General features: G+C 39.0%; 1 protein-coding gene across 2 annotated transcripts; it reads right to left on the reverse strand.

Annotated features, from left to right (window-relative positions):
• Positions 1-26105: 26105 nt before the first annotated feature.
• On the reverse strand, positions 26106-28132 carry LOC148025849 (binding partner of ACD11 1-like). Of its 2 annotated transcripts, none has more exons than XM_087693109.1 (4): positions 27909-28132; positions 27742-27841; positions 27230-27316; positions 26106-27093 (listed from the first exon to the last, which is right to left on the reverse strand). In XM_087693109.1, exons 1-4 carry the CDS (start codon positions 28019-28021, stop codon positions 26479-26481), a joined length of 915 nt encoding a protein of 304 aa, XP_087549235.1. In that variant the 5' UTR covers positions 28022-28132; the 3' UTR covers positions 26106-26478. The 2 variants fall into 2 exon arrangements, with proteins under 2 accessions (XP_087549235.1, XP_087549236.1); XM_087693110.1 differs by having other exon boundaries at positions 27742-27817; positions 27909-28128.
• Between the last annotated feature and the right edge of the window lie 43957 nt (positions 28133-72089).

Here is a 72089-nt window from a genome sequence, read left to right on the forward strand (position 1 = left end):
CCATACAAAGCTTTCTTCAACCTGCAAACAAACTCAGGATGAACAGCATGCACATAACCTGGTGGCTGCTCCATATAGACCTCTTCTTGCAAATCACCATGCAAGAAGGCATTCTTTACATCCATCTGATGTAAAGACCATCCCTTTGATGCAGCCATAGCAATGACTGCTCTTACGGTTGCCATCCTTGCAACCGGACTGAATGTTTCTTCATAGTCAATGCCATATGTTTGTGCATACCCCTTGACTACTAATCTTGCCTTGTATCTGTTCACAGAACCATCTGCATTGTGCTTCACCTTATAAACCCACTTACAGCCAATTGCATTCTTACCTTTAGGCAAAGGTACCAATTCCCATGTAGCATTTGCTTCCAAGGCATCCATTTCTTCATCCATGGCTTTCTCCCATTTTTCTTTTCCCATGGCTTGCTCAAAAGAAGTGGGTTCTGGTTCATGTATCACCTTGACCATATATGCATAGTGAATGGCTGTAAATCCATCATATTTCAGCCTATCCACAGGATACCTAACTCTGGTAGACCTGCACAAAGTGGGTTCACTCCCAGGTGCCCTCAAAACATCCCTGGTCTTCCTTACTCCAGGTGTAACAATAGAAGGAATACCCAACTCATCATCAATGCTCTGTTCTGAGCCACTAGATTCACCATCCACATAAGAGTGACCTGCATTCACATCAAACATGGGCTGATCAACCTTCTCTTTTCCTTTTCGTGATACCTGCATACCACTATCTGCATTGCTTTGAGAAGATTCTCCTGATCTCAATTTGCCTGTCCATGGCGAAGAATGTGAACCACTGCTAGAGGACGCTCCAGGTCCACTAATATTTTGTGACTGCTGCTGTGAATTCTGTGCAGCATTACCATTTTGTGCATCTACATCATCAATCACATTTACTGGTTTATACCAGCTACTCATCTCATCAAAAACAACATCTCTGCTCACTGTAAACTTACGAGTAGAAGGGTTATAGCATCTATACCCTTTTTGCTGCAGAGAGTAACCAATAAAGATGCACTTCTCAGCTTTTGGATCCAACTTGGATCTCAGCTCATCTGGCACATGTACATAGGCAATGCAACCAAAAATTTTCAAATGAGAAATATCTGGTTTCCTACCAGTATACCTCTCCTCTGGAGTCATTCCATGTATTGCTGCAGTGGGAGTCCTGTTCATTATGTAGACTGCTGTAGCAACTGCTTCAGCCCAATAAAAATCTGGCAAGTCTTTTTCATTGAGCATGGCACGAGATACCTCTCCAATATGTCTGTTTTTTCTTTCTGCAATTCCATTTTGCTATGGGGTATGACTGCATGAATATTGCTGCTTTATGCCATGCTCCTACAGGAACCTTGCAAACTCATTTGAGAGGTACTCTCCCCCTCCATCTGACCTTAGGCATTTTATTTGCAGGCCTGTTTCTTTTTCAACCATAGCTTTAAGAGTTTTGAAATGCCCAAAAACTTCACTTTTCTTTTTCATAAAATACACCCAAACTTTTCTGCTATAGTCATCAATAAAACTGACAAAATAATGACAGCCTCCAAGAGATGCAGCTTTAGTAGTCCACACATCAGAGTGGATTAATTCCAATGGCTTCTTACTCTCTTGAACATGTCTAGGAAATGGTTTCCTTGCCTGTTTTCCAAATTGACAGGCTTCACATACCTTATGCATTTCTGCAACCTTGAACTTAGGCAATCCTGCAACAATGTTTTGGGCCTGCATTGATTTAAGTCGCTGTATATTAACATGACCAATGCGTTTATGCCAGATATCAATATCTGCAACTACACCGGTCCCATGTGCAAACATTGCTGCACTCAATTCAGGCATGTCTGCATCCAATGTAAACATTCTGCCCTTCTTCTTTCCTTTTGCTATCAAGCGACCTTTATTTTTCATATCCTCAACAAAGCATCCATGAGGATTAAATCTGACCTGCAAGCCCTGCTCAACCATTTGACCAACAGAAACCAGATTCTTGGTGATATTCGGGACATGAAATACATCAGACAGGTATTTCTTTTTCCCATCCTGCATAGACAAGGGAATTTTTCCAATCTGCACAATAGGATGTGCAGTATCATCACCAGTCTCCACAAATCCTGGTTTTTCCATTTTCCTTGCATCCTCCATCCATTCTGCATGACCTGTCATGTGGTTTGATGCACCTGAGTCAACATACCATACATCATTGCTTTCTTCTGCACTTGTCATAGAATTGTTCATGTGCTGCACCATGAACAAATGCTCATTTCTGTCATCACCCTGTCTACTAGAAGATGCATAATTCCCTTGTTGCAGTTTTCCATTCATGATGTCATTCTGCTTTTTATAGCAGTCTTTAGCCATATGACCCATTTTACCACAGTAGTAGCATTCAACATTACTGTTTGCATTTTGGCCTCTTTGCCATCCACCACGACCTCTTTGGCTCCCCCTGCCTCTAGAGTTACCACGTCCTCCTCCATAGGACTGGTTTTCTTGAGTTTGCTGGATATTCTGATTTCTGCCACGGCCTCCAAATCGGCCTCCTCTACCTCTGCCTCTACCTCTTCCAGCATTTGAGTAGAAGACAGCTTCTTTTGAAGTTCCTCCTGAAGAAGATGCACCACCATTTCTTTGCTCCTCAGAAATTAGAAGAGCAATCAACTCCTCAAAATCAGGAAATCTTTCACGAACTGAAATGGATGTCCGAAACTGTGCATAATCCTTTCCTAGACCATTCAAGGTCACAGAAACTAAATCATCATCTTCCACTGGCGACCCAATGGAAGCAAGTGCATCTGCAATCTTCTTCACCTTCATGTGGTAGTCGTTGATGCTCATATTTTCTCTTTGCACATTATGCAACTCTTGCTTGAGCTGCATTTTCCTGGCTTGAGTATTTGTGCTGTACATTTTTGACAAAGTATCCCATGCCTCCTTTGGCGTACTTGCATCCTGAATATGCACAATCATAGAGTCTGAAATGCTGATAGACAGCCAATATATAACTTTCCTGGCTCTCTCATGCCATGCTTTGAATGCCTGCATTTGCTGTTGATTGGGAACATCAGGAAGAACTGGTTCTTCTTCATTTCCTGCAACAAATTCCCAATATCCTTTTCCCATAAGGAAATTCGTCATTCTAAACTTCCATGCCTGGAAGTTGTTCTTGTCAAGCTTTTCAGTGACAATCTGTGAGAGAGAATCAGACGCCATTACAGAACACTGCGAAAAATTCTGTCACTGCAAAAACTCAGCTTCACCCTCACAAGGGCAAATCTGCAAAACTGGCGAAAGTGGTATTTGACCACACAGTCACTTCCTAGTGACGATTTTGCATCAACAGGCAACAGGGATGATTCTGTAACTCCCAATGTCTCTGCGCACAAGCATACGATGCGATTTCTACAGTAACTTTTCACTGACCTGTAGAACAGTGGTTCCACAGCATAAAACTGGGCCTTTTTCTGAGTGCGTGCAGAGAACTTCCGCCTCCAAAACAGGCCCCGAAATGGCCTCAAATCAAAAAAACAAGGTCGCCAAGAGCTAAAGCTCACTTCCGCAGCATATACTGCCCTCTTGCTTCACCGCGAAGGGCGTCTCAACCTGAGACAATGCACTCTTGCAATTTCCGGCTGTGCTACCTGCAGAGATCTGCTCCCAAAATAGAAAATGAAAGCAACACTGCTCCTCTTACCAGAACACCGCGAGCTTGGCTTGCTTTCTTAAGCTCCTTACCACGAACAAGGCTCTGATACCATGTCAAGATTGTGGGAGAGAAGGAAGGAGTCTCGCTTGAAGCTTTCTTGCTTGCACAATAGGGGAAGATACACAAGGGTGGAGGCTGAAAACAGTTTTCCTCTTCTTAGTTGTGTAAGCCAAAAGAACTCAAGTACAAAGAAATAGAAGAACCCTCTATATGGGTCTCAAACCAAACTCAACTAACTAAGGTGGCATACTAACTGAGCCACGAACTAGAATAGATAAGGATAGCTATCATGTAGCTATTATTCATGGGCGGTGTACCAACCGCGTCTGCAACTGACAAGTCAGTGACATAAATACACAACGGTCACCCTGGCGTATCACGAGTGGAGCTCGATATCTCAACATCATCATCCCCATTCCACAATATGGCATGATAATGAGACATCACAAAGTTGTTTTCAACACCATCATGCTATATCTTTCTAGCACAAGATAGAACATGAGTATCTCCTTATGTGGCTATCAATTTTCTCATATTGCACCATATCTTCCTTGCCCACAACAGTACAACATTGGACCAGCATCCTATTGCTTTCTATCCTATCATTTTCTATTAGGATAATGGCAAGGACAAAGAGAAGAAAACAAGGAAAGTTTACATAGATAGGAAGAATAGTAAAGAGGTTTCAAAGGCTGAGCCGTCAGAGGTTCCAGAGGTTGTTGCCATTGAGATCCCTATATTAATTGGTTTTGTTTAGTCTCACCTCCTTTGGCTAATGATCAACCATTTGAACTCGGTGGGATATCCTCTCCTCCAAATGTTGAGGTTCTAAACTCTCCTATAACACTTGATAAGCTAGTTGATCAAGCTAGACCCTCTCCTATTCTAGCTAGTGAGTCTTTCAAGCTAGAAAAATGAAAGAAGAGGTCCAAGTTCTATTATATGCACAAGTGTTTCAGTGAGATATGAAAGCCCAAGAAAGCTACAAAGCATGTTATTCCAAAGACAACTTTAAATAGAGTTATCAAGGATATTACTGACAAATTTTCAAGAGTGTCCACTGAATCTAGACTTTATAAGAAATGGCAATTTGCAGCAGTTCTTCGTCTATAGAAGACATCTAAATATTTGATCATTGACTTTATGAATGATGCTTACATTGCTACTTCTCATGCTCATAGGATCTCCTTGATGAACAAGGCTTTCAACGTGGTCATTAGAATTAGGTACATGTTCGACAAGGTATTGAGGCCCGTGCCCACTACTAACAAAAAAGCCTTTGAGATCCTTACAAACTGATAGACAATGATAATAAAATATTATTATAAATTTGATCATAGCTAACCAAACGAGGTATGTATATATTTTCTCAACAAAACAAAATGTATTTACTCTAAGAATTAACAGAGTCTTTACTTTGATGGTCACACTATATGGGCGACATTGGAAAAGTTCTTCTCTTTCCAAATATGATATATAAGTCCTCTATAGTAAGCATGGATTGGTGTATAAATATGTCTACATTTGCATCCATTCCAAATATTCAATAAACATTTTTCTTTATACATGGCTCTAGCAACCTCATTAAACATTGATTAAAAAATAAAAACTCATTATTAAAGCTTGCACATTTGTGGATTATTTGTTGTGGTGGCAAGAAGGGATATTGATTGGTGAAAATAAGTATAAATTCAATACTCAATCAATATGCTTTGTGTGTGTGTGTGTGTATGTGTGTGAATGTGTGTGTGTGTGTGTGTGTGTGTGTGACCATCATCTTGATCTCTCATTGTGCATGTCTTTGCTAACTTGACATCATGTTATTATAATATTAATATTCCTAGGCTATAAAATATAGTCATACTTATTTGAACTAATCATATGTGTGTACATCTGTGAGCGCATGTTAGGACTTCCAATATACACACATAAATACATGCACACATACATATGTATATATAGTTATACTTATTTGAACTAATCATATATGTGTGCATGTGTGTGCGCGTGTTAGGACTTCCAATACACACATAAATACATACACACATGCATATATATATATATATATATATATATATATATATATATGAGAGAGAGGGAGAGAAAAAGAGTTTTTTAGTGACAATAGTTTTTGAATAAGAGAGAGATATAGAAACAAGTTCTTAATGAGACACACATGCATGTGCATGCATGCACATGCACATACACATACACATAGAGAAGCAAATCAAGGTAAGTTTATCTAGTGTATATTATAGAACTAAAGACATAGCTTTAAAGATTATTACTCATACAAACTCTAATCTACCTTGACTAAGTAATTCATTAATGGTTTGCCAAGTCCTTAAAATAAAAATATATTCTAGATACTTTGAATGTAAGAAATTTCAATTGGAAGGGTACTAGGATTCAATGGAGAAGAGAGGGAGGAGAGAGAGAGATAAAAATAACTTTTGGATGAGAGAGAAAGAAATAGAGAGGAGATAAAAACAATTATTGATGAGAGACAAGAAAGAGGTGTCTTTTTAAAAATCATTGATAAGATAAGATAAAGAAATGTGAAAAGTACTTTGGATAGAGATGTACCTTTTTCAAATTAATGTAGGAGAGGCCAAAGAGTAGTATTGTAGTGCTGGTGCCCCCTTCTTTGGCTTCAAAATTTTCTAGCACTCTCCTATAATACTACCTTAGATCCCCTCCTACATTAATAGCCTTGGATCTCTCTCTCTCCTTTGTGGCTTTAAGAAATTCTAGCAACTCTCTCCTATAATACCACAATATTACCTTTGGAATTCTCCTATATTAATAGCTTTGGACCTTTATCAAAACACACATACACATACATGTTCTCTCTCTCTCTTTCTCTCTCTATGTGTGTGTGTGTGTGTGTGTGTGTGTGTGTGTGTGTGTGTGTGGCTTTAAAAATTTCTTTTAACTTTCTCTTACAATACTACATTTGGACCTTTCCTACACATTAATAGCTTTGGATCTTTATCAACACACACACACACACACAATATATAGCAACTCTCTTCTATAATACTACAATACTACCTTTGGGCTTCTCTTACATTAATAACTTTGGACCTTTATTAAAACACACACACACTCTCTCTCTCTCTCTCTCTCTCTCTCTCTCTCTCTCTCTCTCTCCAACTTGAGATTAATTTTCTCTATTTAAAATTTTTTGGTCCAAGTACAATTAGACTAAAAAGTCACATTTTGATTATAGTTTCAATAGTATAAAGCTTTTTTAAATCTTTGATAAGTATTTATTTTTTCACATACACAATGCAAAAAACAATAGCCATCATATGTTATGTTAATTATTAGTTTTCTATGTTAGGAGAAAAAAAGTCCCAAAAGAGAGAATTGTTTTTTTCTCATAAGGTCCAAATATTTCAATATAGTTCATTCAAAAAGTCTCAATCTACTATGTCTCATATTAAAACATATCATAAATATACACTTAATTTGATCTTTTTAACTAGTAGTTATTTTTTATCTCTTCTCTCTCATCAAATATTATTTGAAAGCTTTTCTCTCATCTTCTCTCTCATCAAAAATTTATTTAGATATATCTCTCTCTCTTCTCTATTTCTCTAATGACTCTATTGAGTCCTAATGACTCTAGAGAGAGAGAGAGAGAGAGAGATATATATATATATATATATATATATATATATATATATAAAAGGGCTATGCACAAATAAATACATATACACACATAAAGAGAGAGGCGCATACACACATGCACCACTTAATTTATTGATTAGTTAATAATTTAATTAATTTAATTACTAATTATTTTTAGTTAATTACTAAATAAAATATAAAGAGAGGGGAGAGAGAGACACAGAGATGAATGAGAAAAGGAGAAAGCGAGATAAACGAGAGAGAGAGAGAGAGAGAGAGAGAGAGAGAGAGAGAGAGAGAGAGAGAGAGAGAGAGAGATTATGTAACTTGCTTTAACTTTTTCTTGGTCGAGAAGGGGGTTGCTAGCAACTCATCAAGAAGATGTTTACTTGTAACCCCTTCTTGAGATGAAATTTTTTTTCACAAGTCTCCTCTATCATTTCTTTGAGGGGACTTGTGAAAAAAAATTTCACCGTGCTAGAAATCCTTTCTCAACAAAAGTTTTTCTCATAAGTCCTCTCTTTAAAAAAATTTCACTAAACATGGAGCTGCTAGCAATTCCCGCTTAACAAAAAAAATTTCATAAGTCCGCTTAGAGAGATGGAGGCAACTTGTCAATTTTTTTCACCGAGAAGGGGTTACCAACAACCCTTGTTTGGTGATAAAAAAAATCACATCCCCTTAGAGAGATGATGGAGGGGAGTTGTGATTCAAAGTTCTCTCTCTCTCTCTCTCTCTCTCTCTCTCCAAGAAGGGTTTGCTAGAAACCCTTCTTTGGTAGAAAAATTTCACGTCCCCTTAGAGAGATGATTATAAATTCACATAATCTCTCTCTCTCTCTCTCTCTCTCTCTCTCTCTCTCTCTCTCTCTCTCTCTCTCTCTCTCTCTCTCTCTCTCTCTCTCTCTCAATCAATCAATCAATGAGGAAACTCCTACAACATTCAAGTGAATAAAGATTTTTTCTTCTAGTTCACATAGGAGATAAAGAGAATTTCAACCAGATGATGATATTGAGTCTCAAAAGTCATGCAAGTTAACAGCATGGAGACTTCTCTATAGGCATAACTTGATATCCTTCTATAGAAGTATATTTGCAATAGTATATTGTTGGTGTGTTCTTTGTATATAATAGAACTATGAATGGTAGGTTCATGTGTGGATAATTGGAGAAGGGGATGCTACAAACTTTGCCAAGGAAATGCACAGATTAGGTGCACTTGAAGAAGGAGTAGCTCATATATAAGGATCACCAAGTTGAGCTGTTGTGGAATGAGGAGGTATACTGGATATATCCTATCTTTCTTGACTACCTAAAGGTGAATTTTTCTCCAACAAGAATGCATTACACAAAAAATATGCAAAGAAAAACAGGTGCAAGAGACATAAGGATCTAGATTCCCGATAAGTAATTTCACATGTATTCTCTAGAATATGTCACACTTTCATGCATTCTTCCAAAGAGAATATGGCCGATTGTAGAAAAGTGATACCTCAAGTGCATTTGTTCTCATAACTCATTCTTCAATAAGGAGTAAAGGTGAAGCAACAATTTCTAAAATGTTTTGATGATATTGATTGGCCACACTTTAGCCCTACAATGATACTATTTGTGGATGATAGCATAAAGAAGATGCAATGTAACCCACCTAACTCCTTTACATATCCATTTACATTTCAAGAAAATCCCATGGACACCATCCTCTTCAAACACATGCTTCCTTATTTGATTGAGAAAAATCCCTTCAATACTATCTTCTTGGAATACATGCTTCCATGTTTGATTGAGCTAGCATGTTCTCACTGGGGAGTCTAAGAGTTTGTTAGAGAACACCCATTTCACCCTCTAGCAATGGATAGCTGGGTTGATATTTAATGTTTGCAATAAGTATGTTCATTTGCATTACACATAGTAATTCACTAACTTGCAAATGCATTTGTGGATTTAGTATATTTTTTAGTTTTTGTAGTAAGTTCATGCAGTATAATGTGAAATATATCAGTATATTAAAATATTTGATTGTTAAAGTTTGGAGTTTAAAATGAAGATTTCTTGAAAGGAATAATAGCTACAAGTAATAAAGCAATATGGATCTATATTTTATAGAGATTGTGAAGTAATTGCCTACAAGGGTCTATTGTAAATGAATGCATAACTTCAATCCATATGTAGGCCTAATCAAAAGAGGAAGAGAAAACAATGTGCAAGTATAAGTGGATGTGTCTATAGTTTGCTCATGTGTGCATAATTAAAATACTAACACATCAAGATGTAATTATAAAAAATGTACAAAAAAGGGAGAGAGGGGGGATGTGAATGTATATGTAGTGTGACATCTCATATGTATGTGTAATTGAAGCATTAACATTGTGATAATATTATCAAAGATAAGCAAATAAGCTTAATCTAGTGATGTAAATAAGTTAAGTAGAGAGAACTACTAATGCATCATTAGAGAGAGAGAGAGAGAGAGGGTGTTATTAAGGGGGAGGAGAAGGAGGAGAGGGAGATGCATGTTGTGTTTCTCCAAGGTATGAGATATATATATATATATATATATATATATATATGTTATTGAGGGAAGTGAGATATTAGTGGCCGAGGTCTCCAATATATGAGGAGAGAGAGAAAGAGAGGAGGGGGGGGAGAATCAATTGTGGTTCTAATGAGGAGATGAGAGTAAGATGTGGTGGTGTAGTGACAGTGCTAGTGGTAGTAATGTTATTGAGGGGAGTGAGATGTCAATGGTTTGTCCATGAGGAGAGAGAGAGGAGAATTGGTTGTGATTCTAATGAGGAGGGGGAGAGTAAGATGTAGTGGTGATGGTGGTGAGGCTAGTGGTGGTGGAGGTGGAGGTGGTGGTGGCAATGGAGGAAAAAGCATTGGTGCTTGATATATGCCCAAAAGAAAAAGAGGACCAAGTGGACTATGTGGAATAAAACTCAAGGTTGCCAAAGAAAGCTTGCTTCTCGCATGCACTCACTAAGCGTGTGGAATTCTTGCTTTATTGTTTGCAATATGATTGATATGATCATCATCATCGTCTAGTTCATCATCATTAGATGCATAGCAACTATTCATCTCATAAAAAATGGCATCCTAGCTTACTCATCACCAATGATAAGTTTTAGAAAAACAATATCATTTTAGCTTAGTCCAATAACAATTTATTTTACAACCTTTGGGTCCAATTTCCTCCTCAACTTATTGGTTATATTGTATATTACTACCAAATACTTTCAAATGTGATATATTAGCTTCCTATTTGTAAACATTTTTCAAGAGTCCTACCATGAGCAATAGTTTTGGGAGTTCTTCTCATCATATAAACAATAGTTTGAATTGCTTTTGCCCCATAATGCTTTGGTACATTTTTCTTAGCCATCGAGACTTGTGCTAGCTATGAAGTATGCTTATCTTTGTATTCAAAAAGCCCTTTTTGCTATGGGGTGTACCTACAAGTAAATTCTCAAATTATGTTAGGCACTTTCAAGTTATCACTAAATGAGAGCGGAATTTTGGTGCCGAGAAGTGCTTAAAAATAGCTAAAAATTATGAATATCAAGGGAAAAATATTCAACGTCGAAGGCGGCGGCTCGATCTAGGACGATTTTAAGCATCAAAGTACTCTAAGGACGCCCGTACAACACTTCCGGATTTTTAGTAATTTTTCTTGTGCACCAGTACAAGTCACAGGAATTGCCAGCCAGTGCGCGACCTCAAGATGAGCTCATAGAAATTTTCAGACTGTAAAACGGCGCCGGACACTAGAGTTAGGCCAAAAACCGGCCGGTCAAAAGAGAAATGAAAGGGTACCACCCTTTGGGCCCCAAATTCAACGCGAATAGGGGGGGGGGGGGGGGGGTTTCGCGGCTGAAAAAAAAAGACATGGAGGGGGGGCGCAGAGCGACGTGGAGAGAAGGAGGGCCTTGGGCACTAAAATACACCTATGCTATCTGAAGCCAGGGCTGAAATCCCTGTTCTCTCGGCCTCTTACCGATGTCCTTTGTGCGCAGAATGGTGGCCTGGTTGGAGAGAGAGAAAATCAAACTTTCTCTCTCCTCCCTCTCTTTCCTCTAAAGGCAGATTCATGTGGGAAGAGAAGAAGATGAAGAAGGATTGACGGATGCTTGCCCAATCGAACGGGGATTGCTCCACGATGCAGGATGAAGATAAATTGCTGATTCCGGACTGAAATGATGGCTGGAAATCAGTCATGAGGCACGTCAAATAAAAACCCGAAACCCGCAAAAGACGGTAATATACTTTTCATAAAGAAAAATGGTGGTTTAATGCAATTTGCTTCATGGAAATTTGTTCCTATGGGCTGATATTTAAATACAATGATGTTTGTGATGGTTGCTATCAGTTTATCATGAAAAAATTAGAAATTTATTTGTTGTATGGCTGGAAATAGTGAAATAAAACACGAAAAAGATGAAAAATGAGGGGAAATTGGGGGTTATTGAGAGATAAATGGAAAATATAATAAGACACACCAACTACATTTGTGATTTTGCTGCAAATGAACCTAAGGACCACAACCCATAACTCATTTTGAATTTTCAGTCATTTAATATTGCAAAAAATACAAGAAAAATAAAGAAAATGGGGAAAAATAGGGGAAAAATGGATTTTGAGTGCCGAAAATTAAGGAAAATAAGATTCATGTTTGTGGATGTATGGGGGCTCTGAAGTATGAGGTTTAGCCTCAGTTCAGCCCTACCTCTATGTTTTAGTGAGTTTTTATGGCTTTTTATACAATAAAAATGTGGAAAATGAACCCTAAACCGGTCAATAATGCACAATCTAAACGGTGAGGAGGTAGAGTGTATAAAAGGTGTTTAAATGCTGAATGAAATGATGAAAGCTTGCTGGTTTTATGCATACCATTTAGGTTGGTCGATAATTAAAGATTAAGGACCTAGTAGCACGAGGGTTCCTCGGTGCTAGGTCCATGCAACGCCGCATACGAGCGATAGTCAAAATTCATTGAAAGAATGCTTTTGCACTAAGCGCAAATGCTGATTTTCTTAATTGTTTGAGCATGTGGACATTCACAATTTGCATGAAGCATGAATTTTTTTTAAAAAAAATCAGACGATACCTCGTGGATGCATGGCAATTGCTTTCTAGAGGAATATGACCAACGTTGAGTGAGTAAGGTTGTCCAAGCTGTAGGCTAGGCGTTGGGTCTAAGGGAAAAGAAAGTGAGGTACGGTACATTCCTGGATACGATCAATTGGTACCTTGAGTGGAAATGTGTGCAATATTGTGTTATGTATGTTTAGCGACGCATCGAGGGGCCAATCCCCAAGGTGTAGGAGAGTCGCAATGAGGTAGCGGCAGTCAGCCGTGGGAGGACCTCCTATGTTTGTACTTCGTGCTATTTGGCAATGTGCTAGGGACTCCCTCTGAGGAGTGTTAATTGGGTTAGAGTTGGACTACAAGACGTGATATAAACGCAAGATGTTTAGGAAGATGATGTATGTGTCATCCACGCTCCTGGCCGCGAGGCCGTGGGGTTGTTGAGTGTATGATAGAGGTCTGGCTAGTGCATGAGCCAGTGCCGGCCCGTTTTAGGTCCCATCACTAAATTCATTCAAGAATTATTGTGACCCTTTATTTTACCTCATATATTTAAATTTTTAGATTTTTTCGTTTCAATAGGAAACTTAAAAGTTTTGAAGTGCTCACTACTCTTTCATAGAGTAAATCTATAGCTTTCCAAAGTGGTCATCAACAAAGCTCACATAGTACTTGCTAGACCTAATGAGGCATTCTCCATAGGACCCCAAAGATCAATATGAATGATATCCAATATGTTGATATCTACATTCTTTTGATGTGAAAAGAAATGTATTGCCTACTTAGTAAATTGACATGCTTAGTAAAATAGGGAAAGCAGTGTTGAATCTTTAGACTTCATTGATTTTAACCTTTAGTAAATTGACATGCTTAGTAAAAATAGGTAAAGCAATATTGAATATTTAGACTTCATTCAATAGGAAACTTAAAATTTTTGAAGTGCTCACTACTCTTTCATAGAGTAAATCTATAGCTTTCCAAAGTGGTCATTAATAAAGCTCACATAGTACTTGCTACACTTAATAAGGCATTCTCATAGGACCCCAAACATCAATATGAATGATATCCAATATGTTGTTATCTACATTCTTTTGATGTGAAAAGAAATGTATTGCCTACTTAGTAAATTGACATGCTTAGTAAAAATAGGGAAAGCAATACTGAATCTTTAGACTTCATTGATTTTAGCCTTTGTACATTTGCATTACTAATATGTTTGTGCTAGATTTCAACATCACAACTACACCTTTACCTTTAGCATATGCAACAAGATTAATGGTAGGAATACCAACATCCAAACTAAACATATGACCAGCTCTACTTCCTTTTGCAATTTAATGACAAATTTGTATTTGTCATTAAAATATTCTATATACCAACCCTTTGGATTAAATCTAACTTGCAAATTTTGCTCAACCATTTACTCGATAGAAATTAGATTCTTTGTGGTATTAGTACATGGAAGACATATGTTAAATACTTACTTTGTCCATCATGAGAGATGACAAAGGAATTTTGCTAATATGCTTTGAGCAACAGGGTAGGATGAATCATTACATGTCTCAATGTAGTATGGATTTTCCGAATGTAGCATCTCTTTAAGCCATTCAACATATTGTATATAAAAGAATTTCTGATTATGTATCGGATGTTGCTTTAGGTTCATCTAACGATATGACAAACCATGCTGAATGGTTTAAAGAGATGCTAAATTTGGACAATTCATACTACTTTGAGGCATGTAATGATTCATGCCATCTATTGCTTAGAGCATAAGAGCTAAGTGCCCTTGCCGTCTCACCTGATGGACAAACTTGCATGTACTAATACCACAAAGAATCTAGTTTCTATTTGGTAAATGGTTGGGCAAGATCTACAAGTTAGATTTAATCTAGAGGGTTGCTATATAGAAGATTTTAATGACAAATATAAATTTGTCGCCAAATGAAGTAGAGTTTTCCATATGTTTACTTTGGATCTTGGTATTCCTACCATTAATGTTGTTGCATATGTTAAAGTTAAAGGTCTAGTTGTGTAGATGTTGAAATCTAGCACAAATCTATTGGTCATGCAAATGTACAACAGCTAAAATCAATGAAGTCTAAAGATTTGGTTACTATTTTCCCTATTTTTACTAAGCATATAAATTTACTAAGTATGCAAGACATTCCTTTTCATGTGAAAAGAATGTAGGTAGCAACATATTGGATATCATTCATATTGATGTATGGGGTCCTATGCAAAATTCCGCATTAGCTATAGCAAGTACTATGTGACTTTATTGATGACCACCTTTGGAAAGATATCGATTTACTCTATGAAAGAATATTGAGCACTTCAAAACTTTTAAGTTTACTATTGAAACAAAAAAAAAGCCTATGAGGTAAAATCAAGGGTCACAATAATTCTTGAATGAATTCAATGATTTCTTTAACATAAACTAATTATTTACTTCTAGGCACACCGCATAGCAAAATGGACTTTTTGAATACAAAAATAAGCATGTTGCACAACTAGCACAAGTCTTTATGGCTTAGAAAAACATACCAAAGCATTGTGGGGCAAAAGTAGTTCAAACTATTGTTTATATGATAAGAAGGACTCCCGCAACTGTAGTTCATGGTAGCACTCTTGAAGAATGTTTTCAAGTAGGAAGCTAATGGTTTGCATTTGGAAATCTTTGGTTGTATTGCATATATTCAATGTGACCAATAATTTGAGGAAGAAACTAGACCCAAAGGATGAAAAGTGAATTTTTATTGGATAGTCCACTAAGAAAAAATGATATTGCTTTGTTATAACTTGTCATTGATGAGTAAGCTAAGATGTTGTTTTTAATGAGATGAGTTTTTGTTATGCATCTAATGATGATGATCTAGATGTTGATTGATCATATCAATCATGTGCAAACAATAAAGCAAGAATCTCACATACTTAGTGGACTAGAGATGTCATCTAGTAGTGGATGTGTTATTTGTCCCATGGTTTGGGAGTTAAGAATCCCTCTTACATTTTTAGGGGTCTCTTTTAGAAAAGGCCAACTACTAGGACAAAGAGAAAAAGAAAGTTTCTAATGGTATTGAAGCATCTACTAGTCATTCATTTCTTACTGGAGATTCTAATGGCTTGGAAAGTCTAGATGATGAGCTTGGTATCCCTATTATTAGGATAATAGTGTGCAAATTTGCATGGCAATGGAAAGGGTCCAATACAAAGGAGTCAAAAGAGCCCAATCAATAGATCAAGAAAAGGAATCAAGTCTATTTATGGTCAAAAAACGTTGAATATGAATATTTTGCATTTTTGAAAAAAAATTAAAGAGAATAAGTATTGTTTAAATCGATATTAATTATTTTATCATGTTGTGATGTATTTTTTAAAAAAACTTGAGAGTCATACTTAGTATCATGCACATTGTACTATCTCCTAGATTAATATGTAAGTTTGTTTGTTTAAAAGGCCATATGCATGTAAAAGAGAGATGACTAAACTTGAGAGAGATAAGGGGCAAGAGTTTGGCCTACCTATAGAGGAAACCCTATATAAATGTCATGTGTAAAAGGAATACATTGTACAACATTTGGGCTCAAAGTTTTCATCTCTACCTCCTTGCTTACACCACATCCATGGATCATGAGAGAAATCAAAAGTGTGAGAGCAAGAGAGAGTGAGGAACCAAGTGGAAGATGCTCTTCCTACTTCCATTATCATCTTCTTCCTCTTCTTTTCCATTCTCACATACCATGTGGCACATCTATGCCTCCATTTCTCAATTGAGAGTGAATAAAGAGAATAAGGGAGAGAGTGAGCAGCCAGGTGTGTAATGAATACTGTCCATTTCTCTTCATCGTCTTCTCTTACTAGCTTGGAGATAAGCAGATCAATTTGCATATCAAAGAGTGGAGCACAAGAGGAGCCAAATTTGAATTATGCAGCTATCAAGATCTATTTGAACCATTGAACTATAGTGAGAAATGTGAGCTTTTGGTGAGTCTATTACAACCTCTTGAGATTTCTTTACTTTCTTGCTTTCATGGGATTGATAAGAGAGGGCATAAATGGTTTGGAGCTAGAGTATGAGCTAGCTATGTGAGAGATAACCTTAAATCACAATAAAATGGAAGCTCCTAAAACAATAAGAGTCTATCTAAAGTCCTGCTTTTGTGTTGAAGATTGATCATAACTTAGTTTTATTTTTCTTGTTCAACAGCAAAATGTGCAAGTTCTTGAAGCTCAACATGCATAAATTTGAGGGTGAGAGTAGTTTTTCAAACCTGAAGAATTATAAGCGCAAGAAGTAGACCTAAAACTAGGAAAATATGTGTAGTCCTAAAAGATTTAAATTTGAGTAACACTGAAAATTATCACACGTTTGCAATGTTCCAAGTGGAGAAGTTTGAACATTGTTGTGTAATGTGTCAAGTACAAGGATGTGAAAGCTTTGTAGTGCTTGAAGATTATCAATATATTGGGAAAGAGGAGCATCTTGATACAATGTCTGATATTCTTGAGACAGCTCTCTTTTAGTCAATTACAAGAGTAGGTTGGCAAATATATGCCAACCCTAAAGGATGCATATATGAAGGTAATTGATAAAGATCAAGTTTCTTCTATTGAAGTGTTTTTTGAGCCGAACTATGATTTTTAGTAGAAGAAAAATGTGACATTAATGGATACATTTGTGCCATATTAGAGCTAAACTCAAGCGTAAGTGAAGGACTCACATCACCACCCAAAATAGCTATGGGCTCCAAAGTGATGATGACAAGCTAAAGTTATTATCTCTATTTGGGTTTATTTACTTATGTTGATTGATATAAAATGTTCTATAACTATTGTTTATGATCAATGGGGTGAAGTTTCAAAATTTATTAACTGATGAATCTAGTAAGTTAAAATGCATCTAAGCTTACCAAGTTATGCATAATCATCAAGCACCCATATGTGATACAACATTTGGAGACTATGATGCTAGAAAGATCAGTATGCTTGTGTGCAAATACAACAAGAGATGGATTTGGAAAAGTCTATGGCAAAAATTGTCGTTGATTACCAATGATGTTAGCCCTTGAGCTCCTTAAGTCTAAATTGTTTTGGGTTTAAGAAATTATAAAGAACATAGTGCTTATATCAACGATTGTTCAAGAACTTTGGATAAATCATTGGAAACAATTTGCAAAGGATATAAAGCAAGTTGATACTATGTAGGAGGTACTAAGCTACTAAAAGGAAATGTTTATAATGCAATATAAGATTCACTTGATAAGGGAAATGAAATGGTATCTCAGTTGCTATTTTTTCATGCAAGAAGTTTATTGTTATCCAATTACCACTCCATTTCAAGAGATTATAGTGTATAATGTCCCATTATACTATATAGTAACCAACCATTCTGTCCTTTAGTTCTACAAGTTTTAAGCTTTAATCTAGGGATTGGAGGGTCCAAATCATGTTTATCATGCACCTGTCCCTTAAGCTATGCTAGGTGCTAGGGCTTGGACTTCCATTACTGTACACATGTAGGTGTGAAGCTACCATAAAATGTCATATGGAACATAGATGTTGTATCTCCTTAACAAGTTATAATCTCTCAGTATGATGAATGAAGGCAATGATCATGGCCTAGCATTCCCTCCATATCTTTGCCTATATTTTGTTAAGTCCTTTAATGGTTGTTTTCAATACCCTTATGCATTTGGGTTACATATGTGTAATGTTGGTCAAGTTGCACATTCTTTATTATCTCTTTAGCATGTATGCGAAATATAGCAAAATAATATTGTATTCTATGTTAAAAATATATTATGTGTAGTATAACAATCATTATACATGTGATTGCTACAAGTGGCATGTTTTTGCACTCAAGGCCTTGTAGACACCTTAAGGAGGCTAATCAAGAATCTATATGACTCTGCTTTTGCATTGGCATGATAGTGCCCCTACATGATAGAGACGCTCATGAGGAGTGTAAGAATTGCATTGTCATGACAGTGCCCTTGTATGATAGAGAAGCTCACAAGAAGTGTAAGAATTACATGACCTACTGAACAAATTCTAAGCAAAGAATAGAGAGTCCACATGAAACTGGAGAAGAATTGAGACTTATTTCATTGCAAAAAATTTGATAGAATTATGGTTCTATCCACTTGTGTGCTTCCACTATGAAGCTTAAATGGCAATCTAGATAGATTCTTGGTGAAGAGCTCTAGCCTGATGAACTCTGAGTGGGGGAAAGGATAGATGATGATTTTTTTAAGAGAGTTTCCTTTTATAGCCATGCCAACTTGATGGACATTATTTGGTGAAGATATCTACCCCATTTTCCTCCATTCAATAGCAGATAACCTCTACTATCCCATCCTTAATCAAATAACATACACAATTATATATTTGGTGCTCACATGACATTAGATTTTTTGCAATGGCAATGTAGCTCTCATTATTTAATCTCAATGGAATTGGCTCTACATCATGTACTAAACATTGACCTCCATAGCTATAGCTATCTCCTTGCAAATTGACCATGCCAAATGCCTTCAAGATCTCCCAAGCATACATATGTTAAGAGATGAAGATCTTTCTTGGCTCGTCTCATACTTCAATCTCCAATGGTGCATCAAGCCCAAGTTTGTCATTTCAAGCTCAGACCTCAAAGCCCTTTGAGTGTGATCGATTATGTCTTCATAGTCACTTATGAAAAAAAGGTCATCCACATAATTTCACTATAGACTTTTCACCATTGTTGTAAATGTATGTGTTAGTATATGAGGCATATAATTTGAAGTTTAAGCTTTAAAAAAAGTTATATGTTTGCCAGTACCATGCTCTAGTGTGTATTTTAGTCCATACAATACATTTTTTAACTTGGGGTGGGGCACGCTCAAATGTTGATATGCTAAGCCATGTACACCTCCTCCTTGAGGTCACCATTCAAGAATATTGATTTGAGACCCATTTGGTAAAGTAGCCACTTCTTCCGGGCGGCCATTGTAAGTATTGTGTGAATAGTGACCATTCTAGTAGTTGAAGTGAATGATTGTGAAACATCATACCCTTTAACTTGCAAAAATCCTTATTCAATTGATTTTTCTTTATACCTTTCTAAGTTTCCATTGACCTTGTAGTTTACCTCATAAACCCAATTCGTGCTAATAATCTCCCTCTTGGCTAGCCTATCCACTAGATTTGAAGTATCATTCTTCATTAGGCTATCATACTCAACTTGGATTGGTGATTTTCATGTTGGATTTGCAAGTTTTTCTTCCAAGGCAAGTGGCTCCTTTTCTTCTTGCATAAACCTGGCCATCAAGGCCATGTTGACTATGTGAGCAAAAGCCTTCATTTGGTCCTTTATTCTCTAAGACTATGTGAGAAGTGTTCCTTGAGTCCTCTATTCTGTGCGACCTCCTTGGTCCATCTACCTTTTTTTGTCAAGAGATATAGGCATAGGATCATTGCGATCATAGAGTTTCTCACCATTGTGGCAATGGCTTTTCCAATGGTATGACAACATGTTGGTAAACTTTCTATTCATCATATAAAGATGATTATTCCTCCTTAAGAGTAGGAACAACCCCGCCCTTGGGACACATTCATAGTGAACTACATCTTTGCTCAATGATAAAGTGGAAGGATTTGCCTTTGCCTTCATCATCTATGAATTCTCCCTAAATACCACATCACTGCTCACTATGATGTCTTCACTATCTATGAATTCTCCCTAAATACCACATCATGACTCACTATGATGCCTTTTACTTAACACTATAACTCAATAATATATATTTGTCATTTCTTGGTTGTAACTTGTTCTCTTTCTCGTCTAGAATATGTGCATAACATTCACATCCAAAAGTTTTGAAATGAGAAATAAATGGTTTCTTACTAGTTTAGATTTCATATAATGTTTTTTTCTTGAGCACCTTTATGTAGCTCCTATTGAGAACGTAAATTGCACCATTAACAACTTCAACCTAAAATTGGTTAAGGAATTACCTGCCCTTCCATATGCACCTTGCCATTTTCACATTAATTGATTTCTAACATTCAAGAATGCCATTTTGTTGAGGTATGTGAGGAGTCATCAATTGGCACTTCATTTCTTTGAACTTGCAATATTCAAAGTCACTTGAGTTGAACTCATTGCCACCAAATGTTCTAAAATTCTTCATAATTTTCGTTTTTTCAATTTCAACAAGTTGTATCCTTTCTTTAAACTTACTTAAAACTTGATTCATATCACAAAGGAAGTACACCGACATCGTTGTACTATAGATGTCAATAATAAATGTGACATAATAACATTTTTCTAAGGCTTGTGTAGGTATGTTATTGTACAAGTTGGCATGCACCAACTCTAGGGGAGCCTTTGCTTTGTTCTTGCTTTCTTATGGAAATGCCTTTGTTTGTTGCTTGCCCATTATACAAGCTTCACATGGTTCCTTTATTTCAGTCATTGCAAGTGAGTAACCATATCTTGCTCATGCATCTCCTTTAATATTGTAAATTCAATGTGTTTGAATCTTGCATGACAAAGTTTGCTTGTATCCACTCCAACCGTGGCTATAGGAGCACTTAGTTCATACAAGTTGTTCTTTCTTTCTTCTTTTCCAACAACCTTGAAAATATTATCGAGAATTTATGTTCTTGTCTTAGTTGATCTCGCAGTATAACGAGATCAATTATGCAAGCAAATAATAAAAATTTCTCTTAATCTCTAAAACATACGACAAATTTGAAAGCTTTTTAATTTCACCAAGTGCAATAACAAAGGGAACAATGTATTTTGCATCATTGCCAACCATCATATTGATGGAGACTGTAAAGAAATGTACAGATCTTTCCTGTTGGTCATGTGACATGAGGTACCATTATCTAATACCCATGAGTCAATGGTAGATGCTTCTTGCATTGAGGAACATACTTCCTCAATGAATGTCATAAATAACTCTAACTTTGTTTCAGTCATATTTGTTGTATCATTCCCTTTGCTTTTCAAGGTACCATTCTTTTGATTTGCCTTCTTGATATGATAATATTTGCAATTGTATGTCCTTTCTTCTTACAATAGAAGCACTATCCTTGAAGCTTCTCTTACCACCCTTCTCCTTTTTGTCAGCGTCACTATTGGTGGAGAAACCACATTTGCATTTTGTATTGATAGAGTATGAAAAATCTCCACTATTGCATTCTTCTCAGTTTGTACACCACAAATTGTCCTCCATTAGTAGTTCACAAATTTCTTGAAATATCAAAGATTGAGGTCTGCCTTGAGTATTAGAAGCTAATACTAGTCCATTCGACTTTAGTGGACAGTTCAAAAGACACCATTGATCTAGCTCCTCACTAATATTTGTATTCCAATGCCGACCATCTTGTTGCACGAATTCGTGATATAGGTTATACATGTTTCTATTGTCTCTTCTTTAGTAAATTTCTCAACTACTAGCATATTCTCTAAATTTTAGATCCATGTTTGGTGTCCCATTTCATACTAACTTTCAATATGTCCTAAGCCTTTGATGCTTGAATTATATGCTAAATCAAGGTCAAGACACTATTAGAAGTGTTTTTGACTAAGGTACACAAAGCATCACTATTTCTTCATTTCGAAGCTTGTAATAGATCAGTATTTGGAGGAATCACTATACTCCGATTTGGTGGGTCGGGGGTGAGTTGTGGTCTAGTTTAATCCCTAACACCTTCTCCAAAATCTCATAAAAATCAAGGATACTTTAATCAAGAATCAAGATCGAACTTGATGGATTGGGAGTGAGTTGTGATTCTAGTTCAATCCCCAACGCTATCTCTAGAAGCTCATAAGAATCAAGGATAGTTCTAATTCTAAACTTCCACAAAGTATAGTTTGTACCACCTAACTTGCCTTCAATGAAGGTTGGTGGTTCAATCCTCAATGTTTGAATCATCAGTATAGCAACATGGCTTACTAATGTAGGGATTTCTCTTCTTTGATATTGAAGCTTTTGCCTTTCTTGTCCTTTTCCATCGCTCCTCTTTGCTATTAAAGCCCTTGACTCTCTTGTCTTGTTCAATCCCTAGAACACCCTACGTTCTCATGCTATGTAAAATTACATGGCATAGCAAAACAAAATTTACCTCTCTTATCTTGTTCAATCCTTAGAGCCCCCTTGGTTCTGATACTATGTAAAATCACATGGCATAGTGAACAAAATTTGAGCAAAGAATAGAGAACACAAAACAAATTAGAAAAGAATTGTGCTTTCCATAATTGCAAATAAAGTGATACAATGATGGCTTTGTCCACTCGTGCACCTCCACTCTAAAGCTTAGATGGTGATGTAGATAGTTTCTAGATCAAGAGCTTAAAGCTTTAGCTAGATGAACTTTGACTGCGTGAAAGGATAGATGATAATGGTCCTAAACGGGTCTCCTTTTCATAGGATGAAGGTGGTCAAGCTACCCTGACTAACATACCATATTATTAACCTCTACTATAATCTTGAGAATACTCCCTTTGCCATCAGGTAGTGGGTGTTGTCCTCAAACCCTCATAAGGGGGTCTAGTAGTCCCCCCTCGAAACCCCCCAACTAGGGTGTTAGAAGTATATACTTCTAACATAGGGGTCATAAAACCGGTTTCAAGGCCCCTAGAGCCCCAAAAATAGGGATCCCTAATAACTTCCACATCTCACAACTCAATGCAACATATCTCAAGTTACCACCATTTTAACTACTCCATCTAACCAATAGGCTAGAGCCACATATAACACCTTTTTCCCATCCCATCACATAGAGCTCATCTAACATCTAAGTCATGATATAAACAATGTTTAGGCTCGCTCATGGCTTCTCCTCATAATGGAAACCTTACAACTTTGTGCATCATGGACCATTGGGAGCACTTTGTGAGGGTGGGACATTGAACATATCTAAAGGAATTTTTGACATACCTTTTTAATTAGAGCACATGGCTTTGATTATAGTATTGCTTATAAAGGTAAATGGGACCCTTGTTCATGGTTGGGTTAAAAGAGCTCATGTATTTTTTGTGTCATGATGTTTCCCATGCAATGTTCCTTGAATGACAATTGTCTTTTTCCATAAACGAATTTCTACTTGTGGTCTTGTTTGCAAGTGGTTGCTATCGGCGTTTACATAAGAGAAAGGTTATGTGATAGATGTGTTTCGAGGTTGTGAACTAGACCGTCAATGTGCTTCCATATAAAGACTTTGCATTTTACTTGGAGGTAGATTGTGGTATCTAGAAGTGGTTTATGTGTGAAGCATCTTACAATCCAACTAGTGATGCTAAGAGTAAGAAAGAGTAGCATAGAAAACATTATACATCAATTGCAATTTACAAATTTTAATTGTGTTATTTCCTAGATCTTTGGAAAAATGTATCTTGTCTTGGCGTATGTTTAAGATTGGCTCTACACATTTGTGACTTTTGATTCGTGAAATGCTAATCTATATTAGTTTGCCTTAGTTTGTATCTCATAACATATCCATGAGCCTCCCTATCGTACTTCTAGCTTGTTTTAGTTTGTATCTTTTGTCATTTTGAAGTTATCATAGGAAGAATTTAAGTTCATCTCACAACCAACCCATTATCTCACAACCAACACATTAGCCTCCCCCTAATTCAAAATTGCCATCTATTTCCTAAATTATTTAGGCCAAAGCTCTTGGGACAAGTATTACCAATGGAGCTAATAAACATGAAAATGAGAAAAAAGAATTACATGTGCTATTTCCTAGATATTTGGCCAAATGCATGTAAAAATAACATATATTAAAGATTGACTTTATATATCTATAACTCATGAAATTGTAGATGGTTTTAGTTTTAGTATTTGGCCATTTGTTGCAAGTCTTTATAGCTATTATTATTATTCAAGTAGCAAACTATCCATGTACTTCCAGCTAGTTTTGAAGTGCTACCTATCCTTGAACTAGTTAGGCCAAAGCTCTTTGCATAAGTATTAGCAAAACTAAGAAAACACAAAGTGGAGTAACAAACTATGAAACACAACTAGAATTGAGGTTAAGAAGAAGATTACCTACAAATGGGAGTATTTTAGGTGTTAGGTGGGCAACCTTAGCTCTATTACAACATGCTTTTTCTTATTGTCAATGGACGATGTAAATTAGCACCAAGATTGGGCACTCCAATTGTTGGAAAAAACTATGAAGTATTTATCCAATCAAGATATTAGGACCATGAGCATGGACCAAACATCTCTCTTAAAAAAGACACCAAGGCATCTCATCCCCCATTAGTACTAGATGTCACACATTGCAAGAGATCCAAGTGATTGAATGCCTATTTGTGTCTAATGTAGCTCATGATAAGATCCATTTGCAAGTGTCACTTCTTAAAAAAACATTAGAGCAAAATTTAGACCACAATATATCATTAAAAAATGGCATACATCATACTAAGAAATATAATAGTGCTAAGCAAAGAATTGATGCTATATCAGATTGGGTAGAGATTTAGGGCAAAGGGTATTCAATCGCTTTGATCTCTTGTAGCATACTAATTCCAAAATTACCATGATATATCTAATATCCATTTGAAAGTAGCCATCTTCTCTGTATAAATTGTTCACTTATATATACAACTATTTGATGCTAGACTTCGGTCTCTCAAGAAAAGCTCTAATAAGAACCAAGTTCTTGGAAATGCTCTAAACCAAATGCTCACTTTTTCATCGCCCCTTGTTTTCTTAATCCTTTGCCTTCACTTATGTGACCCTTCATTTCACAATGTTGATATACTAAATGAAGAGAAAGAACTAACAACTCCTAGTAATGACCTAAGTCCTGACATAGTATGTAATCACAACACATAGAACTTGAACAATACTCCACACTAAAGATTGGAAGTGCAACAAACCATGTTCATTAGATACACAATACCTTCCTCATTGCCAAATGAAGTCACCAATGGATTGCTTTTGCACTCACTTTATTCATATGAATGCCATGCCCAATACTCATAAGCAAAAAAGTTTATTGTCAAGAGAATTGTTATTTGGAAGAAAACCTCAAAACTTTGGGAAAGGGTTTTGAATTTCGATCTTTAAAACTTAAAATAATATATTAGTAAAAAGTTTTTGGAATAATCTATTTATGGTTCCTTTACATAACAATACAATAACCAGATTACAAAGAAACTTGAAAATTATCAAGGTTGAATGTTTCTTTATTCACTTCCTAGAATGACCATAACATGTATATACCTTCCTCCAATCCTTAGTGTGAGTTTGCTTATTTTGACCCAGTTAAAGGTGGTGTGACATGGCATTATAACAATCCATCATAAGATTCCACATCTTTAAGAAAGAAGGCTTCAATTTTATTATTCACCCAAATATTTCAAGTATCAAACAAACAATAGCCATTTCTTCAAGCTTCTAAGCCAAAAACTTACTATGCAAATGACACAAGATCATAATCCCCTAAGGATCATAGAGTGTGTTAATGATGATAGGCATCTCATTGTGAAAGGCTCAATACATGTGCTTTAGACTTATATACATCTTATTGTCAAAGGCTCAACACATGTGCTTAGGCTTATCAAACTACATGGAAAACCCAAGAGATTGAGAAAGCCCCTACCCACTTAATGACCTAATAAGAGCTTCATTTTGATGCATGTAACGCTCGCCCTTTAACCAATTCGGTGTAGAAGTTGCAGCTTATTGGGCTCTTCACATAGAAAATATAAATGGAAAGCTAATCTTGGGGTTATTCAAGGGGAGGCATTAGAGAGAGGACAAAAGACCTCTAAAGAAGGTAAGAAAGGATGATGATATGTTGCCTCTGGTACACTATAGGCCCACCAATTTACTGCACCTACTTCTTAAGGGCTATGGCTCATTGATTGATTGGCATGGTACCAGCATTAGAACTAGATAGGAAGGAAAGTCATATGTAGTAGTTACATACATGAGGATTAAGTTTTCGCCCAAGGAGAAGAGCCGCTATGTACAATTTAGGGTAGCATTTACAAAACTAAGAAGAGAAATGAATTGATTTGGATTTACTCAGTCAAAGCTTCCACTTTGGAGCTATGAAAGGTTGACATCTCTGTCAATTGGACTTGTTCATGGGTGCCCTTGTGTGAAGGAGAGGAGAAAGAAGAAGAAAAGGAATCATCACTTACAGAAGCCTCATTGTGGTTGTTTCTGGTAACAACTCGGGCTATGGCACCATTCACCCAAGCCCCTCCTGCAGTGATGTATCGATTGCTCATCACAACAGCCCCGGTTCTCGACACGCCCTGCTGTGCCATGGCCAGTGCAGACATGGTTTTCTGCCCCAATTGGAGCTTCTCATTGATAGCCATCACATGCTTGTAGTACCTCTCTGCATTGATTCTTGCTTTGGACTTGACCACAGTATTGTTGGGCGACAAAGCACCCATACTGTTGTTGCTACCGTCGTCGTCATTGGTGTCGTTTTCAATGTTGTTGCTGTGCAGTTCTTCTTCCTGTGTTGCAGCTGAATTAGGGGCTTGCCTCCTCTTTTCATCAAACAATTTAGCCCTGCTCAACACATCCTGGCCGAGGAAAAAACCCCTTGACAGCATGCTGCCCACTATTTCTTGGGCTTTCTTCAAGGCTCCAGAACCAGGGTTTCTTGTATTTTCCACAGTCTGATTTTTATCCATGAAAGGTTTTGATTAACATCCAGTATTTTAAACAGGTAGGCATGAAACTACTGGCTTAGACATATCCATTGGTCAAGCCAATATAGCTTTACCCACGTATGGACAGAGAAGAGGGCAATACCTGGTCATCTGAGGTCTCTTTGATTGCTTGTTGGTGTAGATTATGTTCACGGGAGATGATCACCTCTCTGTCAAGAATAGTGGAACCCTGAAGGAAACGCCCGCAGAAAACAGATACAAATTAGAGATAATCCCACCACCGAAAGTCAAGAGAGATACACAGAAATCATTATGCAACTTAGATACAATCACCAAGAGAAATACAGAGAAAGCAGAGATGCTGCAGATTATGTAGAAATCACAGCAATGAAGCCAATGCACAGAAAACAGAACTGATTGTGCAAATTAGGTATAGCCACAACAATGAGAGGCAGCACAAGCGCACAGGAACAGAACCGATTATGCAAATAAGGTATAATCAAAACAATGAAAGGCAGCAGAAACGGGCAGAAAACAGATTATGCAAATCAGGTATAAGCGCAACAATGAAAGGCAGCACAAACGCACAGAAAAACAGAAGGTGTCATGCCAATTACACAGAATCACACCAGTAAATTCCAGGACAAGGCATACCGAGAGAAGGACGGCCACATCCAAAGACTCTGGATCCTTGAAGGTAACGTGAGCGACCTGGGAGCCATCTCCATCGCTGAATGACAGGCAGAGACTATAGCTGAGAGAGGAGATCAGAGCCTACATCAAGAGAGGAAGGTCAAATGGAGCAAGGGACTGTGTATTACCTGATTAGATCCACTTTCTCGACATGCCCAGTGAAGGAGAAGAAGTCCTGGATTTCCTGGGCTGTGGCTTGAGGAGAGACGTTGCTCACCTTGAGGGTGCAGGGGGCAGCCATAGCTGGTCAAATCAAAAGCTTGACATGCCGGTTCATATACCTGTCCTGGTGTATAGTAATGAAAGAGGGGAAAGAGAGAGAGAGAGAGAGAGAGAGAAAGGAGGGGGGAAAAGTATCTCAATTTTTAGGTACCAATCAGCTGTCCGGATTAGCTTTATTGTATGGCTGTTAATCTCTTGAGTAAGCAGCAATAATAGTTAGATTAGGAGCCATGTAATCTGGTGATTAACCAGCGATCTTTGACCCTATCAATACCTTCTGCCCAAAGAGATTAAAGGCTTTAATCTCTTGATGTTACAGCGCTGCCGATTGTCAATTTTAATCATCACCTAAAACATATGATCAACCATTTAATGATTCCGATCTCTCGATGAAAGGAAAAATGAAAATTATTTTTCTCAATTTTGTCAGGGGTCTTGATTTATTAATCGATTTATTCAAGGAAGGAAAATTTATCGGATTGCGCCTTTTCTTCTTTTATTTTTGCCGTTTTGGATGAGGGCTAGAAATAATGGCAGAGGTATTAAAACCAAATAAAATATTAGGATAGTAAAATTAAATGAAATCTGAAATACCAGCTACTACAAAAGAGCCAAAGAGCCAGAGGGATCTCTTGCGATGCGGAATTATGCTACCGGGACAGTCTTTCGGTGTAAAAAGGCCTTACGCTTCTGCTCCTTTGGCAGACATCCCGTGTCCATTCATTTCAAAGCACACGTGAGCACCCCCCCCCCCCCCCCCCTTTCTTCATTCTTCATATTTATTATTAAATTAAATGTATTAGGAAGTGTTCAATGCTGATGTCAAAAATCAATGTTTAATGTTTTACAACAAGATAATCAAAATTTCCCACTTTTCTTCAAATTTTTGAATTTGGAAGATTGAAATTTTAATCAATGTCACAAAAGCTTCTTGTTTGTGGTTGCAAAAACCAAAGGTAGTAAATTCATTCCACTATCCCCCCCGCCCCCAAACTTTGAAGTAAAAATTGCTACCAAAACAATTTGATTGTAAAGGTCAATCGAGCAAGGCATGAAGTCTTGCAAGCGTGGATACCCAATCCACTTGTACAATCGATTAACATGCAATCTTTCAAGAAAAACATGCTTGCACGTGTGTACACGTGCACACACAACACAAAGATGAGCAAGTCTGCACATCATCTGTTGCTAAAACATTGCCTTGTGCTCTTTTCCTCTTGCTAATTTTGATGGTCCATAAGGAAAAGAATCGAGCCCATAAATAAAAAACTTACAAAGTGATGGTTAAATATAGGTAATTTCCCCCTCACGGACAAGCTTGGTCCCCTTACCACTAGTATAGCATGCCCTTATGGACAATAATCACATGCTTTTGAGCTATGTAAAAGCATAAACATATGACCTAGTCACAAAGGATATGCTAAGTCTTGAAGACTATTGACCCCTCTAAAGGGAATTTAGAGTTTCCCCTTTAACCGAAAAATTAGGGTTTCCCTTTAGGGTCAAGGTTGGGACTCTTTATGGTTTATCCGATTGTCTTGCAACCAACTAGTATGCTTTGGCCACATGTGGAGTCCAAATCAAGACTCAATCCACACGATTAATGAAGGTAACGCCTACAAGTTTATGCAAGTTGTGGAAATTGGCATGTGCCTTGACTCGAATCCAAAATTTTGGGTGTATGATCTTTTTAATCTTTTAATAGAGAGCCCACCCTAGAGTTGTTGACTGTAAAAGACTCCCAATTGTGAGTTGTCCAATGGATATGAACTCTCTCTCTCTCTCTCTCTCTCTCTCTCTCTCTCTCTCTCTCTCTCTCTCTCTCTCTCTCTCTCTCTCTCTCTCTCTCTCTCTCTCTCTCTCTCCATGCAATAAGATGTAGGATTTCTATTTGCCATTTGATTAATATGCATTAACATTAATGTACTAGACCTTGATATTGTATCCAAGCTCTTTAGTCCATTCTCTAGTATAGTCCTCAATTCAAGTGGGCAATGAATTCAAGAGCCTAACAATTTTCATTAGATGGATAATTTTGAGAGTGGATTTCCTAGTCTTAGTTTTGCCAACCCACCTCATGTGTGCGAAGTGTTAGCCATTAGATAGCACAAATACAAATGTGATATGTCCTAATGGACTATGTCTCTTTGGATCTTAGATCATGAACAGATGTGTCTCTATTGTTGCACATCGATGAGTTGTGTCTCAAGTGGGAATGTTGTATTCATATATTCTATACAATCCATGTTGTTTGCATAAGGATTGCAACCTTGTAGGGTTCAAAGGTCCTATCCTAGGTTAGACAATTGTCTTCTCTGTGGAGAGATGGATTTTGTACCACTCTGTAGAGTGATGGTGTATTTTGGTTCTAAAAATAATCTATTCTTCTTATATCATGAGTATTTTTTAGTATTCTATTCATTCCTTTCTTTTTTTAGTTATGCATCTAGATTCTTTTCTTTCTAATGATTAAGTATTAGATGGCATTTTGACTCCATCAATTTTCATTGGCAACCTACAAACATCTCCAAGACCACATGCTTAGTAGAGTGCTTATATTTTAGTAACATAAAGGTCACAAGTTTAGAAAAGTAGAAGCAAGGAAAGCAATATATCCTGAGTAAGGCATTCCACAAGCTACATCTAGAGCACAACAAGCCTCCAAATATGCTTGTTCCACAAGTGGGTGGAATACATGTTAGGTTTGAATTTTTGAATGTTCTCCTACCACAAGAATTGATTTCCGACAACAAGGACTTCAAAGGTCCTCCAACTCATCAAGAATAAGCATAATGGTCATATTCTTCAAAAGCTAGGACATTCAAGCGATTTTGTAGTAAAGCTAATTGTGCCCAATAATTCACCACTTGGCATTGGATCCACATTGCAATGCTAGCCTCTAACCCAAGAATCTTAGCTACCTTCTTCTTCTTCTCTAAAGGGCAAGTTTCCTTATTAGCTTGGCGTTGATCCAAAATTAGTCATGATGAAAGCCCAAAGTTGGTCATTTTGTCACTATATAGAACAAATATAAGCATGCAACACCAAAATACTATTAATTTTGTAGTTCTTGAAACAACCCACAAGGTGTCACATCATCATACAAGTAGCAATTGCATTGAACTCACAATGTAAAATGATTTACGTTTCTATAGATGGTCAAAAAGGTGACCAAATTGTCACCATGCTAATAGATGAAGGTGCTATCAAGTCCACAAAGCTTGGGATAGTAGTATGCATCCATGAGTGACTACAGAAGTATCCAATCTACAAGGGTCCTTGGCTGTCCATTTCTCTTGCTTCAAGAGCTTATCATCCAGACTTAAAGCCTGTATTTTCCATAGCATAAAAATTAGTGGTACAGAGCAAGGCAAGGGTCAAATTGATGCAATTAGAGTTGGCATGTTAAGATCTATGTGAACTATAAGATCAAAATTAAAGGAAATTAGGATGTGAGAGGGAGAGAACCTACAGACTACAAATTAGTAGCATCATTAGCACCACCCAAGTGTTGGCCAATTTTAGCCTTCACATTGGATAGCAAGGATGTTGCTTGATAAATATCCACTCACAAATGCTCGAGGAACAAAGAATCCCATTTCCTCTTTCCACCATAAGCAATCACCAACCATCTGCCAACACTATAAGAAATATTAAGTGCCTTTGGAAGTGCCCAACATTCACCTATAAATACCTCAAGTAAAACTAGATTGTACTTCAAAGAAGTATCTTTAATTACTTTTGTCACATTCAAACTCTATTGTCGATTAGGAGAAAACAATAACTCAGTCGTCAAAAGTGCAATTAAGTCTTGAAACTGGAGATAAGTCTAGAGATTCAATATACAAGGATGCTCTATAAACTAAGAAAGAACTTAGTTTGTATCTAAGCTCCTTTGTGTAATTCTATGACTTTGAGAACTAACCTCTTGAGGAAAAATTCACAACAATTCTAAGGGCTCCTTATCAAAATGTGAGATTTGAGGTGGTTATATATTCCCTAGTAGGGCTATGACTTCAATGTAATGAAGGTGGGGTGTGAAGATCATTAAGAGTCTCACCATGATTTCAATTAGTGCACTACCAAAGCTAATCATGGTAACCCTCACATCTTCCCTGTTCTTCTTTGTAAAGGACTTTTTGTGTCACCTAGATACTTTCATAGTCTTATCACAACTTCATGTACGACTTCCACTAAATAACTAATCAAAATATCACTCTATCATTGTTCTTGCTAAGGTGTCATTCACAAGCATGGTATGGCTATTCCAATATATTTCAGAGAACATTGTATGGATAAAATGGGCCCCTTAAAACTCTTTGTCCTCAATAGCAATTGGTTGTAGACCATCTTGGTTTAGTGCACAAGTTTGTCTAGACATCAAGGCAGTTTTCAATGCATTGTGGTTCTTATCACAGGGTTTGGCTTTATATTTTATGCCCAACACTTGTTTCAATGTGATAGGGTGCTCCACTATGCCTTGTGGTGTTTCTACATTGATAATTCCTATCCTAGTTGATACTTTGTAGGACTTAAAGAAACTATGTGCACATCCTATGGTCAATGGTTTCCCCCCAATAGCCACATGCACCAGCATGAGCCTCACTCCTCTATGAGCTATTTGATGGCTTGGTTTCTCTCCACCACCTGATTTAGATTTTCAAACCATTAAAACTTAATCTCTTTATACTTTATTATTTGGGAATTTCAACCTTCTTTTAAACAGCCTCCTTGGTTTCCTTGACAATCTCATCTTATTTGCCATCACACAAATGCAAACAATAATATTTTGAGATTTTTTTGCACTTGGATAATCATCTAATTTATGAAGAATTTAGCAAAAATTTGCGTAGCTAAAAATTATGACTCTATTTTAGTGCTTAATGATTTGTATCGATACCCTCCCTCAATCCAACAAAGGTGTAATGTTTCTTAGCATTCTAGGATACCATGAGCATCTATGCACAAATGCCTTGTGTCTAGAGAGCGTTTTTTAAGTTAAGGGTTTATTTATTTATAGGTTAAAAGAAGGGGTTTTTATTTATATACATGAAGTGTAGGTGGCTATATTACACATTCACTCTGTTGTGGAATTAGCCAATTGTAAAAACATGGATTATATTGAAAATTAGCACACACATCTCATATGTATGGAGTGTTGGACAAGAGTGAGATATAGAGAATTATGTCAAAGATTGTGTTAACTTGGCCTAGTCTATTGATTATTTGTATCTCTTCCTTGATCAACAACTTATAAAGCAAGGGGGGTATAGCAATATGACATTCAAGGAAAAATTCCACACCGTCGCTAACATTTTAAAGAAGTGCATGCCATGTATGTTAGATCACACGTAGAAATTTTGATGGCACATCATTGTTCAACATTTTTCATCAATCCAACTTTGGAGTTTAGTGGTGGAAGCATGGATAGCATACCATTTGTCTTTTGATGAGCTTCATCCCTCTACTTTTTTCTTCATTTCTAGCATTCTTATGTGAAATAATAAGGGATATTAATGGGCTCAATAGTGCTTTTGAAAATGAGTTATAAAAGTCCATCCATATTGTGACTAGCACTATTATGAAAACCTTTCTACTTCTATGGTAGATTCCCTTCTTAGCTTGCCCAAAGACACATGCAAGAATGAGCAATGTGTCTTCAAGCTCCTTGAGGCATGCCATGATAGGTTTATCTTCTTTTGCAACATTTCTTCTACCATTACCACAAGTGGTCACCTGATCAACTTCAATCATAGCCTTTCTACCTCAATTGTCAAATTGTGTCTTTGTTAGTTGGCCCTTCTTTCATTAGATTGATCCCTTGAATCTTTTTCATATTTTCCAAGGTATTAAAAAGTAATCCTAATCGGGCTTTAAGTTCTTCTTGATCCTTAGATTGAGATATAAGGGCCAACATTAGAACTCCTTGGTATAGCTCTTGGTGCTTCACCATGACTAATTTGCAAGCCTCCAGCTAGACTCTGTGTTGGCTTCCATTATAAGGCCGCTCTTGGGTCATTGGAGAGTGGTCTCCTAGAGCCTTTGTGTGTCATTTTCTACCATACTTATAGCCCTTGGCAAGCTAGTGGAGATGGTCTCCTACTACTTCAAATTTGCATATGAGGCACTCCATTAGCTCTGTATCTGATGCTCCAAATGTTTTCTTTATGTAGACCTATCTTTGCCTTCTCCTAGTTCACTTTGATTTTGGCAAGGGTGAGTTGGCCGCTAGTTTCTATTAGTTGTATGTTGGCTCGAAAATTTCTTCTTTGTATCCTTTGAGTGATTGGTCTTGCTCCTTAATTCTATCTTGAAGCTCATTCATGGAGGTCCCCTATTCTTCAAGCTAATCTTGCTCATCTAGGGCATGAACTATGTGAGTTATGATGACCCCTCCACATCTGAATCAAATGCACACTTGAGCAAGTGTAAGCATTGGAAGCATCAATAATAGGGTCAATTAGATTGCCCCTTAGTTTGCATATCAAGTATCATGGAAGCACTCGAGACTCATTCCTTAGTTGAAGTGTATTGAACTGGTTGTAGTCGGGAGTTGTGACTATTGTGATTCCACTCTTTGATTCAAACTGGTAAAGGTATGTTGAGTGACTTTTGAGGCAAATTTGAAGATGAATTTTGTGATGGATCCTTGACTAGATTGGAAATATAAGATTGTATCTCAGATGGAAGCAAGTTTCCTGATGCTTTCCTTTGGTAGCATGAATGGTATCCTTTTGGGATCCATTTTACCCATTTAAGTAGTGGAATGGGGCTATTGTTGTTCTATTTTCCATTTTTGGCATTAGGGAAAACTTGGACTCATGTTTGGACATTTTATTTTTAAAGAGAGAAATCTATCATTAATTAATTAGTATTAAAGTAAGAGGATTACATTGCACTAGAGATTAATGCACAATGCAATATTACTTTGTTATGTTTCAAAAATTGATGGTATTTGAAATTGCCCAAAAGCCCCATTATATCCATCAAAAGTTTTGATAGTGATCATTCTCCTAGTAAGTTTCAATGGTGAGTTAAAGGGCACAAGCATTGGGTTGAGGGTGTAAGAACTCTGAAGACGTTGATGGCACATTAATCCTTGAATCTTCAATACGTGCAATTGGACAACCTCTCGTGCAAACTCTCCCTAGGGGAAAGTGCTAGTCTTCTTATCATGCATAGGACATATTTATAGTCAAATGGCCTAAGGATAAAGGTTTTTAGTAGTTGTAGCTACTCTTAGTGTGACTGAAGAGAATGGTTTCCTCTTCCAGTGCTTTTCCACCTTGTTTTTGTTATAGATTGTGATGACATTGATGTGGAATAGAGAAAGTGTAATGAAAGAAGCTGAGGGGAGAGAGAAAGAGAACAAGAAGAAGAAGGAAGAAGACTAGAAGAGGAGAGAGAAAGAGAGAAAAGAGGAGAGAAAGGAAAAGGAAGCCATGGAAGTTGGAGATGAAGGTGAAGAGTGTGATCTTGATAATAACTGGTTGCCCTAATCTGGGGCTCTTACACCTTAAATACCCCAATCAGTGTGACGGGGTGTCTAAACCCTAGTCGGTGTGTATCCCCGCTTGTTACAATCCATCCCCACTCGAAAGGTTGTTTCCCTAAAAAACAAGGAGAAACAGAGGGGAGTGATGGGTTTGGGCTAAGGGAGGGTTGCAGAGTACTACTCAGAGCCCTTTGACAATGAAGAATAGGTGTGGAGAGTCTAGGGACAACATGCAGTCTTGGGCCAGTCGGCTGAAGTAAACTGGTCATAACTTTTGATAGGTAGCTCCAAATGGGGCGTACTACATGTTGAAACAGAGCTTATGACAAGTACTTTCAGTCTATGTAGAATGCACATGCATTGGATTTGAGGAAGTACAAATCTGTTCTAAAACAGTGTGCAGTTTACGGGCGGGAAGTGGGCAATTTGGGTCATGACCGGCTAGTCTTCCAACCGTTGGGATTCACGAAGGTAGGGAAATTCATCGAGGATGGTTGCTGGGCCCCAAGAGGCTTCTTCCAAGGGTAGGCCTTGCCATTTGACGAGGTATTCTTTGATGGATCGGGATCGTAAGTGCTTATCTCACTGCCCAATGATTGCTTCAGGAACATATTGAGTGATGCCCTCTTCAACGATGGGGGGAAGTTCTTCCACATAGTCCACTGAGGAGCCTACAAAGGGTTTCAGCTGACTGACATGAAACACATTGTGTATTTTGGTGGTAGGGGGAAGTTCTAAGCGGTAGGCCAAGTCGCCAACTCTCTTCAGGATGCGGTATGGGCCATAGAAGCGGTGGGCTAGCTTGTTACTGTTGCCCTCTTTGAGAGTGGAGTAGCGGGACTTAGGTAGTTTCAAAAGGACCAATTCCCCTTTTTGGAATTCCAAATGACTGCGTCTTTCATCAGCATAGAGTTTCATGTGTTTTTGGGCCTTCTGAAGATTCATTTTGCATTGCTGAAGTAAAGCTTGCATGCGATCCAATTCAACTTGACTCTAAGGATTGATCTTGTCAGTAAACAAGACTGTAGGAAGGGAAACCTTATACCCATATAAGGCCTCAAAAGGGGAAACTCCAATGCTAGAGTGTGTGGAGTTATTATATGCAAACTCAGCCAAGTGAAGTCACGTATCCCAACTGTGCTGTACATCATGGCAAAAGTGCCTCAAGTATGTCTCAAGCCATTTGTTCACTCTCTCAGTTTGGCCATCAGTCTGAGGGTGGTATGCAGTGGATGGAGCAAGCTTGGTCCCCATGGCGGTGAAAATTTTTTGCCAGAAGTTTCTCATAAACTTTGCATCCCGATCATGTACTATGACTTGTGGTAAGCCATGCAACTTGAAGACATTTTCCATGAACTGAGTGGCCACCTGAGAGGCATTATATTGGACCTTAGTGGGGATAAAGTGGGCAGCTTTGGTGAGGTGATCAACTACCACATAGATACTGTTCCACCCTTTCTTAGTCACGGGAAGGCCGGTGATAAAGTCCATTGTGATGTGAGTCCATTTCCCGTCAGAGATGGGGAGAGGCGGCAAGAGGCCAGTGGGCCTAAGCGTACTATCCTTGTTCTATTGGCATGGAACACATTTGGTCACAAAGTCCTTGACGTCCCTCCATAAGCCTTTCCAATGAAAGCTATTGGCAATCCTGTCATATGTTTTGAAAACACCCAAGTGACCGGCAGTGGGGCAAGAATGCATTTCTTCCATGATCTTCTGCGTGAAGGGGGAAGTGTGTGGGATGACAATCTTGCCATGGGACCAAATAAGGCCATGCTTGAGCTGATACTGGGAGTTTTTAGCCATAACCCCATGCTGTAATTTTTGAAATATGTGGCTGAAATGGTCATCTAACAAGTAAGCCTCCTGGAGCTCTTCAACCCAATCACTGTGCAATTCTGAGATAGATGACACTGCATGCCCACATTCGAGAGAGAGAATCAGCCACAATATTATCCTTGCCCCGCATGTGTGAAATGTCAAAGTCATAGTTCTGTAAGGTTGCCACCCATCGCCTTTGTTTAGGAGTCAAAGTAGACCGAGTCAAGAAGTATTGGAGGACTCGGTGATCACTTTTCACTTGGAAGTGGCTGCCATACAAATAGTGGTGCCATTTCTTGATGGCTTGGAGGATGGCCAATATCTCTTGGTCATATACATTCATTTGCATGGAGGATGACCACGCAAGGAGGTGGTGGTGGAAGGAGTGGGTCAATCCTTAACACATTGCACCTTTTTGGGGTCAGCATGTAAACAATTTTTGCTTACAATGTGTCCCAAGTACTCCACAGATATCTGCATGAATATACATTTGCTCTCCTTAGCAAAGAGTCGATGCTCTCTCAATATGTCAAACACCCTCCAAATGTGTTCAAGTGCTCCATAGATGACTTGTTGTAAATGAGGATGTCATCAAAGAAAACAAGCACGAACTTGAACAAAAAGGGCTGTAGGATTTTGTTCATGAGGCTTTGAAAGGTGGCAGGGGCGTTAGTCAACCCAAAAGGCATCACAAGAAAATGGTAAAGTCCACGATCAGTCCGGAAGGCCATTTTGACCTCATCTCCTGCCCGCATACGAATCTGATGGTAGCCAGAGCACAAGTCAATCTTAGTGAAAAAGCATGCCCCTTTTAACTCTTCCAACAAATCATCAATCCGTGGGATGGGGTAGTGGTTCAAATCTCTGTAGTCAATACACATGCGGAAGGAGCCATCTTTCTTTTTGACTAAGAGGACAGGGGATGCATAGGGGGAAGAACTCGGTTTGATGAAACCCATCTCCAGCAACTCCTTGATTTGCTTTGCAACATGTTTGCGCTCACACTTGGAGAGTCTATAGGGGGGTTTGTTCACTGGCTTGGAATGGGGCTTTAGGTCAAGTGGGTGGTCCACTTGTCTCTTGGGAGGGAGGGATGTAGGCATATGAAATAAGTCATTGTATTCGTCAAGTAAGGTCTGTAAGGCAGAGTCATATGATACTGTGGAGAGCTGGTTAGAATTCTCCTTATTTAATTGCAAAACAAAGATCTGTGAGCATTTCTTAAACTCCCGTTTGAGTTGCTTTGCTACAATGAGCTGAAAATCAGCATGGTCTCGAACTCCCTCTAGGTGGATAGGCTATCCATGCATCATAAACTCCATATAAAGCTGAGAGAATTCCATAGCAATTTTCCCCAATTTTTTCAGCCAATCACAGCCCAAGAAAACATCAATGGGGCCCATATCTAGGGCAATCAAATCAACCAATGCCACATAATTTTCAGCCAAGCATAAGGGAACTGCGGGACATACATGTGTGTTGATTTTTTCTTCTCCGTTTGCTACTTGGACCTTCAAGGGGTGGTGTAATGCCAAAGGAATACATTTCAACCGATCAATGGCTGATTTATTGACAAAACTGTGCGTGCTTTCGCTATCCACAAGGAGAAAAACATGCTTCCCATTGATACTGCCTTGAATGTGAAGGGTACTGGGGCTATGCGAACCTGTCCAAGCATCCAATGAGATCGAGCAAAGGGAAGTGGGAGGTGGGTGGGATGTTAAATCAAGTATCTATGAGGGTGCACTGCCCGGGTAAAAGGGAGACCCATCCTCTAGGTCATAGAACTGCTCATGATCAACATCCTTCGTGGGCTCAGCCTGGTCAATGGCCAGGTCATCCTCCTCATTGTGCCAATCTTCCATGACATACATGCTATGAACTTTGACCTTAGCTGACTTGTATGGACATTTGGAGGCATGATCAGCAGTGTACTTATCTCCACATTTAAAGCATAGGCCCTTTTCTTTCCGTTCCTTGACAACATCTGGGGAGATGAACCGTTGACTACTGGATCCATGGGAAGGTGATGCAGTGGACTGTTTATTTTCAGCATACTGATTTTCAGCCATAGAGCCCGATGCCCATTTTCCTTTCAGCATGGAAGGCGGGGTAAATGGGTACTTTGGGGCTGTTATTAGGCATAGAAGAGCCTCGAAAACCACCTCCGCATGGGGCTGATCGTGAAGGGATGCGGGGAGGTCTAACACCTTGCTAAAAATGCTCATTCTTATGGTACTTTCTTATATATCTTTCAGCCAGTTCGATTGCATCAAACAGTGTAGTGGGTTTTTGGGCCATGACATCAGTTGATAGACTCGGTTCCAACCCATAGATGTACTTGTGCAATTTAGCATCGTCACTAATGCTTTCCACATACATGGTCAAGTTCATGAATTGATTGGTGTAGTCACATACAATGAGGCTACGTTTGTCAAGAGTGTACCATCTTCTTGCCAACCGTTCTTTTTCCACAAGGGACACAAAAACTTGGACCATATGATTTTGAAATCTTCCCAATCCATGAACTGTTGATTCTCCCAATTGATATAGCGCCACCAAGTGTGGGCAAAATCTTCCAAGTGGAGAGAAGCAAAAAGTATTTTCTGCTCTTCAGTGCGGGGGTAGATGTTGAAGTAGGACTTCAACTTGGGCGTCCATTCTTCCAGGTCAGATGGTGAGGGGGATTGCCCATTGTACTTTGTGAGAATGACCTTGTCACGCAAATCATAGGGGTCATGCTACCCATGAAATCCTTGTTGTCCATGCATCCCGTGGTGGCCATACATGCCCTGCTGTCCATACATCCCTTGTAGTGCATTTAGCCCATGTTGTCTATTATAGCCATGCTGTCCATGATTGCCAGGCTGGCCATTTGTACCATATTGTCCTTGATGGGGCTGATTCATATGTGGTGCATGGGGGCTCCTAGGTAGAGCGGGTGAAATTCGACCCAAGGTAGGGGAAGGCCTCAAGTGAATGTTGCCGGCATGGTGGACAGGGGAATTCAGTAGGGGCTCATCATGCACGTGAGAGGGTTCCCCGATCTCATAAGTAGAAGGGGAAATTCCCTTAGTGCCAAGTATACCCTGTGGTCCATGCGACAGGTTCCTGATGTGGAGGGCGTCTAGACTCATGTCTAGAGTCATTGGTCTTCTCTTGGGATGAAGCGGTCACTAACTGAGCAACAAGAGCAGTGAGCTGTTCCAAGGTCTATTGGGTCTTTGAGTTTGAGATGGCCATGTGCTCGATCGCTTCATCAAACTTAGACATCATGTGGTGGTGGTTGGTGACCATATCATTGTGGCGTTCCATATGATGGAGCTCATGTTGGCATAGGGTATGATTAAGAAGGGTATACGGGTCCGTTTCAGGCATGTCCTCCTGTATATCACCATGGTAATCTTGCATTGAGCTTGGTTCCTCATTCATGGAGGTCCGGGAGTCTCTAATCTCCCTCTGGAGTTCCTCTTGGGCCTTGCTTTTGCCTTTCTGGCTAGCCATCTGGATGCAGTCCACATGACCTGCTGTTAGTAAAAAAGGCGTAAATCTTAGTAGGAAACTCCGATTGCTGAGGTTTTGGGCTCAAGTCGGAGGGGACGATGGCCTCTTTGAGATGAGCTATTAACCTTTATAAAGAAAATGATCAGAATTTTCTGTAGGGGTTTTACAGTGGCTGTCCTGGAGCGGTCTGCAACCTCTCCATAGTGACCCTAGTGCACAAAAATGGGCATAACTTTCACACCGTAACTCCGATTGGGGAGATTTTTGATTCAAACAGGAGGGGATGAAGCTCTCTTTGAGATGAGCTATAGGGTTTACCCCCAGATTTAGGATAGAATTTTTCTGCAATTGGATCTTTGTGACAGTTCTACAGGACTGTGACCAAAAACACTATCTATCCCTTAGTGCAAATGTCTGACATGGATAGAGCATAGATCAAGGGGCCCGATCTGACATCTCAATAGCATCTTCAGCATACTGAACATAATCCTGATCATCATTGCATACCCATCAACTCTACCATTCATGCATAAGTACATTCACTGCCATACATCTCCATGGACTGCATGTACCTCAAGTGGCATATATGGGTGCCATTATCATTGTGGGGTATTCAAGAGGGATCATTGGGGTAGGCAAGTGTGGCTTATGGAAGTACCTACATCTGCAAACAAGTATTGGGCTCTAGATCACCGAGAGGTGGGCAAAGTTTCCCCCTCGGTCGGGTTGTGCACCCCTTCAGGGTCTTAAGTGGTAAGGGAGGGTCACCTCTCTTTTGTCTTGCCACCTCGCCTAGCATCGGCCTTTTTCCTCAGCCGGAGTATACATGGCAGACATTTTTAATTAGCAATCAGCATGAGATGCATTGGAAAGAAGACATTGGGCCTTTTCATGAGATGCAAAAAATGATGAGGGTTGGGGTAGGGGTTACCTTGGCAGTTCAGTGACTCACTGGCTGCTACTTACCCAATTTACAATGGCTAATATTCTTCCAAGATCATAAGACAAAGTAGGGGTTAATGTGAGCCATTACAATGAAATCCCGGGAAGAGGTATGATGCTTGTGTATACAATCTTGAATCTCTCCAACAATGGATTAAGCTCAACAAGTGGCTAAATTGAGAGATTAAGATCAGAGTGGCATACCTCTTTAATGCTTGTGATGACCGTTGAAGCCCGAATCATCATGATGCCGCTTGATCCATTGATGAAGTCCGGTTGTAGGTTGGGCATCCGTGGAAGAGTGCTTCAGCCTTCGAGTGCTCTTGTTGATGAAGAAGGCTCCCAAGCTTATCCTCGAGCTTGAGCTTCAAGGACGGGAAGCTTCAAGTGAAGCTTTCATGACTACCCGCAAAGCTCCTATGGATGTTGAGCTCAATGGCTTCATCGAGGCAAGAGGAATCCTTCACGGGCTGAAGGGGTTGTGGGGTTGAGCTCTCCAGGTCAGAGGAAGCTTCAGTTAGGAGAATCCATGGTTGCCCCAAACTATTTAAAACAGTCCTAGCTGCTATCCACCATGGAAGATGATTCCCGGGTTAAAATGCCAAGGGGAAGAGGAAGGGGTATGATGGATTAGTGCCCAGGAGTGCTGGGGAGGTGGAGAAGCAGGAGGAGAAGGTGGGCAGGGGTGCTGGGGGAGGCAGGCAGCTTATCACAAAATGCACCGCATTTTGTGGGCTACTGCCTGCTATCCCTAATGGGCTGAAGGTAGGCACTAGGATGCTTGCCAGGTAGGAAATGGCCCTAGAGAGCTTGTGGGAGGGCTGAATGTTGAGGTTGAGGCCTGCGTGCAGCGAAGAAGGGATTTGGGGCCAATCCATCATGGGAGCTTGAAGGAACAGCTTGATGGGGAAGAGAGAGAAGTTTGGAATAAAAAGTAACTGTGGTTTTTTCCTTCTCTAAACTGTTGAACCCCCAACTTGCCCTAGGACTCTTAAAATTTGCATGAAAAGAAGTGACGACCTATTACTTTAACCGTTTTACCTCCAGATATGTTTGAGTCTCATGCCATAGCTCCTGCTTGCTCCAAAAAGCTGGAGTTAACTGCAGTCCTTCTTGCTGTACTTGTACCTGTAAGTTGAGTAACTAGGGTTTTTGGGATTTGAAAAGGAAGAAAGGGGAAAGAGGAAAAGGACCAAAGCCTGAAGCTTTGATACCACTTGTAATGAAAGAAGCTGAGGGGAGAGAGAAAGAGAGTTGAGGAGAGAGAAAGAGAACAAAAAGAAGAAGGAAGAAAACTAGAAGAGGAGAGAGAAAGAGAGAAAAGAGGAGAGAAAGGAGAAGGAAGCCATGGAAGTTGGAGATGAAGGTGAAGAGTGTGATCTTGATAATAACTGGTTGCCCTAATCTAGGGCTCTTACACCTTGAATAACCTGGTCAGTGTGACAGGTGTCTAAACCCTAGTCAGTGTGTATCCCGCTTGTTACAGAAAGAGACGTGAAATTGACTCAGGATGGATAGGTAGGTGAGGCATGCTTCCTAAGTATATCCTTCCCTTCATGTTCCTTGAGTAAACGTGGGGGGAATCATTCAAAAGGGTTAGGGTATTAGGGATGGAGCTGGCTGATCAAGGTCACTAGATGTACCCAATTTGAGGACCCTAAGTGGGTGCAATGATCTTGTGTGCTTTTTCTTTCTTTTTTCCTATTTTTCTTTCTCCTCCTTCTCTTCTCTTTATTTTTGGGAATTACAAAGCAATGCCATAGAATGAGGCTTTTAGCCTTACAGAAGGGATTTAAAATTTTTGGGTTTAAAAGGCTGAGAAGGACTACACCTTGAGTGAATAGAGTTGCTCAAGCTTTAAGCCTCAATTATGGAGAACCCCTTGTTGATGAAGAGCTAAAGTACAATGATGATTGCAATTGTTGGGTAGTCATTGCACTTCATGTCAAAATAGAAGAGATCTTGAAGTAGTAGGTAAAGTGAGTTTATTAAGAATCCTATATTCAACTTTCTAGTGTTCATGAGCTCTTCCACAGCTTGTTGACTTGTTGCTTTGTTGTTGTCAATTCATCACCTATTTGTCTACATTCACTTGATAAAATTGAGAGCATATGCAGTCAAGTTCAACAAATATTTTAATTTAAAAATTTTGAGAATTGTTGCTAATGTCACTTGCCAATTCATCTTGTTTGCAATTAGTTGCTTCCACTTGCTCCCTCCCCGGACAAAAAATGTTGCAATGCTTTCGAGTGTTGTAGGGATATTGATCTTGTGGTGTGCATGGGTCCTTTATTTTGTTTTTTCACTACAAGGGTATGGGAAAATAGTAACGGCGGTTTGCAATGTAAAATAGCAGTATCTCTATTTGCATTGTAAACAGCATCGCAAACATCATCACAAAATTGATTTGATTTTGCGATGCTATTTGTGATGCAAATAGTGACACCGATCTAATTTAAAAAAAGTGTCAAAACCCGACCGTGGCATTTGCTGCAAATATTTTTAAGAGAGCGAAAGAGAGAGTGAGAGAGATCGTTGTCTTGAGAGGGAGAGGGAGAGGAAGAGGGAAAGAGAGAGAATGAGAGCTTCTCATTGCCATTGCTGCCATACGCGAAGAAGAGGGAGAAGTGCACAAGGGAGAAAGAAAGGACATCGCGAAGAGGGGGCAAATGATCCATCCTCGAGCCTTTGTGGTAGGTACATTGCCTCTTCTTGCTTTGTTCTTATGTTTTTTTCTTTTCTTTTGTTTGTTTTTCTTTGTAATGAGATGCATTGAGAGAGAGAGAAAGAGAGGAAAGGAGAGAGGGAAAAGAAGAAACGAAGAGGAAGAGAGATCAAGAGAGAGAAAAAGAGGAAAGATAACAAAGAAAGAGAGAAAGAGAGAGAGAAAGGGAGAGAGAGAAGAGAATGAGTGAGAGAAACAATGAGGGGGGAGAGAAACAAAGAGAGAGGCAATAAAAAAAGAGAAAGAGAGAAAAAAAGACAGGGCGAGAGAAAAAGAAACGGAGAGTGAAGGAAGAGGTGGATAAAAGGGTGAGGCAAAGAGAGCAAGGAGAGTGAAAAAAAGAGAGAGAGCTAGAAAGAGAGGGGGAGAAAAAGGGACGGAAAGATGGAGAAAAAGAGAGATAGAGAGAACAAAAAATAAAGAACAAGAGAGGAGAGAGAAAAACGAAGACAATGAGAGAATTAGAGACAACAGAATGATAGAAAAATAAAGGGAGAGGGGGAAGAGAGACACAAAGGGGAGTGGGGAGAGAAGGTCTTTCAATGTCTTATTTTATGAGTTTTTTACAAAAACCTATTGTTTGCCATAATGTAGAGACCAAGTGGAGAACGATGATGGTCCTAATGTCCAAGATTGCGAGGTGTATCTTAATCAGTGTGTCCCATGTCCTTGCTCTCAATGCAAGCTGGCAATTAGGTGATGCCTCATCCCAAGGAATGCACCTATTGTGGGCAATTAAAAGAGTTCGTGGGTGTGTGATAGATGGAGTGCCTGAGCTAATACACCAATTGGAGGGCACGACTCAGTCTACACCCTTGATACCAGAGGAGACAGTCGACCTTTCAGACCTTCCTCCAATCTTGGAGCCTAAGATGGAGGAAATGATCGATGCATTGATGCCCATGGATGCCGAGTCATTTGATCCACTGAGAGAGGAAGCATCCATACCATTCAATGTACAATGGTTTCAAAGTGGTATTGGAAGGAGTTGGGGCAACTGTTCTGCAAGGTCCATCTAGATTTCTGGAAATAGATTCCAAGAAAAGATGGATGGATTTGCACGACATGTTTGTCCTGTCGACCCATTGTGAACAGGTGCATGATGATTTTTTTAAATAAAATTTCACGATACAAGACAACCACAAATATTGATTCACTCTTATATGTGATATTGAACAAGTAATCTTCTATCCAAATCCTTGACAACCTCGATAGTGGTATGTTTTGCCGTCAGCTCCTTGGAGTGCAAGAGTGCATGATGAAAGCAATGTTCCCAGCATAGACAAGGAGAGTATGCAGGTGGAGGAGTCGATATTGTGGAGGGTGGAGGCCGAAGAGGGCTTGAAGCATGTAGAGGAGGCAGACACATGGGTAACATAGATGACGAGACAAGAGGCCAGGAATTGTCTAAGAATGAAGTGGACTCCTTCTGTGATGACCTATCTATAGACCTTCCAATGTATGTGGAGTCGTGCCAGGAGATTGACATGGGGCCATAGGCTAGGTCATATTTGCATCTGCCTACTCAATTCATTGATGCTTCACTTTTAAGGGTACTTTAAAATATGCATTTTAATTGCATAATTTTTTCCAGAGTTATATTATCGTGATTTGCCTAAATCTATATATTGATTATACTAACATCATTTTCTATATGTGCAAGTTACCTTTGACTATACTTGGAGAGCAGGATGAGTCGAGGGATAAGCGATGAGGAGTTGCAGGAGATATTCACACATATGTGTCTGAATTAGATGGTTCGGTTCAGATATATGGCAGACCATGAGCTATCTCAAACACCGTTGGGCCGTTCTGTGAGATCTACTTCGGCACGCTCTGATGCTTTGGTTTCTAGTAGATGAGGTTGATGCTCTAGATTGGGCCCAAATGGAGGGAGTGGTTTCGGGGGGTGCTGCGGAGATGTGGATGTTATGAGCCCATGATCAGTTTTTCAGATAGGGGTGCTACTCCTCGCTCTCGTACAAGTTCCAGAGAGGGTGGCTCGGGTGGGTGTTATGGAGGCACCGATATAGTATCTATGTCTCATCGATCTGGTGGATACTTGTCACCTCCAGGATTTGTCACACATGTAGGTGGCACCCCTATGGGTGCTACTTCGATAGATACTACCCCCATGGGTACACCAAATATATAGGGGTCTTCTGGTTACACCCAGGAGCGCAATCGCAAGTGGGAGAGGACACACCTTAGACATACCCCAACAAGGTATGGATACCTCTAGATGATAGGGCAGGTGTTGTGATCATGAATGATGAGGGGAGGAGGGTGATGTCTCGCATGAGAGAGCTGTGCCAGCAAGTATTTAGGCACAACATTTTGGACCATTGGAAGAATATACCAAAGGGGAGTAATAACTATATCGTGGCAACTTTGCACAAGGAGTTTCCGATACCTCATAGATGATATGAGAGGTGTTGTGATCATGAATGATGAGGGGAGGAGGGTGATGTCTTGCATGAGAGAGTTGTGCTAGCAAGTATTTAGGCACAACATTTTGGACCATTGGAAGAATATACCAAAGGGGAGCAAGGACTATATAGTGGCAACTTTGCACGAGGAGTTTCCAATACCTACCGTGGCAGAGAGGTTTTCCACTGGGTGGATGATAGAGTGTATGCATACATACATGTCACATAGACAATTAGACACACGCAAGGCACTCAAGAGTGGCACCTCAAAGCGTGAGAGTGGCTAGACACAGATGATTGGCGGAGGCTCAAGGAGGAGGCTACAAATTATCTAGGATGATGGTGACAGCAGTGGGAGGCAGCCGAGGACATGACTGGAGGCATGGGTTGTGCATCATGTGGGGAGTGGTGGCCACAAGACTTATTTGGAGGACTTTGTAAGTTTTCTTCTTTGTTCTTCTTGCTTTTTTATTTGCAATATCACTTGTACTAACAATCGTGTTTCTAACAATTGTATTCTATTTTCTTTGTAGCACTCCATCAACAAACCATGATCCCACAAGTTTGGAGACTCGATATACAGAGAGATACGATCTCACTGCACTCATCGATAGATTGTATGCGTACGGTAGCCCAATAAGTCAATCATCTTTCTTGTCCATAGTTACCATTTTTTTTAAATGCATTATGTATAGTGGATTGATGTGTAGTTGTTCATTTTGCAGAGTCCATTCGATGCTCCTTTGCGTCAGGGCAAGCTTTCCGATGGCGAGGATCTGTAGCATGTGCTTGGATTCATGGAGTGCATACCCTCTTCTTTTTTTATCTTGTGATCTGTGCATGCACCTTCCATGTACAATTCCTTAGATGTACTTATCATCCTTTGTATAAAATCGCATCTTGTGATAATTACAAATAGAATTTCATGTTTGTTTTGGCTCTCCTCTCTCTCAATGGTTCCATGTAATGACATGAGTTGTCATCACTAGTCTTGTACTTATTCTATGAATTGTTAGTCTTGTGGGTTTAAGTAGTTTTTGTGCTCGTCTTGACGACCATTGCGTACCGAACATGTAATTGCTTTGCAGAATATTATACAGCGCATGATGCTATGGCACAATTTTTTTTCCCTCTGTAACCATCACTAGCATTTTTGATTTCTCTGCACGCATCGCTATTGTGATCACCATGTGCATTGCAAACCGTCGCTATAAATGTGATGCAGATAGCGATGGTTTCTGCAATGATTTTATAGAGACGTTTATACCAATTCTTTTAGCGACAACTAGGGAAATTTTTTTGATGAATATTTGTGTCGCTTTGAACATTGGTATGAGACCTGTATCTTGTAGTGTTTGTTTTTAAAAAAAAATTTAATATAAAGATAAATTCTATTATGTACAAAATTGTAATGACAAAACTATGATATGCAAGTGTAGTAGATTATGGTATAGAGGTACTTCACTGAAATGTGAGCAATTGATAGAAGTCAGGATTATATTGTAGTTAGGCCCAGTATACATGTAAGAATTGCGATACCTTATGTTCAGGACATTCCTCATACTTGTCATGAGTATAGTTATACTTAATGCATCAATGTTTGTTGGCATTAATCTAATGTTTAGGATAGTAGTGGGCCACATGGCTTGGTTGATGGCAATTCCAGCAACCTTTAAGCTTGTAAGGCTATGTGATAAGGGGTTTTAGGAGTGATTCATTAGATGGCTATGAGATATCTATGTTTTGTACTCTCCCTCTGAATTACTCAGATGACGCACTATGTATTCTGGTTTGTAGTTGTACCATCTCTTCTTGAAGTTGGATAAGAATTTTAGCATTTCTAAACATATTTTCTCTCTACAAGTCTCAATCATTAGACGAAACAAGGGTTTCTTGTTTAAAGTCAAGAGCACTTTTGCATGCAACTAAGGGGACATAAGAGCCCTTAGCTCTCTCACATTTGGATAGTGCAATGCCCTCAATTGGTAGCTATATGCAAGTTGGTTGGCCAAGGCATTCACCTTTTTGTCTGGCTTCATTATTTGTTTGATAGAGAGCTTGTTGAGAGTTGCAAGATATGATTACTCGATGGTGCCTAGGCATGTGTCCTCAGCTCATATTTGCTCACCTAAGCTCGATTTTAAGGCTTGTATTGGCTCTATGGTAAAGTTGAGCTTGTCATAGTCACATGCATTCATTCTCAATTCTAAGCAGTTAAGAGTGTCTTTCCTAATTTACTTAGCTTCAAGGGAGACATTGGCTTGGTCCTAGTGGTTTTTAGTTTTGTGTGTTCCATCTAGATTTGAAAACAAATCTGACAAGAACCCTAATGCTTCTTCATTAAATAACATTTTGTGGAGGCTAGTCATCATGGCTTGTATTTATTGCAAGCTGATGCCGTATATCATCATTCATGTTTGCTAGTTGATTTGGGCCTTTGTCTTCTAATTCTATGAGGTTTCATTCCATAGTTTCTTCAATCATAGAGATATTCAATTCTACAATACTGCGTTGAAGAAGGTTAAGGCTTCCCTCTAAGGCTAGGGTTTTTGTTCTTAGTGGGGGGGAAAAATTTTGAACCTTGGATGAGGGTTTTAAGTCTTAGACCTCCTCAGGTGGCGACAAGGCCTATTCCGTGGGACTGGAGCTAGTCGAGGTGGCCAAGTAGTAGCACGGGTGGCGCGACAGGCAGTGCCCTACTTCCAGGCAACCAGAGGTAGTGGAGATGGAGGAGGAGGGAGGGCCACAGGTAGGTAGGAGGAAGGGAAGGGGAGATGGACAAGGTAGGACAGATGAGGACAAGGGAGAGATGGAGAGGTGGGAGGGGTGGGAGGGGGTGGAGATGGATGAGATGGGGCGTGGCTGCACACATTCTTCTTCATCATCTTCTCCTTCTTCCTCCTCCTCCTCCTTCTTCTTACCCTAAACCTTTTTCTTATTATTATTATTATTATTATTATTATTCTCCTTCACTTCTTCTTTTCATTCTCTTCCTTTTTTAATTTTAAATTAAATACAAGGAGAAAAAACTTACTTATACATACATGTCATCGTAAGCGTTTCGGGGTTGGCACATCCATGCCCCTCATATTCCGCACAAAAGAAAAATTTGAAAAAAAACCTAAACTATTCCTCATGTACATTCCAAAGTCAATACATAAGTGTCTCTTCTATTTTGCAACAAGGGACTATGAGCAACTTCATAGTCAATGTATCATTGGCCGTGGCCACAAAATTAAAATGTCTGGCAACACACACTCAATATATTGGGGATGTTTGGATGCACTTCTATTACTTTAGGAGCTTAGATCACATTATCAATGATTACCTCTCACATAGTCTCTTGCACACGAATGCAACCATTTGTTTGTAGTAAGTGGTATAGGCTTCCTTTAACTACATTCAGGATGCTCCTTGTACACTCCATGAATCACAATGTACTCCATTCCTCAACCCTCTGTGGCCTTCGTTATGAAAGAGAGAAGCATGGGTATGGCATGAGAGAGTACAAGAGACGAGAAAGGAGGTTTCACATGCTTGGTCCCTCACTGTAATATTTCCACACAATAAAAGTTAGTTGGTTAGTTCAAAAGTTAGTTAGTCAATTAATAAGTTAGTAAGGTTACTAACTAAAGACTAACTAAGGTAAAAATTAACTAACATTAATAATTAAGGATTTTTATTTAATTAAAAATATTTTATTTAGAAAAATTGAGAGTCATAAATCTGATATTTTTCTTGGATTGACAAGGACCGTAGCTACGCTTCACGTAAGTTACAACGTGAACAAGACTTATGAGCTATATTAATCACTAGTATTAATGTGTATAGTTTGGATGGTCCAAAAATATTAGATTTTGGGCAAAATTAGTTTATTTTAGATATTTTAGATATTATCCAAAAAAAAAGATATGGAGATTTCTAGAACTGAATGTCATTTAAAAGAAAAGACAAGTGATGTTTTAGTTAGTTTTGGAGATTTAAAAAAAAGAAAAGTGACTGGCAAAATCACGGGCGCCGCGATCGCAGTCCATAGATAGAAAACGACAGTTCGAACAGAGAAAAGAAGAAGGAGTGAACTAAGAGCTTTCTAAGCAAGTGTCTTGGAGTTTTACCCCCCTTTCGGAGCCAATGGAACCATCAAATTTATGATCTGAGCATTAGATCACTGATCTTTCCAAGATCCCCCTCCACAAAGAGCTCCACTTCTCAGCCACAAGCCCTCTTCTCTAATTCACTATAAATATGAGGCATGGGAGGCACAAGGGAGCATAAGGAGACCCCGAGAGGCTGCGAGAGAGAGGTAGAGAGAAGGATACCCTCCAAGAGATTGTGAGAGAGCTCTTGAGAGAGAGAGAGAGAGAGAGAGAGAGAGAGAGAGAGAGAGAGAGAGAGAGAGAGAGAGAGAGAGAGAGAGAGAGAGAGAGAAGAGTCACCCCGAGAGGCTGCACAATTCCCTCTATCTTGATCCTCCACTTAACCATCTTCTCTTACGCTCTCCCATATTGAATCTATTCCACCTTCTTAATCTCTTGAGTCTACTTGCGGACGATGGTCCCCAAGTGAAGAATGTCATGTGCTGATGGCAATCCCATAACCAACAACGAAGCTTCGGGCAAAGGCATCACTGTCAATCCAACTGCGGTACCAGTCGTAAGTAATGTATTTCCAAATTGATAGATGCCTGTTTTGATTCTTGTATGAGATACGTTAGGTCCCATACTATGATGCATGAGTATAGGCCATCAGAAAGGATAAATTTCATCTCACTTATTCGAAAGATGGAGTTTGTGAAGTGCATATATCAAGGGAAGTTAATTTGCACCTAGTTGCATATGGCTTATTTACTAGTAGAGCAATTACAAGGAAGAATTAGTCAAGGGTTATGAATGGTATAGTCGACAAAATAATGACATTAAAAGATTGTGCATACAAGTACCGGGTTAAAGCATAGTCAAGGGTTATTAATAGCATAATTGCTAAAAGAATATGACATTAAGAATCATGAATAGAGAGTACTAGTTTAAAGTTTAGATACTTCAAAAGTACTTAGCTTAAGAGCCCAAATATTAAGAAGAACTAGATTCTAGCTCAAGACAAGGCCTGTTGGAGTCTAATTACTTGAGATCATCTTGCACTTATCTTATCAAGTATTTACACGTTATGCCTATAACATGTTTTGATACATGAGAATAATTTCCTATTTGCCTTATGACTTGACTAAGAGCTAGTACAAGAAATTAATAATAAGGATTAAAACTAAGATGTTTTGAGATCCGTTAGATAACTATAATCCAATTCAGGGTTGGGTCATTGACCAATGTAAGTGACCTATAGAACTTACGTCATGAATAGTGTTTGAACCCTTAATATATGCATTAGCCGAAGAAGGAAGGAAGTGTTAAGAAACATTTTGCATAGTATCACTCTTAGATCCCAAGGGGAATAGCAAATATGCAATGGAAATGTTATATCGTCTATTCTTACATTGTTTGGAAAGAATACAATTGTTTTTTTTTTTTGGTTGGTTGATCGAACAACATCCAAAATGCTTTTACATTCAACTGGTTGTTGGTTTGTTGTTTGGATGATTATTCCAAGTGCTTGTGATTTATGGTAAATGCATGGCAAGGGTCTGTGATGACAAGTTGCCATGGGAATAAATGAATGTTTTCTTGGAAAAGGATATTAGGGTTGAATGCCTTGTTTGTGCTTGATTCTTAAAGGATTTAATTAAGGAAGGATCACGCTAGGCTACCCCCAAGCTACGGCGAGACCCTACTTCAAGGGGGTCATGATTATCGCTACGAGAGGCTTGGACCGGCTCCGTAGGCGAAAGGTCTGTTAGTAGGGATAGTCTCGGGTAGTAGGAAATGTGGGTGCTAGAGGGGGCTCTGGCTGTAAATCTTGCATTGTTCCTAAAATCTGACGAGCCTCTTTGTGACCTAGGATGGGATCCTGGAACCCCCTAAATACTAGTTACAAGGGTGGAATCTTGATGAACAGAATATCCTCATGGAATTCTGTGTATCTTCCGCTAGGTCGGAAAGATATGGAATTTGTGGTGCCATGTGATTTGGACCAGTTACTTCTATTGGACAGAAGGGATACATAATTTCTTCTATATGGGTGGGAGACAAAGATTAACTTGAAGATTTAATTTTAATCTTGAGAGTCTACCCTAATGTTATAAATTGCATGACATTAAGCTCGACTTGTGGATTTACATGAAAAATTAACACAGATAGTGTAACCACTTTGTGATTTAATTATGTAACTACCTTGTGCACATTACAGCAATTATTCCTTGATTTGTCATGGCACAATCCAATCTAAAAAATATGTTCCTTTAGGGTCCTTGCTACTTACGGTTAACATATCTTACAATGTAAAGTGTATAAATGCTTGCATGATAGAACTAGACATGATGAGGAATGAAATACGAGACTGTATCTGAACCCCAATCTCATAAAATAGTCCATACTGCAATGTGGATTTCACATACCTGAGTATGCGTCTAGCCGCATCCAAATGCGGTTTCCTTGGAGCCTGCATAAACTGACTTACCAATCCAACAGCATAGCTCAAATCTGACCTGGTAATAGTCATATAAATCAAGATTCCTACTATGCGTCTGTACATAGTAGGATCTTCCAGAAGCTCACATGCATCTGCGCTCAGCTTCACATTCTGCTCCAAAGGAACTGAAATAGGCTTACAGTCTATCATCCCATATTTGGACAGCATGTCCAATCCATACTGCCTCTGCAAGAGCTGTATCCCACTTGGTGATCTAATCACCTTAATGCCCAAGAAATAACGCAGCTCTCCCAAATCCTTCATCTCAAACTTCTGCTTCAATAGCATTTTCACATGAATGATATCTTCATCACTGTCACCTGTCATAATCAAATCATCAACATAAATGACAAGCAACATAATATATTTGTCTGTTTTTCTCACATAAAGTGAGAAATCTGCCTTGAAAATCTGAAAGCCAATAGTGACAAGATACTGTCCTATCTTGTCAGACCATGCTCTAGGTGCTTGCTTCAAGCCATACAAGGCTTTCTTCAACCTGCAAACAAACTCAGGATGAACAGCATGCACATAACCTGGTGGCTGCTCCATATAGACCTCTTCTTGCAAATCACCATGCAAGAAGGCATTCTTTACATCCATCTGATGTAAAGACCATCCCTTTGATGCAGCCATAGCAATGACTGCTCTTACGGTTGCCATCCTTGCAACCGGACTGAATGTTTCTTCATAGTCAATGCCATATGTTTGTGCATACCCCTTGACTACTAATCTTGCCTTGTATCTATTCACAGAACCATCTGCATTGTGCTTCACCTTATAAACCCACTTACAGCCAATTGCATTCTTGCCTTTAGGCAAAGGTACTAACTCCCATGTAGCATTTGCTTCCAAGGCATCCATTTCTTCGTCCATGGCTTTCTCCCATTTTTCTTTTTCCATGGCTTGCTCAAAAGAAGTGGGTTCTGGTTCCTGTATCACTTTGACCATATATGCATAGTGAATGGCTGTAAATCCATTATATTTCAGCCTATCCACAGGATACCTAGCTCTGGTAGACCTGCGCAAAGTAGGTTCACTCCCAGGTGCTCTCAAAACATCCCTGGTCTTCCTTACTCCAGGTGTAACAATAGAAGGAATACCCAACTCATCATCAATGCTCTGTTCTGAGCCACTGGATTCACCATCCCCATAAGAGTGACCTGCATTCACATCAAACATGGGCTGATCTACCTTCTCTTTTCCGTTTCGTGAAACCTGCATACCACTATCTGCATTGTTTTGAGAAGATTCTCCTGATCTCAATCTGCCTGTCCATGGCGAAGAATATGAACCACTGCTAGAGGACACTCCAGGTCCACTAATATTTTGTGACTGCTGCTATGAATTTTGTGCAGCATTACCATTTTGTGCACCTACATCATCAATCACATTTACTGGTTTATACCAGCTACTCATCTCATAAAAAACAACATCTCTGCTCACTGTAAACTTACGAGTAGAAGGGTTATAGCACCTATACCCTTTTTGCTGCAGAGAGTAACCAATAAAGATGCACTTCTTAGCTTTTGGATCCAACTTGGATCTAAACTCATCTGGCACATGTACATAGGCAATGCAACCAAAAATTTTCAAATGAGAAATATCTGGTTTCCTACCAGTATACCTCTCCTCTGGAGTCATCCCATGTATTGTTGCAATGGGAGTCCTGTTCATTATATAGACTGCTGTAGCAATTGCTTCAGCCCAGTAAAAATCTGGCAAGTCTTTTTCATTGAGCATGGCACGAGATACCTCTCCAATATGCCTATTTTTCCTTTCTGCAATTTCATTTTGTTGTGGGGTATGACTGCATGAATATTGCTGCTTTATGCCATGCTCCTGCAGGAACCTTGCAAACTCATTTGAGAGGTACTCTCCCCCTCCATCTGACCTTAGGCATTTTATTTGCAGGCTTGTTTTTTTTTCAACCATAGCTTTAAGAGTTTTGAAATGCCCAAAAACTTCACTTTTCTTTTTCATAAAATACACCCAAAATTTTCTGCTATAGTCATCAATAAAACTGACAAAATAATGACAGCCTCCAAGAGATGCAGCTTTAGTAGTCCACACATCAGAGTGGATTAATTCCAATGGCTTCTCACTCTCTTGAACATGTCTAGGAAATGGTTTCCTTGCCTGTTTTCCAAACTGACAGGCTTCACATACCTTATGCATTTCTGCAACCTTGAATTTTGGCAATCCTGCAACAATATTTTAGGCCTGCATTGATTTAAGTCGCTGTACATTAACATGACCAATGCGTTTATGCTAGATATCAATATCTGCAACTACACCGGTCCCATGTGCAAACATTGCTGCACTCAATTCAGGCATGTCTGCATCCCACGTAAACATTCTGCCCTTCTTCTTTCCTTTTGCTATCAAGCGACCTTTATTTTTTATATCCTCAACAAAGCATCCATGAGGATTAAATCTGACCTGCAAGCCCTGCTCAACCATTTGACCAACAGAAACCAGATTCTTGGTGATATTCGGGACATGAAATACATCGGACAGGTATTTCTTTTTTCCATCCTACATAGACAAAGTAATTTTTCCAATCTGCACAATAGGATATGCAATATCATCACCAGTCTCCACAAATCCTGGTTTTTCCATTTTTCTTGCATCCTCCATCCATTCTGCATGACCTGTCATGTGGTTTGATGCACCTGAGTCAACATACCACACATCGTTGCTTTCTTCTGCACTTGTCACAGAATTGTTCATGTGCTGCACCATAAACAAATGCTCATTTCTGTCATCACCCTGTCTACTAGAAGTTGCATAATTCCCTTGTTGCAATTTTCCATTCATGATGTCATTCTGCTTTTTATAGCAATCTTTAGCCATATGACCCATTTTACCACAATAGTAGCATTCAACATTGCTGGTTGCATTTTGGCCTCTTTGCCATCCACCACGACCTCTTTGGCTCCCCCTGCCTCTAGAGTTACCACGTCCTCCTCCATAGGACTGGTTTTCTTGAGTTTGCTGCATATTCTGATTTCTACCACGGCCTCCAGATCGGCCTCCTCTACCTCTGCCTCTACCTCTTCCAGCATTTGAGTAGAAGACAACTTTTTTGAAGTTCCTCCTGAAGAAGATGCACCACCATTTCTCTGCTCCTCAGAAATTAGAAGAGCAATCAACTCCTCAAAATCAGGAAATCTTTCACGGACGGAAATGGATGTTTGGAACTGTGCATAATCCTTTCCTAGACCATTCAAGGTCACTGAAACTAAATCATCATCTTCCACTGGCGACCCAATGGAAGCAAGTGCATCTGCAATCTTCTTCACCTTCATGTGGTAGTCATTGATGCTCATATTTTCTCTTTGCACATTATGCAACTCTTGCTTGAGCTGCATTTTCCTAGCTTGCGTATTTGTGCTATACATTTTTGACAAAGTATCCCATGCCTCCTTTGGCGTACTTGCATCCTAAATATGCACAATCATAGAGTCTGAAATGCTGATAGACAGCCAATACATAACTTTCCTGGCTCTCTCATGCCATGCTTTAAATGCCTGCATTTGCTGTTGATTGGGAACATCAGGAAGAACTAGTTCTTCTTCATTTCCTGCAACAAATTCCCAATATCCTTTTCCCATAAGGAAATTCGTCATTCTAAACTTCCATGCTTGGAAGTTATTCTTGTCAAGCTTTTCAGTGACAATCTGTGAGAGAGAATCAGACGCCATTACAGAACACTGCAAAAAATTCTGTCACTGCAAAGAACACAGCTTCAGCCTCACAAAGGCAAATCTCCAAAACTGACGAAAGTGGTATTTGACCACACAGTCACTTCCTAGTGACGATTTTGCATCAACAGGCAACAAGGATGATTCTGTAACTCCCAATGTCTCTGCGCACAGGCATACGATGCAATTTCTCCAGTAACTTTTCACCAACCTGTAGAACAGTGGTTGCACAGCATAAAACTGGGCCTTTTCCTGAGTGTGTGCAGAAAACTTCCGCCTCCAAAACAAGCCCCGAAATGGCCTCAAATAAAAAAAACAGGGTCGTCAAGGGCTAAAGCCCTTACCTGCAGCATATACTGCCCTCTTGCTTCACCGCGAAGGGTGTCTCAACCTGAGACAATGCACTCTTGCAATTTCCGGCTGTGCTACCTGCAGAGATCTGCTCCCAAAACAGAAAATGAAAGCAACACTGCTCCTCTTACCAGAACACCGCGAGCTTGGCTTGCTTTCTTGAGCTCCTTACCACGAACAAGGCTCTGATACCATGTCAAGATTGTGGGAGAGAAGGAAGGAGTCTCACTTGTAGCTTTCTTGCTTGCACAATGGGGGAATACACACGAAGGTGGAGGCTGAAAACAGTTTTTCTCTTCTTAGATGTGTAAGCCAAAAGAACTCTCGTACAAAGAAATAGAAGAACCCTATATATGGGTCTCAAACCAAACTCAACTAACTAAGGTGGCATACTAACTGAGCCACGAACTAGAGTAGATAAGGATAGCTATCATGTAGCTATTATTCATGGGCGGTGTACCAACCGCATCTGCAACTGACAAGTCGGTGACATAAATGCACAACGGTTACCCTGGCATATCACGAGTGGAGCTCGATATCTCAACACTCCAAGCATTGTTTCTTTGCCTTTTTAAATTTCTTCTTCTCGAAAATAACTTTTGAAACTACTAAAGGAAGAAGATGATAATAAAACTGAGATGCTTTCAAAGAATTTCCTTCACTTGCATTTGGTTGAAGAAGAGACCTAAACAAAATCAACATCACAAATCAATATAATTAATTATAAACAAAGTCACATTTCATATTCTTAAAGTGGAAAAAAATGTACCTTGCTGCTTGGATTCTTTTACTACAACCACCTCCTCTTCATCTTAAACTCCCAATATTTCTATTTGTCGATTTCGAGTCCTAAAATAGTTTGCTTTTGTTGACAAGATTTGATGTGTTTCTCCAACAAAATGAATAATCTATTGATAGCCTTCTAGCTTCTGCAATAACTCTTTGTTATGTTTTAATAAAAGATGGTTCTCCAATTTGAGGACATCATTTTCTGCAACCAAGTTAAGTGTATAGCCTAGAAACCCATTATAACCATCGCTAATGAACCTCAATGAAGAGCTATTATAGAAAGGTGGAGTGCTATTTTTGCTAGGACATTTGGGATATAGCTTGCCATCTAACCAAAGAGTAAGATTCTTCTTTCCTTCAAACCTAAGTATATGTTTCGTAGACTTTGTAACGGTAATGGGTTTTGTTCTCTTCCTTATTGGTTTATACTCACTATTCAACTCAATATAAATATGATAGAGATGCCTTTTACTAGAGCTACATAGATAATTGGATGACTGATCCATAGCTAAGGATGTGATTAGAAGATTGAATTGAAAAAGTATATGAATTAGAAACAAGAAGGAAAACAAAAAGAAACTAGTAAGGATGGGAAAGAAAGAAGAGTGAGAATGGAGGGAAGTAATCAAATGTCGAACAAAATTCAAATTGAATATTAGTTTTCACTTTAATGAGGATGAGTAAGATCTTCATTATGACAATCTTTGCCACCTTTATGGCAGCCTAGATTTCTAGGTTTGATATGACCACGACAATATCACGACAATGAATTATTAACAAATTTTTATATATTTACTTACCAAAATATTAAAAAAATTTAAAAATAAAAAAAGATTTTATTTTCTAAAATATCTTCTCTCTCTAGGATTTCTTACAGGGCCTTTTTGAGACCTCAAATGTCCCCTAAAGAATAGGAAGAAATCAAGCACTATGAATTACTTTGATTGGTTCACCAAGCTTGATACTAGATATCAAAAGTTTTGAGATCTCAAGCAAACAGATTGTCTTAGTAGCAAAAACAATGGAGTAGCTAATGATCATGATGGCTTAGTGGTAGAGCACTTTGCATATGTTTGCAATGTCGTGCAACCAATATTGGCTCATATTTTTAATAGAGTAGTTTATGAGGGATTTCTAACTAGTTGGTCAGACCATATGATTGTACTACTCTTTAAGTGCAAATACCCTATGATATCCTATAATTATAGAACCACCATGATTGACCATATATCTTGGCCACATACTAGCTAAGATATACAAATCTATTGTGGAGCAAGCCTTGAGTAATTGGGCTAAGATGCATGGCATGAGATTAGCAAGTCACATTGGTTTCAAGCAAGGATACACCACACTCCATCATATTTTCAAATTGAGGGCTATTATTAAAGAAGATTGCACATGCAAGAAAAAGATATATTTTGTGGATATATTAAAGGAGGTGGAGCATGCAAGAAAATGATATATTACTATTTTGTGGATTTTCATAAGGTATTTAATAAGGTGTTATGTGCCATTAGAGAGAATATGGACTCAAAAAGGGCCCTTTAGCTCAAGAGTTGATGACTCTCCTAATGACAAGAGATTTGAGGTGGACCAATGGGAGAGGGGGTGGTATGCATATTTTATCCACTTCCTTTTCCCCCTTATCCCTACTACTTATAGGCTTGCTCCCCTATGCCCTGTTTTATCCCCCTCCCCCCTTTTTACCACCCCATATTAGGTGGGTCTCATTGGGTATTCAAAAAGATGACCCAAAATTTGAAAATACCCCCTCCAAAAATGGCATTTCCCTTCATAGTCAAAAATTGTATTTTTTGATGTCTTTCTACAAGACATGCTTCCAGTTTGGTCATTCTCTTACCTCCATTCCACAAATCTTCTTAGCTTTCTATGCTCCCAACTTCTCTCAACCATAGCCACACAACCCCCAAGTTCTCTCAACCATAGCCACATAGCAGCCAGCTTCTTTCTTTCTTCCATGGTCATTCTCTTACCTCCATTCCACAAATCTTCTCATCTTTCTATCCTTACACAATTGTAGCCACATAGCTCCCAACTTCTCTAGCCATAGCCACACAACACCCAACCTCTCTCTTTCTTCTAAGCATAGTCATAGCCACATAGCCCCCATATTCTCCAAGACATAGCCACCCAACACCCAACTTCTCTCTTTTTTCCATGGTAATTTTATTTTTTCCATTCCACAAATGTTCCCATCTTTTTGTGCTCACATAGCTATAGCCACGCAGCTCTCCTTACTTTCATTACCATTCCAATGGCTTCTATATATCAGCAAAGGTGATCCCATGATTCCATATCTATTGTCTATGTACACAAAACAAAGGATGAACATGGCAAATGGGAAGAAGCATTGTTTAAGAAGATTCATGGGTTTACATGCAACCTTTAGCAATAGGTCCTCATCGAGTTTGCCATCATGATGTACTACAAAACCATTAGAAGGGTAGAGTACTTGGGTTTTGGGAGACTCGAGATCGTGGTCTTGTTGCATTATTTCAACATGTGTATGTTGTGAAGAACTTGAAACTACCTCTTTGGACTCCTCAACAATTTTTTCTCTTAAATTGTCAGTCATTGCTTTTATGTTCTTACTTCTCATATATTTTTGAGGTTTTTACTTCTTCTCTCCTTTCAAATGTTTTCCCTTTGAATCTTGTTGAGGATTAGCCTTTATGAAGCTTTTTTGGAATATACGAAGCTTTGCATGTGGATGTGAGTGAGATAATGATGATTGAAAAGTCATCACAGTATCTTTTACATCATAAGATTTTATTCTAAAAGTTTATGTATATAGTGCCTACATCAATTGATTCATATGGTTCTCTTAAATTAGTTTCTTGTCCACCTCTCAATTCTTTGGAATGGCCCATTTTGGATAAGTGGATGATTTAGATATTAAAAATTAAGATCATACATGGCATTCAGGTCTTTCATGGTTTATACCAATTCATGTTTTTACATATATCTTCAAAATCACTAATGTGCATCAATGTCCCTCCATGTTCATTTGTAAGGACATAATCGAAGAGTTTCTTAATTTCCATTTTGAAGAAGTATGGAATGAGGTGGATGGGATGCATAAAGGTAACATCTTTTCATGGAGAGTGGTGGTCTCTAGTGCTACCTTTTGTTACTTAATTACACATTCATAATTATACATGCACTTTTATTATCGACGTTGGATAAAGATAGCAGACCAATGGATTTCCTTGGAGTCCACTAAAGACATGGGACAAGCATTTGATATTCAAATTCATATGCCAAGTGGAATGATTGAGTCAATCATAGTGAGTGATTGTTGGAGTCTCCTGAATCTATGGTAATATCTTATCTTGATGGGAAGCATTCGTACAAAGAGCTTCAACTTTTGTATTGGTGGTAGAAAGGTGAGCTTGTTTAATATTAGAAATTTTCAATTTTGGTACTTTAGATTCTCTAACTTTCTATATTTTAGATTTCTTTAAAATTTTCAAAACTCTATTAAAAAATTTAATGGGTTTTTTAAAATTAAAACTTTAAGTCTGTGGCCTATAAAAACCATTGACTTGACCTCATTTTCATTTTTCAACTCTCCAACAACTTCTCATCTCCCTAGCACCCTTGCACTTGCCTCCTACACCCCTTCTTCCATGATGGATTGCACTCTTAATAGCTTCATGCAATTTCTTCAGGGCATGGAATTCACTAGAAGATCAGATCTTTACACTTCTATTCCAATATCAAGTATTATGATACAATATTGTGGCATGGTTCAAGCCTACAATACCCTATCAAGTACATTTACACATACTTACAAGAGTATACTATCAAGTTTGAGGATTTTGATGAGGAATGGGTACTATGTAATCTCTTGAAGTACATCAATTGCATGGAGACATTTCAAAAATGACTAGGTCATTTCTATGCAAATCTCACCCTCTCCTACTTCAAGCACCTCACTCCTCGATAGGCTAGGGATTATGCCTTTGATTAGCATAGCATTGATTACCTCTCATGGACTACCACTTTTTTTTTGTTACTCAATGAAGGTGACAACCCTCCGGTAGTCATAGTGAATATTGAAGAGCATGTGGGAGACTTATTGAAGGATGTTTCTGATCCAAAGCCTTCACTAGTGGATAATGCCATAAAGGAAGTAGAGGTTGCAAAAGAGGTAAAAGCTCTAGACCTTATGATCGATAGAGCTATAACTGCTATGGATAGCACCTTAGAAGGTGGCTCATGTGCTCAAGCAAGAGGCCGCACCCTCTACCGTCGATACAGACTATTGCATAAATAGCACGAGTGAATTCTTTATCATCAAAGACAAAGAAATCATGTCTCTTCATGATGTGAAATTTTTTTTGGAGTGAGGGAGAATAAGGCATTGTCGATGTTGGCAATCACTAATGACTTCCCCCTCATGTTTGATGATGTGCCGATGGAGTACAACAACCCGAAGTTGGAAGACATAGATGATGCACTCTTAGCTCTTAGAGATGCCGTGGACTTGGTGAAGCATGCCATGGTTGAAGCCCAAGAGTTTAAGGCAGTGTAGCCAACTTGGTGGCAGGACAAGTGCCCTTAAAAGAGCAACAAGTCCCCCCTGATTGATGAGTCTAAGTCAAGTGTGCACTTGACTAATCCCTCAGAGGTTGTTGCCAATGCTGAGTAGGAAGTAAGTGTACCAATAATCCATCTAAACACTTTATTTTACTATATCTATTATACTGAGCTAACTTTATTGTAAAAATATGAGGATGCATACTAGGGTGGATCATTGATGAGCACAAAGACAATCATAATGGACCATAAGTAATGACAAAAGAGAACAATTGATATTACTAAAGCATAATGCAAGTACAACTGAATGAGAGTGATAGAATGAAATGAGTGTGGGGATGAGTGCCTTTTATAGGCTTACAGTAAGTGTTATTGGTAGGTGGCAGAGAGTGGAAAGGGACCATGGTATTCCAACTACCATTGCTTAATTCAAGCATGCGTAAAGTGACCTAGTCTAAGATTTATTTGCAGTGTGATCCTTTGCCTTGCCATTCCATACAAAGACACTACAAAGTGGGTGTGATTGCACATTTCTCAACACTCCTCAATCACAACCATAAAAAGTACTGAGTATACAATGGCTATTATGAGTAGAACCTTGCTAAGTGTAGACATAGAAAAATCAACCATATAAAGCTAGAGGCCATCACAAGGCCTCACTAAGTGTGCAGAGTCTGTGGTGCACGTGTTATATGAGGATTAAAAGAGCTTATGGAAAGAACATTAGGCAAGTACGCACACAAAATCTAAAAAAGTCTATTAGAAATGAGGTGCAAAAGGAGGACTAATGGGTCCTATTCTTTGGTTCTTGAGTGTCTTCTTCTTCTTCATTGTTGTATTCATATTCTTTGATTGTTGTAAGATGCTTTGAGATCTTTTCCTAGCATGACAAATTTTCGCAATATACCCAGTTCTTTTACAAAAGTCACAAATTATGTCCTTCTTTCCTTTGTCCTTCACATAGAGGAGTTGTTGGTCTTCTCTTGAGGTGCTTGCTTCTCCTTTTCTCTTGATCTTATTTTTCTTTTCAAGGAGAGAGGCTTTGATGCCTACAAGCATGGTCTTTGGCATGTTGATTAGTGTGGTGGACACATGATCATACTCAAGTGGTAGACTCTTGAGAAGTACTCCAATGCAAATGTCTTCATCCATCTTCAAATTAATTCCTGGAAGTTGTGTTAACAAGCTTTTTGTATAATTTAAATGTGTTGCAGCCCAAAAATGTCAACAAAAAGGTATTCTGAGTAGTGGAAGATGTTTTGGATACTATTGTCGTCCTACTCATTCATGCACTGTAGCATCAAGGGCATCCTGCATTGCTTAGATCACCTTTTTGTTAGCATTTTTGGGCCTTTTGAGCCAAAATTAAGCACTCTAGCCTATCAAACCACAAAATTTTTATCAATAAAAATTTTAAAATTTCCCTATACTTTGTTGCTTGTATAACACATACTAACTTGTCATTCAACAAAGTAGAAAGGTTAACTAGACATTGGCTCAATAATTTGATTGCTCATTCTACTTAGTTGTTGAGTTTTCAATTAACATTGAAAATTTAATCATTGTATCATCATGCACAAATACAATATGAGACATCTTGGGTACAATAAAAAGTAAAGGTTTTTTATTGCATGTCAACGTTCACAAAGTACATTGCATTGCAATGTGTTACAAAAAATCTAGGCCCTTGGTAGCTCTAATCTCTCTCCTCTCTTATCCGTCTAGCTAATTATATGTCTCTCTACATAATGGTCACCCACTGGGCATAAATCACACATAGATATGTGTCCTCAAAAAAGGTGACAAGGTATGATTTTGCAGGTTCCTAGATAGCATCCATTGCAATCCCTTGCATGTGGAATTGATATCCATAAGAGTGAAGGATTTCCTTCATAAGCGTATAAAGGGCACTTTCTTGATCAGCAAGTCCATGCTCTTTTGGTACTTGCGGATTTCCCTAAGAGCTGCTAAGTGATAGTTCTCCTCCACTTTTGCCTTTGCCATGGGACTCGTCTGTCGACTGGACCTCACCATGGTTATCATCCTTGTGCTTGTTGGGCTTGGGGTTGGGGCTTGGGTGTGGGTGTGGATTGCTCAACATGGGCTAGTTTTGGGAGTGGGGAGGAGAGGTACTAGAGGAGGAGGAGGAAGTTGTTTGGCTCACATAGGGCTCTTACCACCTATTGAGTGGCCCTTGATTGCATCTTTACTAGCCTCGGGCCATTGTATCCTAACTTGGGCCTATTAATGTTGTCATCAATGTTGCCCTCATCATCATTGTTTTCACATTCCTCATCCATAGAGACATCACCCTTATTATGCTCTGACTTGTTGTTGTCAGCTTCTACATCCTCACCTTGCTTCTTTCTCTTCGGAACAATCTTCTTGCTTGTGAGCTCTTTTCAAAGTCTCCAAGACTGACTAAGGGAGGGTCTTTGAGCCTTTGGATGGATGGGGATTAAAAGACATGGAGACAATGAAGTGTTGTATTGCTATTGGAGTCAACCCCTCGGTTGAAATGTCCTTTGCCTTGGCTTGGTAGTGGATATCATTGCACAGTACTTGGTGCCATCCATGAGGTGGATTAGAAGAGAAGACAATAATAAAATTATAAAATAGGAAATGAACTAAAAGAGCTCTATTTATATCAAATCTAGTATTAGTATTTAAGAGGGGTTCACACATGATTTTACATACGTGCCCATTTTGACCCTTCTCTTCGCCTTGTCATGTGCAATGCTACATGTGCATTCATTGCAAATGTGTTTCACCACTTTTCCTTATTACATGCATGGATTTGCTACTTGAGAGATTTAACCAATGCGGTAGCCTTAGCATTTTCCAATGTGATGGAGCGATTGAAGATACATCTATAAAGCCAATCAAACATTTATATAATATAGCTTTCTTGATGCGACAACCTCCATGACAAGTATTCTTGAAATATGCACCAGGAGCCCGATAATGAGACTTTTTCATACCTTGGGTGCTCAACATTTTCAAAGACCCATATTTCTCTAAAAAATATAATCTATGAGCATATAATATGAGTTACAAAGGTATAAAGCATTGACATTAGATTTGGAGCATCAATGTATTGAAATATTAAAGAACATGTAAGTAGTAGAGTCAAAGGTGTACCATGTAATAGGTGATGTTGGTTTCTCTCCATGCATTGACAAAACTAGCTTTGTAAAATCATTAACCATTATATGAAATTCAACTTGAGTGGAATGATTTGTTGATGGTTTTAGCATTATACAAACTAGCTTATAAAAAGAATCCCAAACTTTCACACGGTCATTCTTAAGACTAGAATCTCTTTCCAAATATGTATTGCATTTGCATAAATCTTTCCACAACTTCCACTTTAATGTTGATGGCTTACTAGTCATATTGCTCACTAATCTATTTGCCTTCATTCCACTCATTGATATTTTTTGTACTATGTCATAAGTTAGGCCTGGTTTTTTTTTGTCCTTTTTAACCTTTACCTTGCCTCTATGTACACTCAATGAATTTAATTTTTTTCGTCCTTCTTAACCCTTACATTGCCTCTATGTACACCTAATGAATTTAATAGCCCCTTGACTTTCTCAATAGTTGCGTCATCTTTGGAGGGAGGTTTCATTGCATATACATAATTGATATACAACTTCAATAACTTGTAAAATATGTGCATGAGGCAATGCAAAGTGTAAAAATGGACATTCTCAATATTAATCGAAAATATGGATTTCTAATCCTCATCAAGACATGACCTATTTGGTAGTGGCTTTCTATTTGCAGGCTAGTGTTTCCACACAACATTATCTGTGGTCTCAAAAGCATTATTTGTTTTCATACAAAATAGACAAGGCAATTATGTTGATGTCTTAATGTCATAATCAAACATACACTTTAAAGTCTTGAGATCACTGCCCAAGTGCCAATTAACATTGAATTATTTGTCTCCTTTCACGTAGAGCTTCTCGCCACTTGTTTGCTAGAAATTATATCCCAATATGGAGGACGTTGGAAGATCCAAGAGAGAATATTATGGGTCTCCTTCGGCACTTCGGCTCTACTGCTAGCCATAATTTTTTGACTGCATACTAAATGGTTGGACAAGTGTACCATCTTTTTCATAGGCCGCCATGGCATAATTCATCAATGTAAGGCCCACCCTCTCCAACTTGTGTCCCTTTATGATTTGGCATTCGATCAAGCTTGATAACAAACTCAAAGGTTGAAACAAAACATGGCAATCATAGTTGGTACAAACTTAGGAGAAACAAGTGCAATATATTGAATCCATAATATTAGGTTAAGACAACTTGCATACCTTCCGAGCATTGCACATTATAGAAATGAGACATGACACATTGCAACAACTGAACCAAGTCAACAAAAATATTGTTGAAGTTATCATAGTCATAATAAATATTTCCAACTTTAGTTTCTCTAGTTCAATTTTGCTAGTGATTTAAAAAAAATCTCCTATTGAATCAGTAATGGATATGTTTCTTGCTCATCTTATAGCTCTATTTTGCTATGAGCCAATGCCATTGTTATCATACCATGTATGGCCTCATCGACTTTTCAGCTAACCCCGGCTATATCACATGCTATTTGAAATTCTTCCATAGATAAACTATTAAAAATATTTGTAAGAATCTCATTTAAAGTAGCAAACTAGAGGGCTCGATGGCAAGGGTCTCTCATAATTTCAATCAGATGCTTGTGTTTTAAGAATACCTTTAAAAGCTCCATTTGCTAACTCTCACCATGACCTTGAGTATTATTGAAAAAGTGTTGAGATATCGAGCTCCACTAGTGATACGCCAGGGTGACCATTGTGTTTTTATGTCACCGACTTGTCAGTTGCAGACGCGGTTGGTACACCGCCCATGAATAATAGCTACATGATAGCTATCCTTATCTACTCTAGTTCGTGGCTCAGTTAGTATGCCACCTTAGTTAGTTGAGTTTGGTTTGAGATCCATATAGAGGGTTCTTCTATTTCTTTGTACTTGAGTTCTTTTGGCTTACACAACTAAGAAGAGGAAAACTGTTTTCAGCCTCCACCCTTGTGTGTATTCCCCCATTGTGCAAGCAAGAAAGCTTCAAGTGAGACTCCTTCCTTCTCTCTCACAATCTTGGCATGGTATCAGAGCCTTGTTCGTGGTAAGGAGCTCAAGAAAGCAAGCCAAGCTCGTGGTGTTCTGGTAAGAGGAGCAGTGTTGCTTTCATTTTCTGTTTTGGGAGCAGATCTCTGCAGGCAGCACAGCCGAAAAGTGCAGGAGTGCATTGTCTCAGGTTGAGACGCCCTTTACGGTGAAGCAAGAGGGCAGTATATGCTGCGGGAGAGGCTTTAGCCCTTGGCGACCTTGTTTTTTTTATTTGAGGCCATTTCGGGGCCTATTTTGGAGGCGGAAGTTTTCTGCATGTACTCAGGAAAAGGCCCAGTTTTATGCTGTGCAGCCACTGTTCTACAGGTCGGTGAATAGTTACTGTAAAAATTGCATTGTATGCTTGTGCGCAGAGACATTGGGAGTTACAGAATTATCCCTGTTGCCTGTTGATGCAAAATCGTCACTAGGAAGTGACTGTGTGGTCAAATACCACTTTCGCCAGTTTTGCAGATTTTCCCTTGTGAGGGTGAAGCTGTGGTTTTTGCAATGACATAATTTTTTGCAGTCTTCTGTAATGGCATCTGATTCTCTTTCACAGATTGTCACTGAAAAGCTTGACAAGAACAACTTCCAAGCATGGAAGTTTAGAATGACGAATTTCCTTATGGGAAAAAGATATTGGGAATTTGTTGCAGGAAATGAAGAAGAACCAGTTCTTCCTGATGTTCCCAATCAACAGTAAATGCAGGCATTTAAAGCATGGCATGAGAGAGCCAGGAAAGCTATGTATTGGCTGTCTATCAGCATTTCAGACTCTATGATTGTGCATATTCAGGATGCAAGTACGCCAAAGGAGGCATGGGATACTTTGTCAAAAATGTATAGCACAAATACGCAAGCCAGGAAAATGCAGCTCAAGCAAGAGTTGCACAATGTGCAAAGAGAAAATATGAGCATCAACGACTACCACATGAAGGTGAAGAAGATTGCAGATGCACTTGCTTCCATTGGGTCACCAGTGGAAGATGATGATTTAGTTTCTGTGACCTTGAATGGTCTTGGAAAGGATTATGCACAGTTTCAGACATCCATTTCAGTTCATGAAAGATTTTCTGATTTTGAGGAGTTGATTGCTCTTCTAATTTCTGAGGAACAGAGAAATGGTGGTGCATCTTCTTCAGGAGGAACTTCAAAAGAAGCTGTCTTCTACTCAAATGCTGGAAGAGGTAGAGGCAGAGGTAGAGGAGGCCGATATGGAGGCCGTGGTAGAAATCAGAATATGCAGCAAACTCAAGAAAACCAGTCCTATGGAGGAGGACGTGGTAACTCTAGAGGCAGGGGGAGCCAAAGAGGTCGTGGTGGATGGCAAAGAGGCCAAAATGAAAACAGTAATGTTGAATGCTACTACTGTGGTAAAATGGGTCATATGGCTAAAGACTGCTATAAAAAGCAGAATGATATCATGAATGGAAAACTGCAACAAGGGAATTATGCATCTTCTAGTAGACAGGGTGATGACAAAAATGAGCACTTGTTTATGGTGCAGCACATGAACAATTCTGTGACAAGTGCAGAAGAAAGCAATGATGTATAGTATGTTGACTCAGGTGCATCAAACCACATGACAGGTCATGCAGAATGGATGGAGGATACAAGAAAAATGGAAAAACCAGGATTTGTGGAGACTGGGGATGATACTGCACATCCTATTGTGCAGATTGGAAAAATTCCTTTGTCTATGCAGGATGGGAAAAAGAAATACCTCTCCGATGTATTTCATGTCCCGAATATCACCAAGAATCTGGTTTCTGTTGGTCAAATGGTTGAGCAGGGCTTGCAGGTCAGATTTAATCCTCATGGATGCTTTGTTGAGGATATGAAAAATAAAGGTCGCTTGATAGCAAAAGGAAAGAAGAAGGGCATAATGTTTACATTGGATGCAGACATGTCTGAATTGAGTGCAGCAATGTTTGCCCATGGGACCGGTGTAGTTGCAGATATTGATATCTGGCATAAACGCATTGGTCATGTTAATGTACAACGACTTAAATCAATACATGCCCAAAATATTGTTGCAGGTTTGCCGAAATTCAAGGTTGCAGAAATGCATAAGGTATGTGAAGCCTGTCAATTTGGAAAACAGGCAAGGAAACCATTTCCTAGACATGTTCAAGAGAGTAAAAAGCCATTGGAATTAATCCACTCTGATGTGTGGACAACTAAAGCTGCATCTCTTGGAGGCTATCATTATTTTGTCAGTTTTATTGATGACTATAGCAGAAAAGTTTGGGTGTATTTTATGAAAAAGAAAAGTGAAGTTTTTGGGCATTTCAAAACTCTTAAAGCGATGGTTGAAAAAGAAACATGCCTGCAGATAAAATGCCTAAGGTCAGATGGAGGGGGAGAGTACCTCTCAAATGAGTTTGCAAGGTTCCTGCAGGAGCATGGCATAAAGCAGCAATATTCATGCAGTCATACCCCACAACAAAATGGAATTGCAGAAAGGAAAAACAGGCATATTGGAGAGGTATCTCGTGCCATGCTCAATGAAAAAGACTTGCCAGATTTTTATTGGGCTGAAGCAGTTGCTACAACAGTCTACATAATGAACAGGACTCCCACTGCAGCAATACATGGAATGACTCCAGAGGAGAGGTATACTGGTAGGAAACCAGATATTTCTCATTTGAAAATCCTTCTATTGTTACACCTAGAGTAAGGAAGACCAGGGATGTTTTGAGAGCACCTGGGAGTGAACCTACTTTGCGCAGGTCTACGAGAGTTAGGTATCCTATGGATAGGCTGAAATATGATGGATTTACAGCCATTCACTATGCATATATGGTCAAAGTGATACATGAACCAGAACCCACTTCTTTTGAGGAAGCCATGGGAAAAGAAAAATGGGAGAAAGCCATGGATGAAGAAATGGATGCCTTGGAAGTAAATGCTACATGGGAATTGGTACCTTTGCCTAAAGGTAAAAATGCAATTGGCTGTAAGTGGATTTATAAGGTGAAGCACAATGCAGATGGTTCTGTGAACAGATACAAGGCAAGATTAGTAGTCAAGGGGTATGCACAAACATATGGTATTGACTATGAAGAAACATTCAATCCGGTTGCAAGGATGGCAACCGTAAGAGCGGTCATTGCTATGGCTGCATCAAAGGGATGGTCTTTACATTAGATGGATGTAAATAATGCCTTTTTGCATGGTGATTTGCAAGAAGAGGTCTATATGGAGTAGCCACCAGGTTATGTGCATGCTGTTCATCCTGAGTTTGTTTGCAGGTTGAAGAAAGCCTTGTATGGCTTGAAGCAAGCACCTAGAGCATGGTCTGACAAGATAGGACAGTATCTTGTCACTATTGGCTTTCAGATTTCCAAGGCAGATTTCTCACTTTATGTGAGAAAAACAGAGAAAGGTATTATGCTACTTGTCATTTATGTTGATGATTTGATTATGACAGGTGACAGTGATGAAGATATCCTTCATGTGAAAATGCTATTGAAGCAGAAGTTTGAGATGAAGGATTTGGGAGAGCTGCGTTATTTCTTGGGCATTGAGGTGATTAGATCACCAAGTAGGATACAGCTCTTGCAGAGGCAGTATGGATTGGACATGCTGTCCAAATATGGGATGACAGGCTGTAAGCCTATTTCAGTTCCTTTGGAGCAGAATGTGAAGCTGAGCACAGATGCAAGTGAGCTTCTAGAAGACCCTACTATGTACAGACGCATAGTAGGAAGTTTGATTTATATGACTATTACCAGGCCAGATTTGAGCTATGCTGTTGGATTGGTAAGTCAGTTTATGCAGGCTCCAAGGAAACCACATTTGGATGCGGCTAGACGCATACTCAGGTATGTGAAGTCCACATTGCAGTATGGACTATTTTATGAGACTGGGGTTCAGATACAGTTGCATGGATACACTGATGCTGATTGGGCTGGTAGTATTTCTGATAGACGATCAACCAGTGGATATGTGTTCTCTTTTGGGAGTGCTGCAGTCACTTGGAGCAGCAAGAAACAGCCTACAGTTGGCTTGTCAAGCACAGAGGCT

This window comes from Lygodium microphyllum, chromosome 14 (genome assembly GCF_053477565.2).
Source record: "Lygodium microphyllum isolate KBCC chromosome 14, Lygodium_microphyllum_v1.1.10, whole genome shotgun sequence".
NCBI classification, from domain to species: Eukaryota; Viridiplantae; Streptophyta; class Polypodiopsida; order Schizaeales; family Lygodiaceae; genus Lygodium; species Lygodium microphyllum.

What these genes read in the sequence shown, in the direction of transcription:
- LOC148025849 (XM_087693109.1), bottom strand. Translation starts at nt 28,021, where the DNA reads ATGGCTGCCCCCTGCACCCTCAAGGTGAGCAACGTCTCTCCTCAAGCC. An exon ending in ATGTGGCCGTCCTTCTCTCG is followed by an intron (nt 27,317 to 27,741) that starts GTATGCCTTGTC and finishes CGTTTCCTTCAG; the next exon opens with GGTTCCACTATTCTTGACAG. An exon ending in AAGAGACCTCAGATGACCAG is followed by an intron (nt 27,094 to 27,229) that starts GTATTGCCCTCT and finishes GATAAAAATCAG; the next exon opens with ACTGTGGAAAATACAAGAAA.